This window comes from Symphodus melops (assembly GCF_947650265.1).
Source record: "Symphodus melops genome assembly, chromosome: 8".
Taxonomy (NCBI): domain Eukaryota; kingdom Metazoa; phylum Chordata; class Actinopteri; order Labriformes; family Labridae; genus Symphodus; species Symphodus melops.
This window is the reverse complement of record NC_136698.1, coordinates 16765511-16818395: the sequence shown is the minus strand read 5'-3', so window position 1 is coordinate 16818395 and position 52885 is coordinate 16765511. Positions and strand designations below refer to the sequence as shown.

The 52885-nt window shown below is 39.8% G+C and overlaps 6 protein-coding genes across 6 annotated transcripts in view; 3 read left to right on the top strand and 3 right to left on the bottom strand.

Annotated features, from left to right (window-relative positions):
* Positions 1–11358: 11358 nt before the first annotated feature.
* On the bottom strand, positions 11359–18514 carry lpxn (leupaxin). The gene is made up of 9 exons (XM_079350228.1): positions 18189–18514; positions 17151–17236; positions 16952–17019; positions 16387–16483; positions 15795–16046; positions 15484–15657; positions 15051–15132; positions 14795–14943; positions 11359–12816 (listed from the first exon to the last, which is right to left on the bottom strand). The coding sequence occupies exons 1-9, from the start codon at positions 18199–18201 to the stop codon at positions 12550–12552; spliced, it is 1188 nt and encodes a 395-aa protein (XP_079206354.1). The 5' UTR covers positions 18202–18514; the 3' UTR covers positions 11359–12549.
* Positions 18515–19553: 1039 nt separating this feature from the next.
* scyl3 (SCY1-like, kinase-like 3) lies at positions 19554–26430 on the top strand. Its single transcript, XM_079350227.1, has 14 exons — positions 19554–19884; positions 19980–20167; positions 20438–20623; positions 20817–20930; positions 21058–21114; positions 21196–21298; positions 21411–21522; positions 21613–21690; positions 21953–22092; positions 22262–22455; positions 22573–22744; positions 24138–24305; positions 24411–25201; positions 25848–26430. The coding sequence occupies exons 2-14, from the start codon at positions 20003–20005 to the stop codon at positions 25908–25910; spliced, it is 2343 nt and encodes a 780-aa protein (XP_079206353.1). The 5' UTR covers positions 19554–19884; positions 19980–20002; the 3' UTR covers positions 25911–26430.
* A 211-nt stretch (positions 26431–26641) lies between these two features.
* firrm (fignl1 interacting regulator of recombination and mitosis) lies at positions 26642–39386 on the bottom strand. The gene is made up of 25 exons (XM_079350029.1): positions 39197–39386; positions 38883–39007; positions 38567–38607; positions 38399–38487; positions 38166–38270; positions 37942–38082; positions 36963–37125; positions 36742–36826; positions 36507–36645; positions 36145–36234; positions 35946–36010; positions 35689–35837; positions 32754–32883; positions 31832–32018; positions 30913–30995; positions 30752–30803; positions 30192–30281; positions 29734–29919; positions 28703–28822; positions 28539–28634; positions 28334–28447; positions 27851–27955; positions 27655–27735; positions 27428–27571; positions 26642–26945 (listed from the first exon to the last, which is right to left on the bottom strand). The coding sequence occupies exons 2-25, from the start codon at positions 38975–38977 to the stop codon at positions 26742–26744; spliced, it is 2754 nt and encodes a 917-aa protein (XP_079206155.1). The 5' UTR covers positions 38978–39007; positions 39197–39386; the 3' UTR covers positions 26642–26741.
* A 3207-nt stretch (positions 39387–42593) lies between these two features.
* On the bottom strand, positions 42594–43533 carry LOC306828321 (14 kDa phosphohistidine phosphatase). Its single transcript, XM_079350703.1, has 3 exons — positions 43289–43533; positions 42917–43041; positions 42594–42814 (listed from the first exon to the last, which is right to left on the bottom strand). Exons 1-3 carry the CDS (start codon positions 43503–43505, stop codon positions 42722–42724), a joined length of 435 nt encoding a protein of 144 aa, XP_079206829.1. The 5' UTR covers positions 43506–43533; the 3' UTR covers positions 42594–42721.
* Positions 43534–45972: 2439 nt separating this feature from the next.
* The window catches only part of selp (selectin P), a 13964-nt gene continuing 7051 nt past the window's right edge, over positions 45973–52885 (top strand). Inside the window, exons 1-11 of the mRNA XM_079351107.1 lie at positions 45973–46036; positions 46151–46229; positions 46321–46722; positions 46819–46923; positions 47036–47227; positions 47341–47529; positions 47650–47838; positions 47951–48136; positions 48288–48467; positions 48571–48700; positions 48801–48850. Coding sequence (XP_079207233.1) covers positions 46034–46036; positions 46151–46229; positions 46321–46722; positions 46819–46923; positions 47036–47227; positions 47341–47529; positions 47650–47838; positions 47951–48136; positions 48288–48467; positions 48571–48700; positions 48801–48850 — 1705 coding nt within the window. The 5' untranslated portion in view covers positions 45973–46033. The remainder of the gene's footprint in view (positions 46037–46150; positions 46230–46320; positions 46723–46818; positions 46924–47035; positions 47228–47340; positions 47530–47649; positions 47839–47950; positions 48137–48287; positions 48468–48570; positions 48701–48800; positions 48851–52885) is intronic.
* The window catches only part of LOC306827822 (L-selectin-like), a 3138-nt gene continuing 1245 nt past the window's right edge, over positions 50993–52885 (top strand). Inside the window, exons 1-4 of the mRNA XM_079349884.1 lie at positions 50993–51113; positions 51663–51699; positions 51797–52189; positions 52281–52385. Coding sequence (XP_079206010.1) covers positions 51672–51699; positions 51797–52189; positions 52281–52385 — 526 coding nt within the window. The 5' untranslated portion in view covers positions 50993–51113; positions 51663–51671. The remainder of the gene's footprint in view (positions 51114–51662; positions 51700–51796; positions 52190–52280; positions 52386–52885) is intronic.

Sequence of the window (52885 nt, the reverse complement as noted above, 5' to 3'; positions counted from 1 at the left end):
CCACATGAATTCCTGCCTGAAAGGATCAGATGAGCTCTTCAAAAATCTGGTTTTGGACTTGACCCTTTTTTGAAGATGGTCTTCTGGTCTAATGAGTTTCTTTGAAGATTATCTTATTGTCCAAGGTGCTTTACATGTATAGTAAATGCATGGCATCAAAGCAAATCGTATGCGTAAAGATCATCAGAGGTGGGTCCTCTCCTATGCTCGTGCAGCGTGATTTAAAGGACTAACTAGAAAGCAAAGCAGTGTGTGAGTCAGTGCAGCCTCTTTCTACTTGGATGTTGATAGTTCAGGGTTTGGTGTTTGAGGGAAGCGCAAAGCTTGTTTATCCTGCATTAATCCAAGGTTTGTCTGGTGTATGTCTAGCTCATCCCTGTCTGTGGTTGTGTTTTATCCAAGCTGATGTGGCCTGTGTCTATGACCGAGTCTTAGTCATGGGCTGTCTCAAACTTTTGTTTACCCACTCTTATCCAACTGTGAAGCCATGGTGTCCAAAATACCAAACCATGTAAATTTAGCCGCTTTTTATTTTTTTTGGACATGTGAGACGTAGCTTCACTATACATTTCAGTAATAACACTTAAAATGCCCCCTGACCTCTACATTGGCTTCCTTTGGATTATTAAAGAGTCCAGCAGAGGCATGTGATTTCAACTCACACAATATAGGCACAGGGAGGCAAACATCTTGACTTTTCTGTGAAAGAGAACCATATAAGGGTTCACAAGCCCTTCAATCTGTGTGATTAATAATACTGGACTTCAGCAGTGAGGTCAGAGCCAGTATAAGGCCGTGGGAGAGAGGGGGTGAATAAGGTGGAAGCCTTTTTGCCACGCCTCAATGTACATTTAATATTGTTTTGGTAACACAATATGACACTTCATGCTTCCTCTCCATCATCTGCTCTTTCCTTTTCACCGTACGTCTCCCTTTGGTTTTGGACTCTTGTTTCTTTTCAAGATCAAGGCGTGGCTCTCTGACATTTGGCTGGTCTGCTTTTTCAAACAAAAAGACTTTAGGTTCATAGGTCTGTGTAGATATGCATTTGTCTTAATGAGACGTAAAGGGAGGAGGTAAAAAAAAGCAGGGAGAAAAGTAGAATTAAAAGAAAAGAAAATGTGATGATTGAAAGCAAAGAGAAGAAAGGAAGAGAAATGATTAAGTGTGGTTGATGACAGTATTGACAAAACACAGACATACAGTAACTTATTTCAAGTGTCCAGAATTAATGGCTTCAAAAAGAGGTCAAAGGCAGACGAGGAGGTTGCAGCTTTCAAGACTTGTCTATGTAAAAAAAACAACCAGACTGTGTAGTGAGATAAACAGACACACAAAACACATAGACAACACACCACAAGTGCAAACATTATGTACACACAATCCAGATCTTTCTGGTCTCTCCTGCTGCTACTCTTCACTCACACGTAGAGCTGTTATCTCTCTCTCTCTGACAGGGAGCAGAGGAGCTGTCATCAGGCCCTGAGCTTGTCAAGAAGCAGGCCTCGCTACCATACAGTACTACACACACGCACGTACACACACACATACAAACACACACACACACACACACACACACACACAAATCCATACGCAGTTGAAAAATGTCCTACAGCAAGACACCCATGGTAAATTCTACGTTTAAATAGAAGGTCAAGAGACAGATTAACAGCGTAGTTTGAGGTCTGTATTGTATTCACTCTCACATAAAAAGAACCAAAACACATCAAACAGCGTGACCCCTCAGACTGAATACACTAACACACATACCCACACACACGCAGAGACAAATACACAAACAGTCAGCTCAGTAAAGGTCCAGAGACATAATTTTCTGCTTCCTCAGCTGATCCTGAACATGTGTCAAGGTTTAAACTGTAATCTACTGTAAGAGACTGAGAAAAGAAAATACACAATCTCTGCCTTTTCTTTCATCGTTAGAATTATTTATTGTCTTGCCTGAAGCACTGCCTGGTATGAACCACTCCATGAGGCAGATACTCATAGAACATTGTCGTAGATTGGTTCCTAAAACACATCATCTCATAGAGTGTCCCTTAAAGAGATTGGGCTCTCTTCTCCCATAACTAAGAGAAAGTTAAGCTCTATTTCTTGGCCTGACTGCAGCCCATCAATAATGTGACGATGACAGCCTCCAGTCTCCACCTGGCTTTGTAGAAGATGAATTACAGCCTGAATGTGACGAAGCTGTGATGCTCAGGGCCAACTGGGGAAACACTGGGAGCCTTAATGCCCCACCAGGGAAGTCTGAGAAAGCAAGATGCCAAACGATATATCAAATATCAAACTATAAACCAAAAACCGCCCAGATTGTTTTACTCATTTTATACATAAAGTAGTTCATCTAAATCTAGGTCTGTGTTAAAAAAAACAACAACAAAAGGAGTAGATTTGTTTGTCCAGACAGAGTGGTGGGCTTGTATTTAGAAAACTTTTTTTGTGTATTTTTGAAGTTGTCAGTAGTAAGTGTATTAGCCTCAGGAGAAACAGGCCAGAGGGCATGCACAGAAGCTAAGCACAATACTTACTACGGTTCATTTTCCTCTACTTGGACAGCACTGATCAGCTGCTTTGTTTTCTCATTAATATAATGCTACGACCTGACTTGATCGTAGCACACTGCGTGTGCATTGTTTAAGACAAAAAAATAAGATACTGTAGAAAAGTAAAGTGCTGAGAATCTTTTCAAAGTAATGTACATTTACACAGAAACATGTTGGCTCCATTTTTGTAAAGACAGGGTAGGTACATTTCTAAAACTAGCATGATTTTGAAAGTACCATTCCCTTCGGCTCTGTCTTCACCCACCCCCTCCCATCTGTGCTTCTTCAAAAGCTGCACCCCTCACCTAAATGCACCAATGCCATTGGTCCAGAAGAGGATTTCATGCATGAATTTCCCTCGGGATCAATAAAGTATCTATCTATCTATCGATCGAACAACCGGGAGGCTCCAGAACTTAACCCAGAATTGCTCCCGCTGCGTTGTATGAATGGGATTAGTTACTTCTGATCGCAACCACTGGCTAGGTGTGTAAAAGCTCTTTGAGTAGAAGACTAGAACAGCGTTATATAAGCTCAAGTCTATTTACTATGACTTGAAAATAAATTTAAAAAAACCTATCAATGGCTTTTTAACTTTTCAAAATAAACAACTCATCTAGCAGTGACTTTGTTAATGACTGTTGCTGCAGGGAGGCCCTAAAAACTGACTGCAGAGGGTTAAAACATACATTAAACACTCAGGAGTTCAGGGCTCTGCTGCAGACTTACAGAGAGACAGTTGCTTGATTTATGAGCCGGAGCCGAGACTAGCACAGTCCACCAGGTTGAGGCACGCCACCATGATTGAAAGTCACATCCAAGCCAATGTAGAAGCTACTAACTCAGCACAATGCATGCGTCCGCAGATAACTGTGCCTTGTTTTGATATCAGGGGGACTCAGATGAAGTTGACGGAGAAGCATTTATGAAGTAATTTAAGCCCTCAGGCTACAGAGTTTAGTACTTCAGTGGCGTTAAAAATGTGATCTCCTCACTGACATTGGTTACGTCTGGACCTCTAAATTAAAGCAAATAAACTGTGTTAAGTAGGGATGCTCGATATTGGCTTTTCTACCGATATCCGATATTGTCCAACTCTTAATTTCCGATACCGATATCACCGATATCACAAATACCGATATCACCGATACCGATATATGCAGACTTTTTACATCAAAACTGTTAGATAACAGCAACATAAAATATCTCCTGTGGAATTAACACATTATGCCTAATTTTATTGTGATGCCCCACTGGATGCATATGTGAATGAAACATGGCTTTCCAAATGTACACACTGAGAAAAATAAGAGAACAACTTAAATTATGGAAAAAAGTGCCATATTTATTTAGTGTAAATAAAAACAAACAGCCTCAAACAACACCACAGACAATATAAAAAAAGGGAAGAGGCATATTACATTACATTTTTAAGTCAATATCGGCCGATAATATCGGCCCTCCGATATTATCGGACATCCCTAGTGTTAAGGTTTGTATTATGAACAGAAAGCTCACTTGCATGATGACCTTTCTCAGCCATGATAGTGGTTGGTCTGTCTGATCCATTGTTGTTTCAATCCATTGAAGCGTACCTGGTGAATTGCCATTTAATTTTAGTCATACTTTAACTTCCCTCCTTAGAAACTAAACTAACTAAAGATCCTTTTGTTGGTTCATTTGCTTGAATCCCAGCAGAATGATGGGTTCAAATATTAAATCTTTTCCTATAGTTTGGGTTATGAATAAAGGAATGTACGGCTTATGTCATTCTAAGCATGCCTCCTCTGAAGTTTATTGTTTGGGTCCCTTGCGCCCTTGAGCAAGGCACCATACTCCCAACTGCTCCGGTGAGCCTCCTGTGTAGCAGTGTGTTGCAGCCCTGCTCTGACATCTGTCTACTAATGCATATCCACACAAGTCCTGTTTGTGCATTATTAAGAGAAGCACATCTCTAATATAACAGAGTGTATACCAGAATTTCAAAAGTCCAAAAACGTTTCTTGCTCATTTTAAGTAAAACTGGTGGTGATTGTATTATTAACTGCATCATGATGAACAGGGTGATATGTAAGCATGTAGTTCAAATCGACATTGTTCCTTTTGCTCTGATCAGAATGTTTTGTTCTCGTCAACCGCTGTGCCCTGTCGAAAAGAATCCAATTGATTTGTAAAATTGTCTTAGTTTTTTTAAAAGTTTTTTTTATTTTATTTTATTTTTTACCTGCCTTAAGACAAAGGATGAAATGTAGCTTTTGCACAAATTCCGGCATACTTACATGGATGATATTTGTCAATATATTTTGATTAGTGTGCACTGTCCTAATTAAATAAATAAATACAAGTAACACACAAGTGCCTGAAACCCAATCAAGCATTAACTTACATTACTCAAAGACCTTGCTCAGTGTGATTCCACCCAAATTTCAATAAATCAGTCTTTATTTGTATGGCACCAATTTATAACAAATGTTAGCAGGTAAAGACCTTAATCTTTGTTATATAGATTTAATGTACATGATGTTATGTAATATATACCATACATATTTTGAAAGATTGTATGAGAGATTTGGCATGAGCAGTTTAGAATTGGCGGTATTGTGAGTCCAACTGTCAAACCATCCAATTTTCATGCTGCACAGTGATTTCAGATGACTGTCAACAGAGTTGATGTAATAATTAAGGGACATAACAAACGTTTGGTGACCACTGACTAAGTGACCCTGTGGTTTGTATTAATGAAAACCGTGTAGCTGAACACATATTGTATTTTCAATAAATTACATTGACCTTCTGATGGCAGTTTTTTTTTTTTTTCCAAAGTTGTTGTTTTTTTATAATTTTTCCACATCATATTTGTCGTAACTGAACGATTTCCAGAAATTACTGTTGGGAGTCATTTGTATTTTTAGCCAAATATTTTTTGCACAAATTAAAATAGGTTTGATTAATGATATAAATGGCCCCAACTGGGACAAATCATATTTAATCAGTGTCATGAATAAGTTTATGCTCATTACAGTATTTTCATATGGAATGTGTTTTATTATTTTATTTATTATTTATCATGTGCTGGTGCAATAACCAAAATTTAAATGTAAATGTGACTAGTTTTTTACTTTCATTAGTTTATTAGTGCTCATAATATGACTTTGTATTTTGAAACCCAATTTCTCAGAGAATGTTTGCTGTTTGTCATATCTTGTGCTGTTTCTGAGTGAAATAGAGGGAACCTCTGTCTCTCTCCTTACCCCCGACACCCTCAATGACATCATTAAACAGACAGGGCTAAGTTGTTCTTCATTTCATGCTGTTTGCATATCACTGGACATGTCCACATTCAACTTTTAATTTGTGCAGCCTGTGTGGATTCAGAGAGTAAATGAGCCACAGAGTCATTTGAGCTCAAATCCTGCCATAATCCCTGATGGAGACTCAGCTTTTTAAGTGGAAACTTTTTCCAAACCAGGCATCATTCAGGATCGGAAAATGAAAACGTTGTCTATAAATATGCCTGAATTATTCTAAAGCTCCACTTTCATTGACTTTCTTTGATTCTGTGTTACAAAAGGAGAGAGATGGAGAGACCTCTTCCATCCAGAATAAAGAAAAAAACAGTTCATGTATTTTAACACAAATTAAATGTAAAATGTATAAATTATAGTCAGGTCTAACTTTAACTTTGTTTGATGAAGTTACCTGATAAAATTAAAGGTGCATTTGATAATGTCATGATTATATTAATACTATTTTGAAAAGCATAGCTCAATTTAAAAAAAAATATAAAACATGTACCAGTAGGGGATGCACATTTATCATAAAAGCAAAGTGTAATCGTCCGTTGGTAGTTTACCAAATGTCAAAGGAGGAGAGATGTTCCAATTAAATATGACATTTAAAGAACTTCAAGTTTTTAAGACTTCAGCATTTCCTCAGAGAGAACTTTAAGTGAAGAACCCTGCCGCCTTCACAGATCAATCGAACCAGGAATGACTGAAGTTGCAGGATTATAAAAATGAAAAAAGGATCGTGGTGATGAAAGCGATGTAGTGGTTTTGTACTAATACACTCTAAATCTTTTTTATGCAAGGAAGTCATTCCAACTCCATCATCATTTAGGAACATAGTTCAAGCTGGGCTCAGACAAGTACTGCTGTTTGCTGGTTGATGGTTTTTGTGGGAACATGGTGTCACAGAAAGTACTGGGGGTTATGTGATTCGAAAAAAATGTCTCCTGCAACTAAAAGGTTTCTTGCACTCTGCTAATATGACCTTCTGCAAGGCAATCTGAGTCGTCTCAGTGTCATTTAAATACATGTTTTGTCAATCACAGCAGGGCTCAGGTGCTGAAATTTGACACCTGATGAAATTAAATTAAACCCCAGGAGAAAATTGTGGGAATGGGTGTGAGTGTGGTATGCTTTATGAGTACATTACATTGCTATTATAGGCCTATGTGTAGGTTACAATCTGTGGATGTGTGTTTCTACACAGCTTCTCTGTGTTTTTCCCTGCAGCCGCTGTGATGAACCAGGCAGTCCAGATCTACACCTCATGGGACTTCACTTTACAAAACTCCCTAATAGGGCCATACAACAGTTGACCATCGCTTTTTTAAGACAAAGCTTATAATTGTCAAAGCTGAGGCTGCTAAAGAGACAGTAAACAGATGTTTTACAGCAATATTACCAATTTGTTTTTAGAAATTAGCATCTTACCCATTCTCTAATCCAAGCCCCCTGTTTTGCCTCCGAAGCCAGCCTGCTCCAGTAATTCTTGACCGTGTAGCCAAACAGAGGCACTGAGTTATGCAAGGGCAGCATGTTTGTGATGCATGTAGCAACTCTGTCTCCTCCTATGCTATCTTTTTACATGAACATTTAGGTATCTCAGAGATGTTACATCCCTCTGTTTAAGTGTTTAGATTAATACACACTAATAAGACTCAAAAGAAGGGTTTTTCTCCAAAGGTCACTGTAAAGGGCCAACAAAGGGCCTTCATTGAAATGCCGCAAAGCGACGAGTTCAGTTTTCTTTTATAACTTGATTTCAACCCCTGTGAAAACTTCGTCTGAACCTTTGCTTTCTAAAAAAAAGTCCTCTGACCTCATTCAATTGGCCCAATCATTGCAGGGTTTCCCACAAATTAAACATGTTCCAACCAAACTTGTACCTGCTGAAAAAGCTCCATCGATCTCACAAACAGTTTCCTTGAATCTATTACACATTGTCTGACTCTGGCACACTGTACAGTTCACACACACAGACACTAAGAAGTGGCATAATGAAACCATCAGTCTTCTTGACACTAAAGACTCACACACGGAAGGAGTTCACTGTCTTATAAATCTTTCTCATGGCCCTGGCCAGTTTGCTCTTTGCTGTAATTACTGTAGGATCCAGATAAAATGCACCCTGCTCTCGTTCTCATTCTTGCCCTCCTTGTTTGTCTGTGTTGAGCAAAGAGGTCCAGCTGAGAGACTTGGCAGGAGATGTAAGACAGAGGAGACAAAGACATTCAGCAGAGGGAGAAGAGTTTCGAAGTTGACTTGAGAACCTCCCATAGTGTCTCCCTTGGGAGCTGACATCCTTTAACCTACATAGCTGGAGACCTCAAGTTCCCCGATGTTAAGGATCAGCCAGCACACAGAGGAGGCATTGATTTGTGTTCATATATGCTTTGTGTCTCAGTGTAGTTGTCATTACCAGGCATGTATGTGTGTGTGAGAGAGCGAGAGAGAGAAAAAAAAGAAAAAGAGATGAGTGTGCCGAGAGAAACATTTGATTTATACATTTATTTGATTTTTGAAATGATGACAGTGCATTTATCAAAAACAAAGTAAGCCTAGATTTGTTTAATAAATGAGTTTCTGTGCATGAGGGTTTGAGCAACATATACACATTGTCTTGTGTTTGTGTGATGTGCATTTGAATATGTGGACAAAATAAAAACAGAACGTAAAACAAAAACACATTATTATCAGGTGTGTGTTGTTGTGTGTGGTGTGTGCGCTTGTGTGTGTGAGTGAGTGAGTGTGCGTGACTGTGTGTGACCGTGTTTGGCTGCCGGTGTGTGTTAGATAGTGTGCAGTACTTAGTGTTCGGCCAAGGACAACAAGAAGTGCCTTTTGGACAGAGGAGTTAGTCATGAATCAGGTGTGTTACCTGCAACCGGCTTCAGTTCAACGCCAAAACAAACACACCCAGAAGTGGAGCTGCTCAGCTCAACTTCACTCTGTGTGGAAGTAATTACTGAGGTGTTGAAGTTGTCACTTTTCCTTTGCTTTTTACAACACTTGATTCACTGAAGACTCAGCACTTTCACAGGCTCAAACTGGCTTACCAGTTCAAGTTTGTGGAGCACTGAAGTTTGCATGTTAAATAACAAAAAGCATACTTTGCCAAATCTTTTAAGTTCAGACACTTAAGTTCTTCAAATAATGTTTACGTTTTTGATCACTGAAGTGGCAGGGATGCTGGTTTCCACTTCTGCCAGTATCTGAAATACCCAGCAACTTAGAATGAGTAAATGTTCATATATTTTACTGCCTACTTTACAGCAATAAGAATTCTCCAATAAAGTCATCATAATGAACTCACAATGTGGGTGGATATATGCTTCATCCTTGCAGAATGGATTAAGAAAATGATTGTGGCAGAAATTACAAGCAGTTTTTCCAGGTACAAGATGTACCGTGATGACATCGAATAGCATCATGGGCATCGTGGTCTAAAAACCTGTTTAAAAGAGCCTCTTAATTGTAAATCAGACTAGGAGACATTGGGAGTTACTGATGGCAACAATGATTTCTACTTCCTGTGAAAAGAAATACAAAAATTGTATATGAAAAAACTTTGAGCAAATAAGCTGCAAAGCAAACAGTGCTTATAGTAGTCACTGCAGTGACCTGTTATGTTCATTAGTTCACACTGGCTCGGTAGTGAAATCATAAAAATGTGAGCCCTCCATGTTTCACTGCAGGAGCTGTGATTTAAAACTGTCAGGACTAACTTGGATTGTCTCCAGACAACATTTGCTCGGTCATCTGTCTACATCCAAATGTCTTAATTAATGAGCGAGTCTGTAGCCAAGACTTATCTGACAGTTCAGACATTACCCACCATGGGGTCAACAGTCCAGGACAGGCAGATCGACCGACCCCATCAGGGGTGGCGGAGCAGACAGACATTTTATAGGAGAGGAGGCAAGTGTTGGGTTTCAGCGTCACCCTCTGCCCTCCTCACCCCATCTCCCCCATCACTTGTATTCTTTATGTCCCAATATATACCTCCATCCTCGAGTGAGCTCTACCTGCCATCATGGCTCACTGCGCTTTCAGACCCTTCATACTCTATTTCACTGCAGTAAATGTCACCTGAGTTACTCTCGCACTCTCTGCTTTCCACAGACGGCCCTTTATGCACCATCCTTTTAAAAAGACTCCCGCTCACATTTCATGTTTTCTTATTTTCACTACGTGCCAGAGAACCCTTTTCCTCCCCATGCACTCAGTCAAACGATAACACTCATATTTCTTCTGTGAATGCCGGATTTTTTTCTCTCTGCATCACATTTTTTAATTAGAATTTGCAAAAAAAGAATTCCCTTAACAGCAAGGGTGAATGTTTACGAGGACTGTGTATCTAACGTTTTACACATAAAAAAATAACAAGTTACAGGTCAGAATGTCAAAATGCTGTGTAAAAGTTAAGAAAAACATGCTGCTTGTAAGGAAAGTTGTTAAAATAAATGGTACAATTTTCAACTCAATTCATGTCATGTAAAGATAGGAAATTAAAAATGTGTGTGTCATGAAAAAGTCCAAGATCAGAGCAAAGTCAATGTTTTGTGATTCATGCTAAGAAGTGAACAGTCACTTGTATCTTTTGAGAAGGAAAGTGTGTCAGGTGTTTAAACATTAAACACTTCTGTTTGTGTTGAATAAGAATCTAGGAATAACGCCATCAGAACATTAAAAATCTTGCTCTCTTGGTTTTGGACCAAACAAGATACATTCACACTTGTTCCAAGAGGCTGTGAGAGGCCTGCTCTGACAGTGATGACAGCATGATTAATGCCCACCTCCTATCCCACTCACACTCTCACTTCTCACAGCACGTCTAAGAGGCCTGAAGAAAAGCTGAAGAAAGCTGCCTACAGGGCCAACAACGAGAAGCCAGTGTTCATGTGAAGATTAGACATGCTACAGTTTAACTCTGGGGTAGAGTCTGAACTCTGTCGAGGTAAATTGTGAGCAAAGTTTGGCAAGTTTGGTTACCTATATTATGTTGTTATATATTATTTACAGGTTCTAGGATACATCATGTTTGACAAAACTTCGGTTGAACCATTTTTATATTTCTTTTTTTTAAACATGCATTTTTTATTTTTTATTTATTTATTTATTTATTTATTTTTTTACTTTTCTGATGCCCCGACTATCCCTCAACCAACCCAAATTTAACTTTCCCTCAGAATGAAATTTCCCTTACTGGCCTGAACAATTTCTTCTCAACTACAAAGTGGTATAAACCTGGGTTACAGAGATTTTCATTTTGTCCCTAGTTGTGCCTCCAAAAACAATTCAGAGGATGTTTTAAAACTGGCTCCTCACAAAGATTGAACCCTGCCATTGTCATTCTTATGCAACCCTGGGATTTGAGTCAGTCTACACATTTAAAATGATACCTGTATATTTGCCCTACTAATATAACGCAGACATATACACACACACTATGTCTGTATTAGTTTTTATATGAACATTTCCAATGGCTTTTATTCTAAACATTATACTTTTAGGTGGAGTGTGTTTGATTTATTTCAATTTAATTTAGTGTGTTATCAATAATTTAACACATACAGCTTGGAAGGAAAGGGTGAAAAATAATCAACATTTATTAACTATTTTTAGATGTCACTATTTTTCAATATTTACAAAAGTAAAAGAAAGAAAGAATATTTTTAAAAACTGCAAAACACTGCACAGAAAAATCTGAACTTTCAATATTTCATGAGCCTCACTTTCACATACTGTACCATCCATACAATGAATTCTAAGAAGAAGTTAGCAAAATATCAGGCTATAGCAACATAAGGCCAGACATGAACTTCAGCCTTGAACATAAATTAACTCTTAAACATTTTAAGTCTGAGTTTTCCCTCAGCAGTCAAAAGTGAGCCACTAAAGAAATGCAGTGATGCAAAGGAGCTCCTTCTGAAAACACCTTTATTCATCTCAACACCTTCATTAATCTTCCATAGCCATCTATAAAGGAGGCTGTGTGCAGAAGAAGGAGGTTGTTTTAATCTTACATGCATGCCGGGGCCCAAATAGAAAGTAAGAGGAAACTCAGGCTGGCACAATGATTCTATGCCAGCCACTGCCAATACAAGCTATCAGACCGACAGACAACAGCTCCGTACTGCGGAGAGGATCTGCACGCTGCCAAGATTGACGGCAAACTGAGGATCATTTAATGGAAACCATGGATTAAAACTACACCTCTGTTTTTCTTTCTCTGTTTATAGATTTTGTGTCATGAAATATGACATCCTATAACATTTAGCCCAAGTGTCAGAAACACACTTTTTTAGAGTCATCCAAATATCACACATGTGAAATGTTGTTTCAGTTCTTTAAAATGGGATATGGGTGTTTTCCTTGTGTTTAACGACCATGTCATTAATCATATTACAACGTAAGCCTTTTTTCCCTTGGTATTTTTACACAATCTATTTATTTCTTAAGTTACATTTTACTTTACTTGTTATTTTAAATCCATTTTATTCTCCAAAATCTCTTTAAATGTCATAATATACCTCAGCTACTATCAGCTTGCTTATCACTGAAAAAGTCAAACATTTAAGCAAAAAGAATCATGCAGTGTGATGTATCCGGTTTTGAAAACTTAGTTGCCTAATTTAAGTGATAATCTTAAGAGTGACTGATCAAGCATTTAAAGGTATCTGTTGACTTTCTGTCGGTTAAAGAAACAGTTTGTCAAAGCAGATCGAGCAGTATGGTTTCCCTTTCTGCTCCTTGAAGACACCCTGGCTGAGTTTCCGCAGACAGAAAGCGCACACAAAGTGCTCGGGGTGAAACTTGTGATCAAGGGCAGAGATACAGCGGCCTGTGATTGGCTCACCGCAGCCTCCGCACAGAGTGCCCTGCCGGGAGTGAAAGTGCAGCGAGCAGAGGGGTCGACCATCCAGCTCCATGAAACAGCCGTCAGTGAAGGGCTTCAGGCAGTCCTGAGGATAACAAAGAGAAAGTGATGAGGGGAAAAGATAGAAGAGAGGAGGGACGATACGGGAGGGATAAAGGTTACATTTGGTAAAACAGAGGAAGTATTATAGACCAAATGTACTCTCATCTGAACCTTTTATTTTTTAAAGAATTTTACAGCTTTAGTTCTGCATCAAAATCATTTTTAAATAAACGTTGTTTATTTTATTAGATTGTAAAACGGAAATAAATAATTGTTTCACGTGGGGGAGGGCTTCTTGCCGTTATTGAGAGGACTGGACAGTGGATACATTTGGAAACAGAGAGCCTCTTTAATTTGGACATAATGTAACCACTTAGCTAAACAGCGGTGTTCTATCGAATAGTGCTACCCATCAACATGTGCTACCATGCAGCTTTGAGAATAACAAAGGGCAATATAAGATGGTGCAATTTGTCGATCAAGATGTGCTTCTGTTTCTTGAACATTATTCTGTACTGGAAGCATTATCTGAGGAGGTCGAGGATAACTGTCAATTATGCTTCTCCTGAAATCCTAACCAAAATATACTGAAACAAAACTTGCTCCCCATATTTTGACCATGCAAATGGCATGAGTTAATATAATGTTAGCATGTTCTGTCAGCAATTTTTTTTTTTAAGGGGATACAGATAGCTTTTGTTATTGCTTCATGCTGTGGAAGCCTTTTTAGACAAGGCAGCACTGGCACCCCATAGTGTGTCACCTTCTTTAGAACAGAACATTAAGAGGTCTGTACAGGAGGGAAGCTGCAAATGTTCTTGTGGTGGACTTCAGAAGTTTCTCTTGGCAGACATGTCTGGTAGTAAAAGCGCAGGTGTAGCCTAAATATTAATACGAAGGCCAGGTTCCATTTCTATGTGCCAGTAAGCCATGACAACAACCAGGTCCAGCACAGAACAGTCCATAAACGACAGGAGTAACGCCTGGGTTTAAAAAGATCAAAATGTCCGCTGCATGTGAGAAAGGTCTGGTACTGTTGGTGTTTTTTAATGACTGAGTCCTAAAATATGATCAAGCAAAAAAAAAAGAGGGATTGTGATTCAGAAAATGTCTGGCAGACAACAATTGAATTAATTTAGAATCAAAATCTCCAGTGATAATCACTCTGCTTTAGTTAAAAATGGCCCAGCAGTTTGAAAAAGAGGTCAACGATGACCCTGCTGTAACCCTGCAGCAGGTTTGTGGGGACATTTCATATATTTATTCTTAACACTACTAAGCTGCAATCAATGAAAGGTAGGACATTTTATGAACTACCTTGTAAAATTATTTACACTGAGTTGATTAAAAAGGCTTGGACACAGTTCGTAGCCTCTTCATCTCCTCAGTAGTGTGTGACCTGCTGCCCTCTGGAGTTATTTTTAGGTTAACAAAGAGCAGGTAAAATTGTGACCTGGCTAATTATGATGGCTCCATCTAAAACAGTGTTCAGCCTCTGTGATTAAGGTGAGTTACTTAATGCGTTGGTCATGGGTTAGGAGGTAGTAATGTAGGCCATATTTGGGTTTTGAGGTTCATTCATTAATGCAATTATTTGTGTGTGGGGTTTTAAGAGTGATGTACTTCATGATCAGTCAAGAACAATTTTATATGAGGAGCAAAAAACAAAAAAAGAGTTTCTACCCTCTGTCAGAACAGCTCTACTGGGAGTATTTTCTGTCTAGCTATATCACTCGTAGCTGGGTAAAGAGAAGTAGACTGCACACTGAACCGTTTTCATCCAGATGCTGCATACATGGGTAGTTTGGAAGAGAATGTAAAAGATACCCACACTGAGGAATATGGTTTCCTTGATTTATTTGCATCATTTCAACCGCAGCGTATTCATCAGCCATAAGGTTCTCATCATCCTTGTGGTCCAAATGTTGCAAATAAAGCAAATGTGTGGGTATCTATCTCATTTATTCCCAGGCTTGTGCGTGAGCCAGAGCTGTGTGTGTGGTCTGAGGTAAGGGGCTCACCGCGCACACAAAGCACTCTGGATGCCAGGTGCCATTGGCTGCAGTCAGGTAGTTCTCCTTCACTGACTCTCCGCAGCCAGAGCACTTGGGAGCGAAGAGTTGGTAAAAGTCCCTGCAACAATACGGCTTCCCGTCCTTTTCTAGAAAACCTGTGACAGGTACAAGACAAATTCCTTGTTAGAAAACATTTTAGAAATAGTGTGCTTGTTTGCTGAAATTTAAAATAAAAAGATACATGCAAGCACAAGCCTCTCACCTTCAGGTCCAAAGAGGCCTCCACAGTGAGTGCAGAAGAAGTGCTCAGGGTGCCACGTCTGGTCCAGAGCTGTCAGGATGTTCTGTTAAACAGACCAGACATATAAATGTGACATTTCAATCAGAAACATCTGCGTCATCTCACATGATGTGAGAAAGAAGGAAATGAACAATTAACTACATTAAGTGATGACTCATAGAAGTCACATTGCTTTCTGATAAATCACTTTGGTCTGCAGAATAAGACTGCTGAATCCTAAAATGGTTTTGTGCTTTACCTAAACTGATAGATGTGATAAATAAAAAAGATCTAAGTAGCTGTAGTCTGTCATCATGAAATCTTATTGGAAAAATGTGTATTTGCTTATGTTATATATAGCAGAGACATGTGTGTGCAATGTGTGCTCAAAATAGTTAACAGAAGATTTTCTCACCTGCATAATTGGCCCCTTGCAGTACGCGCAGGGAGGAGAGAAGAGCTGATGGTAGTCTTTGTGGCAGTACGGTTTACCCTCCCTCTCAAAGAAGCCTGTGGTGCTCAGCTCCGTCTTACACGCCACACACACAAAGTGTTCAGGGTGCCACACCTCACCAAGTGCAGTGATCATCTACAGATTAAAAAAAGACAAGTTGTTAAAACAGACCATTTTTTGATTTGTTTGAACATCTTTTTGTACTGTCTTTGGTTCTGTAAGGGTGACAAAGATTTTACAGATTGCCCTTTTGTTAAAGTGACTTATTATACCTTTCCCACAATGCATTTGTTGCAGGAAGCACAATGGCCCTTGGCTGTGGTGCGCACGCCAATCTTCTCCAGGTCAGAGCTCAGACCTCCAAGCAGGTCATCTATAGAGTCTGTATTCTTCTTCGAAGTCAAACCCTTTGCTTCTGAACCTGCTGTGCTGCTCTCCTTGTGGTCCTGTTTCCCAACTTCTGTTTTATTTTTTATCGATTGCTTCTGTGCAAGAGGTGGTGGGGTCGTAGAAGACTCTGGATCCTGTCCAATATACAAATAAATATGCTGTTTTAGTAGGAAGACATATAATTGAAATTCATGTCTTTTAAAGGATAGTGTTAATCAATGCTCCTACAGCGCAATTATACTTCATACTTAAGGCTGTGCTTTTTATACACTAGTGCAATTCTGCCCTCTGCTGTCAAGCTGCATAATGACATACATTTACAAAAAGCTTCTCTACACATCACACACTCTGTTCTACCTTACCAAATGAATACACACTGCACTGTGTATTTTTTATGTAAGTGATAATGTGATGTGTTTTGATAGATTCATATTGACAATTTCCAATCAATTACAGTCCACAAACTGACACTACCTCTTCTCCCAGGCTCATCAGATCCTGCAGGATGGAATCAAGCTCCTGTGTAGGTGAGTCAGGGGCTGGGGAAACTGCCACAGGAGCTGGCAGATCACTAATATCCACAAATCCAGGAAAGAAAGAAATGAAATATCTCAGAAAAATAAAAATCAACCTCCATGTTTACCACACATACCATAAGTGATTATTGTTGAAACCTATAGTGAAGAAAAATGTGTATTGGAACAGTTTCTATGATGCGTGCGACCATTAATTGTAAACAATAAAAAATATGGGAATTATAAACTCAATTCATAAATTTAAAGTGTGCAAATCTACACAACACTATACAGTAATTGTCATCGGGAATAAACTGTTAATTTACAATTAATGTGTTTAAAATGTGCGCGCCATTAGTTACTTAGATTGTTAAGTGAATGAAGATGTAAAAAGAGAAAACCGGAAGATATTGTAAATACAACAAAATATGCAATTAATTCATTTAATTTTGTAATACTTCTAAAAAGGTTTACTCAATGAAATGTCAATCAGGGTCAACAGGAGTTACTAAAAGGTGCTTCACCTGTAGATATTTTTGCAGACTGGGCCTTTTCCTTTCTTATTCAGTGCAGCATAAACTGGACCTGTCACCTGTGCACACAAAGCCAAAATAAACAACAGTTTCTATCAGCTCTTTGTTTGAGGATGACATGAAGGTTAAACTAAACTAGTTGATCATTAGGACAACATTTTGTATGTGATTTTCGTGCTTCTATCTTTACCTCGCCATCAGTTGGATTATTGCTGCTGTTTTCAGCGACACCCTCCGAACGCTGTGAATTCAAGGCCAGCTCCTCCAACAACAAATCTGTGACAGGACACAGGCTTTAAATCTTCTAACCACACATAATCACATATATTAAAAATAATGACATGCATACTATGTTACCACAAAAAATTATTGATTTTGTTTTCTATGTATTGAAAGATAAACACAAAAATATGCTATTCCTAATTGTTAAATAGAAATGTGCCTGCTCAGTAAAATTGGATGCTCCTTCTGCACGTATTAAGGTGCTGGAGAATCAGTTTGAGGTTGAGTCATGCAAGTCAGTTTCCTCAGGAAGTGGTTGCTAACGTGCTGCAGAAGTGAAACTTTTCAAAATGTTGTAACAATCTGGTGACAAATATCACATTAAATTCAATTATTCTCCTTCACACAAAGTGTACTTCTCTAACATTATTTCATTGAAGTCTCAGTGGAGAAGCATGTTAAAAAAGAAGAAACATAATTTCAGAGTTATAGCCCTGCTGTTTGTCCTTACGTGTCCAAAAAAGCTGCCCAACCTCCAATTAATGTTTAACTAAAGGAAATGTTATTTTACAACATGCTATGTATATTCTGATGACCAGGGAAGACCAGCTTTTTCTTTTTAAACATTTGTTCCATTAGAATATTCGTGACACGTATGTATATAGACTTTAGAGTAATTTTAACAACAAAAACAGCGTGACTTATCATAGGTTACAATGAAAACAAAACAAAGAAACAAAAGCAGCATGACAAAGAATTGTCCCGATTTTTTTTTCATAATGAATGCATTTTTTAAAAATTAAATAGCTTTGTAGTGTATACACTGTACTTGGTGTCACTCAAAGAATACGTGAAGTACTCATGTCGTAGCCACTATTTTCAATTCTGCATGACATTGTACATTGATTGTAAGTAAATTCAGCTTGAGCTGAATTTATTAGAATTACAATAACCATTTCAAATCTTTGTGGATGATCAGCTATGTAAAGTGTGAAAGTTGTCTTACCCAGCTCTTCCATGTTGTCTTCAGCTCTCACTGCGAGAATCTTTTTTTTGCAGCTAGTTTGTTACTAAGGTAACCAGCCCAATTTCTCTTCTGTTTATGACCGTCACTTCCTCTGACAACTTTTTTTCTCTCTCTTTCATAGCTTACCGAGGACCTGAATATAGATTGAATCGTTGGTGTTCCCTTATAAAGAGGAACCCAAGAACTTTCTGAGTAATTCAGGTGAGAAGGCAACTGAGATAACATCTCATTTAATGTGCAGTTCTTAAGTTTGTTTGAGAATATAACCATAGAACAATTCAATTTGACCATATCATACAAATATGTATATGATAGTATATCCCGCTACACCAACAGCTGCACCTCAGCTGCACCTCATATATGACATGACATATATATATAAAATATAATTTAAAGTGTCAAATGTAAAATTAAAAAAAATGAAAACCACGAAAGGTGCAATGGAGTGCATGTTAGAAAATAAATGTAAAAAGTTCATAAATGCCTAAAGAAACAGTTTCAGCCCTCACATTACTGTGAGGTTTTCTGACTGTAGGGCTGATGAGATTCTGTGTTATGTAGGAGGAGGGGGGAGGGCAGGGACATTGTTCATGAGGCTGACAGCTGAGGGGAAGAAATGTTCTTGTGGCGAGAGGTTTTTTGGTCCTGATGGAACACAGTCCATGTGCAGAGTGAGAGGGGTCGGCCACAATCTTATTTTATGGGCTTTCTGCACTATTTTACATATTATGATAAATGGAGCCATTTATATCAATTGCATAATGTTTAGACTAGTTAACTGACAGAGAACAATTTATTCAGTAGCCTAGGCTAATGATAGAAATGTCCGTGAGGCAAATTCCAGGAAAATCCATTATGCAACTCAATAAGTTTAAAACTTAAAACTCATCTGTAATATGTAATATTATGTTGTTTATATATTTGACTGCAGGATCATATGCAACAGATAATATAAACCAGGAGAGCTCTTCCTTTAATGATGCATTTAAGTTAATTCATTAACTGCTTTGAGCTTTATTCAATGGTCTTCAACTTGTTGTCATTCTGACGAAAACAAAACAGATACAACACCAAGATCTTCAGTCACCACTAAGACGTCTGTTTTTATCTCCTCTCTGAACCACCTGCGTTATCTCGCCCCACTTTGGTCTCACCCAAAAGGATGAAGGTAGGGGTGAGTTTGTGTTATTCTCAAACATAAAATTAACGCCAAGATTAATGTAGAAATGTGTTTTAAGGTGATATACGGTTTGGTCAAAAAAAAAAAAGTAATTCCCCTTTTAAAGGTGGGTTGGTACATTTCCTCCAGTGACTTCTTCTTTTACATTTTCAAAGTCGTGCTCCCCTATTTCAGTGGTTTCGTCCGTTACCGGAAGAGTATGTTTACAGCAGCAACGCTTTTGCTACACGATGGCATCGTTGATTTGACAAGCAGTGACGACGAGGGGTTCATCTTAATCTTTTTAAAGCAACTCGTGTTGAAGACTTTTAAACAGAGTCTGAATTGTGCGCCGCAACGCGATTAGCATGGTCGTATTCAGGCAGAAGTGTCGCCAAAAAGTGCAGCAATGACAAGCTGGCTAACGTAGCGCAGTAGGTTAGCCAGCTAGGCAACTAACAACACTAGCTAGCTAACTTCTTGCACAGCAGCGGCCAACCCAGCACGGTGAAACAGGTATCAGTGTCCTTATTTGACTATTTAACACAGGTTTATATCTGCGAGACAATGCCTCGCTTGTCCTGCATGCTTAACGTTCCCCTGTCCTCCAGGTCCTGCTGACACACTCCTGGTTATGGGTGCAGAGAGCAGCGCGGTGCGACGCTGCACCCTGGAGGAGCCGCTCCTGACCCTGCCCTCAGGACTAACCATGCACCTGGCCATGCTCCAGGATGGAAAGCCGGCTTCCGTGTTTGTTCACAAGCGGGGCAATGAAGATAAAGTAAACAAAGCTGCGAAGGTAGTGAGCCTGATCTTCGTCTTGGCGATAGTAGTATTAAAGAGGTGGTAGTACTTCCTGCTCAGTTTGCCCACTTAATAAAGCCATCTCTCTACCCATTATCATGAAACTCAATTTGTCACGTAAAGAGGAAATGCAGAACCATTGACTATGACAAGACTTAATGCTGTCCTTTCAAAACAGTTTGTTTGATTTTAAGTTTTTAATGTGTTTCCACTGATGGATTATCTAGCTATCTATCTATGACATAACCACTTTAATTTTCCGCAGCACCTCAAAACTTTGAGGCACCCATGCCTGCTGCGTTTCCTTTCCTGCTCGGTGCAGGACGGCGGCATCCACCTGGTGACAGAGCGTGTGCAGCCCCTGGAACTGTTGCTGGACAGCCTCTCTCCAGAGGAAATCTGTGCAGGCATCTATGACCTCCTGCAGGCACTCGTCTTTCTGCATGAGAGGGTGAGCTTTAAAGAAGCCCTGAGTAGTATCTGTAGATATATGTGATCCCTGCATGACTTTTTTTTTTTTTTTTTTTTTTTTAATAAAAGTATTTGCTGTTCATGAATCACAGCAGTCCTAGAACATTTGTTGTTTGTTCTTTTGTGGGTAAACATGCAGGACAAGTTTCTAATCTATATTTCTTAATCACCAGGGCAAATCAAGCCACAACAACGTCTGCATCTCCTCTGTATTTGTCAGTGAAGAAGGTCATTGGAAACTGGGAGGGATGGAGACAGTGTGCAAGTTCTCTGAGGCAACACCTGAGGTAAATGATTGACTTGGATATGTTCCAAGATGCCGTCTGTCTATGCTATTGTGTTATTCTTTGTTTAATTGAAATGAAAAGCATTGTTTTGAAGTTGTTGTTTTTTTTCATTTCTACAACTACTTAGTTTCTTGCAAGCATACAAAATGTGAGAGAGGCCAGCTGCATTCCTCCAGAAGAGCAGGTAAGCAGATTAAAGGCCACAAATGAAAACGGAAAAAGACCAACTCCCTCCTTTTCTTCTCATGAAACATGTTGTTGACAGGTCGAGGGCTTGAAAATGCTTCTGGATAAACATGCTCACTCTCGGGACTGTTACTCTTTTGGAGTGATGGTGGAGAGCCTGCTCTCCCTCCTAAGTGGTTATGGTTAGTAAAGTGATTGCCTTTTAATAATTTAAAGTCTGTTTGCTTTTGTCCTTTACTATATTGTCCTATTGTATCAGCACATACAGGTTCTGTCTCTTTCCTCCATTTCCAGTGTCACAGGAGCTGTCCAACAGCTTGAGGAAAACCTTGCGGGCAGGCCCACTGAACTCTGACCCTCTGTCTCGACCCCCACTCAGCTCCTTGCTGACTCATGACTTCTTTAGGTTAGTGTGGGTTTTGTTTGTTTTTTTGTTGGCTGCGATTAGAATTTACAATTGATTAGTTAAAAACAAACGTGTATATTTTCTGAACAGGAATGACTTTCTGGAAGTGATCAATTTTCTGAAGAGCCTCACCTTGAAGACAGAAGATGAAAAAAATGAATTCTTTAAGTAAGACACAATGTGGTCATTGTTTTATTTATTTCATTTTCAAATCAGTGTGCTGGCAGTAATTGGCAAAGAGTGTTCAACTCCATTTGATCTCCCTTATTAGAAAAACAAGACCCAGCTCTCCTACGCACGCTTCTGTATTTCACCATATTGATGCGACTGATAACATTGATTATTGTTTATGTTGTTTCATAGATGTCACTTTACATGTTTTGTCGAGGACTCCCTCAGCATGCTTCTCTTGTGTGTGTTCGTGTTGCAGGTTTCTTCTTGACCGGGTTCAAAGTCTCCCAGGAGAGCTGATAGCCGCACGTCTTGTCCCAAAACTCCTCAACTCCCTCGTCTTTGCAGAACCCATGGCTGTCAAAAGCTTCCTGCCTCATCTCTTGAAGCCAAAGAAGGGTAGGATGGCATTTTACAAAAACCTTTTTTTCCCTGCTGCTAATAATAACTCATCTTGAAATCCTTTACGGAGAACTGAAGAACACTCCAGCTGTCAGACCCAACTGTTGTGTGAAACTGTAAGGCGTTGATGCTCACGCACCTTTTCTTTCTTTGTCTCTGTGGACAGAGTCCAGTGTCAGTGATGGTAGCTGTGAAGAATGCCTGCTGTCTGTGTCCCTTTACCGTAAGCATGTGGTCCCTCAGCTCCTCAAGCTCTTTAAGGTCAACGAGGAACATGTACGCCTCGTGTTGCTGGCTCACATCCATATCTACGCCGAGTTCTTTTCACTTGATGAACTCAAAAACCAGATCCTACCTCAGGTGCAGTGTGGACTTATTCCCAGATTTATAAACTCCAACATCACCTCTATATTTTACTCTACAATTCTTATTTAGTTAAATAATATTCTGGGGTTTTTTTGTTTTTTGTGGCTGCAGGTTTTGTTAGGAATGAGAGACACCAGCGATTCTCTGGTTGCCATGACGCTGCAGAGTCTGGCGGTGCTGGTACCCCTGCTAGGGGCTCAAGTGGTGGTGGGTGGAGAAAGAAGCAAAGTCTTTAAACGCACCAAACCCAACTTCACCAAGTCCACAGAGGTCACCCCTGAAAGTAAGCAGCACTCTCTTCATAAATGAGCAGAGAAAGGGTCTACCTCTCCGACAGTACAGGTTCCAGCTTTGACACATTCAACTTGCCATCTGAAGTAAAACCAGATCTGTGACCAGGTCTAACATTCTATTTTTAATTATGCCTTTATATGTTGACCCCAGTGTAATAATATGTGCATACACCTGTCTGTACATGCAAACTCATTGAAATAGGGCTACTTGCAATAACACCAGCACTTTAAATTACAGGCACCAGGGCAATAATTTCCCCTGTACCTTATAATCATGTTGCAACACTCGGACCCTTTACCTCCTCAAGAAGCACTTTACCTCAGAAGGTCACTTTATCCTGATTTATTTTGAACATTGCACATGGTCACTTTTCCTGCTTGTATGCTGTTTATGTGTCTCTGTCAATTAATGTGCAGTTGTTGTTTTCACTTGTCATTGTGGTAAATGTGTGTATACGTGTGAACTAGTTATAGTCACAGTCCCTTGGCAGGTTGGTGGATGGCCAACCTGCCAAGGGACTGGAGATGGAAATTAGCCTGAATCTACAATCTAACAGGTTTCAGACTGACTGTTTCACAGTGTTGGGCTTGTTCCTGGAAAAAAGGAATATATTACTCACGACTCTTTTTAAAAGTAATGTCATTACTTTTGTTATTACTCCCTGCCAACAGTAATTTCTTACACTACTTCTTATATTACTATTCATAAAAACCAAAAGTTTCATTAGTTCTTTGTCGCTTGTATCTGTCCACGATTCATATCCAGTCTCGGTTGTTTTGAGGGCATTGTAGGGCTGCAGCTGTCCTCCATGCAGAGGGCTCGTTGATGGGGTTTGTTTCAACCAGCTTCATGTTGTGATGTCGTTGTTAGTTTCTTAAGGAGGTTTGAGGTCGTGTTTTTTTGCATTGGAAAGACTCCGAGGAGCGGGACACAATTTACTTCTGACAACGATGTTCTTGAAATCTTTCTACCTTCAAGCTTGTGTGCACGACAAAATAATCAGCGGATTGTTGCACTTAAGTAAAAACAACAGCAGTACAAGTTATTATTTTTGCGTGGGTTACTGTAATATTGTGGCTGGGATTTTATTACTTGTTACAAGTAAACTTAATTTTATTATTGTAACCGCCAGAGACTAAACATTTCCAGCTGTAGTTCTTTAATAAAGCTAAAGCTGCTCGATCAGGGCGAGGGGAATGCCGTGTAGAAAAGACAATACTGTTATTTTAAGTGAAACCGTTCAAACTAGAAAATCTGGTTTGGGATGTTTGAATGTTACTTTCGGAATTCATCATGGCTGCTGACAATTCAAGCTGCTCTTGAGGAGCGAAGTATTAGACATTGTAATAGTTTTTTTTTATTATTATTATTATTTTTTTCAGCTTCCCCTGTCCATATAGTTGGAGGCGACCACCCTCAGATGGCTCAGCCTTCAAAAGTGTTGAATTTGTTTCCCAAACCGGGGACTGACGGTCTGGCTCTTGGTCCTATTAGTAATTTTGTAGATAGTAAGGAAGCTCCAAAAAGTTACCCATCAGCACCAAAACCAGGTATGATTGATCTATATTTACAACTTTAAACTCAATTCACAGTTCTCTTTGTGCCTAAAGCTCAGTATCTATATATATATATATGTTTTGGGTTTTTTTCCACAGCTGTTAGTAGACAGCTGTTGCTGCCTTTGAATGGTTTCCATCAGGACAAAGGGATGAAGCCTCTGTCGTACAGTCCGGAGCAGGCTGACAGTCGAGAACACCCCACTGAAGACTGGCCTGACTGGAGCGACCAAGAGGAGAGCGAGCACAGAGACGGACAGTCCGTCCAGATCCACATTCAGGCCTCGGAGAGAGAAGATGCAGTCAGCGGCAGACTGCCCCTCTCACTCCCCAACGTGGAAGAGGAGCCGTGGGACGACTTTGAGGACCCTGAACCCACGTCAGATCTGTCCCCCACGGCTCCTTTATCAGACCCCGTTCTCCTCGCACCGCGTCGAGAGAGCGCCGCTACGCCTGTGAAACAAGCTCCTGAAGCACTGACTCTGGCTTCTTCTAAAGCCCTCAAACTGACCTCACTGAGACAATCCTCACAGAGCAAGACCAGCTCTGTATGGGACGATGGCTGGGCTCAAGAAGAGAGAGACTCGCACAAACCTTTCAACCCCAAGTCCAACCCCACAGTGCCTCTAAAGCACAGTGGGGTCGGAGGATTGGGGGAGGAGTTTACTATTAGGGTGAAGAAGAAAGTAGAGCAGGATCCAGAGCTGGATTTGTTTGCAGACATGGTGCCTGACATCAAACTGTCTTCTCCGGCTCTGCTGCCACAAGATGAGAGCTCTGTGACCGAACTCTCTACAGCCTATTCAGAAGGCACCAAATCTCTGCAGGTTGATCCATGCATCGATACTCTAACACTTACTGCCAAGTTTGCAGCTTCCGACCTGACTGAGGTGAGTGTATGTGTGGTGCTGTGTAGCATGCTGCTTCTGTTTCTCTTCAAAGGTGAACCAGATTGTTCTGTGGCATATTTAAAACGGATCAAATCTGCTCGGAAGAAAGTCAAACCACTTGTTAAATCAGGATTAAAAATGTTCAATATTTAGGGTTCAGTCTTGTGTTGTAGGGAGGGACCCCGAGGGCCCCCGAGCATGAAAAAAGCACAATGGCAGCAAATCCATTTTTACTCACCTCCAGCTTGTGCTACATGTACAGCTGTTCACACCATCATGTTCACACCCTTTGATTCTTAATATGAACGTTTGCTCAACAACCTCTTACGTTAGTGATTTCTGAGCTGACGGTATAAAAAAAGTTGGTGAGGCATAATGAGTCCATATTTAATGACAGAACTGTAAAAAGGTCAAAAGATTAGATCGCGATATTGTGAGAATATTTTTTGTTTTTTTTTTGTTTGTTTTTTTACATCATGCATGTCTGTAATGTATTTGGCTGTGGTTCAAAATGTTTTCTAAACATACTTTAGAGAAACCAATCCAGTTGAGGGAGCTGTTTACTGAGTCTAACGTGTTTGAGGGGGGATTTCTGTCCCCACACACACTCTCTCTATCTGCAATAATGTTTTCTCTTCTCTTAAAGACTGAAGCCGAAGGCTGGGGAGACGGAGATGACCTGAACTGGGAGGATGAGAGTGGCTGGTGATGACGTTTCATCAAATCCTTAAGACCACTTTTACACTGGAATCCTCGACTCTCCGTATCAGACTTGGAGTTTTCATTTGACGGCATGATGCAGTAAAAATGAAGATTATGGCCTCAGATTAGTTTTATATATCCGATGCTGTTGATTTCTCATAGGTATCTTCATTAAGAAACCTTTTAGTTGAACTGGAAGGATCATTTCAGTTGGTGCTGGACTTGGACAAACAATGCCATTTTTAATTTTTGCCAACTGAAACTTTTCACCTCAAGACAAATGAAGATATTCACGAGGGGGGATCCATTCAGTTTAAATCTTCTTTAGAGATTTGTTTTCATGTGCCAACATCAGGAATGGCATGAAGAGCAAGATACACTTTTACGGCAAGACGCCTCTTGTCCAACCTGTATCTGGGATGAGTTTACGGGAAGCTTGCACTATGAATGAATGGGAGATTAAAACAGACATGTGTGAGTAGCTTTTTGGTGGCTGGTGAAAGTAAAGATTTTATGATCCAACATGACCTGTTCTGTTTTGTCAAACATTTCTTCGATTCATCGAGATGAGAGAAATGCTCATTTCTTCGGACAAATACTCACTCGGACTTTAATTAGCCCAGCAGATAGAAAGTTTTTTTTAACACAGATGTCTAATGACACAAGAAAACTAATGACGAATGCTCAATATTCAAGCAAGTTTAATAAACAATAACAAACACCAGAGACAAGTTTAAAAAAAAAAAACAGTTTTTTGTTTGAAACAGCAGCAACATGTATACAGACTTGTCCTGCCTGATGGAGACGCTCTGTGGGTACTCAAAGGAAACCAGATCAGTTAGGTGTCGGTTCTAGCTGTACTGATGTTGGTTATGAGGCTCTGCAGCTCCTGTAGTCTGGACTCCAGCCACAGTGGAAGTGGAGCAGTGGAGTTAGCCTCGATAATCGTGTGAAGGGCTTTCAGGGCACTCTCGGCTGTGTGGATGTAGCGGCTGTACTCCTCCTCTGCACTCTTCTCCTGACGAGCTCTCTTTGGGCACGGCTGACGGGTCGGCATAATCAAAAGAAACACGATTTAAGTGCTTGTCGATCGATGAGCGAGCGAGAGGAAGACTAACTTCTACAAAATACAGTTCTACTAGGATATTTAAGAGGGGGTTTGTTTTTACTTTTTTACAGTACTTGTGTTATAACCAGGTGAAGTTTAGACCAAACCAAAAATATAATCAACATTAGAAATCTAACATGTAAACCAGACCAAGTGATACTAAGGTTTTTAAGGCAGTTTTTATGGAAGAAAACTACAATGAGGTCAAATTAAGTTCCAACGACTTCAATCACATTCAGTTCTCTTTAATGTTTTGGGTCATCTCTCAAATGAAATAATCATGACTTAATGATAGTGACATGTACACTTCCTATCTGACCCTTAACCTTTCTTAGTATGCATGCTCTTCAGCAGCATTGCTCCCCATCATAATGTTCTATTCACTCTTTAAAGTTTGAATTTCACTTAACACTCACTTCTGGATCTGCAATGAGTTGAGCAGCCACTTTGTCAGAAGCACTTTCTGTGTTCTCCAGCCTCTTGTTGTGTTGCTCGATAACAGCGGACTGCAGCCTGAGCCTCTGCAGCCGCACCGCCACGTCTTCCTGTGCATTCACTGTCTGCAACCAAAACAACAGTTTACATGCATGAGGTCGACCAAAGGTCGTTCTTTAGTTTCATACTGTATGCTAATAACACTTACCTTGCTGAGATAGTTCACCACTTTTGTCTTTGTTTCTTCTTCACACAAACTCTGGGAAATCACCTCTTCGTGGTTTGTGATCTTCATTACAGAAAGAAAACATTTCAGTGTGGGTTTTTTTTTTTTTTTTTTTCCTAACAGTTTGAACTTTTGTGGATACTGTAACATCAGGTTAAGCAACAAGTTCCTGCCATACCTCTGCAAAGTGACAAAAGGCTTCCAGAGCGTGCTGATGGAGCAGCCAGGATCTCTCAGACAACACCACTCCAAACAGGTGACTCAGTCTTGGCAGAATTTGACTCTGAGGAACATAAAAGTTGGTCGGAAAAAGAAAACACAAACATAATTAACCCTGTTTTATTTACATTTCATAGAATCTCAACTTTACATGCAAATGCTTACTTTTTCCTCAAATTATTTCTCTAGTCTTTAAAATGTAAATATAATAAAAAAAACACCTCAAAAATAGTAAGAACTCAAAGAAGGGACGAGTTTTACAATCATGAACATGTAAAGCACTCTTTCTTTTGTTGTTAGAGTGGACTTGTGGGTGTTGCAGGGTCAAAGATATCTCAGAGTTTCAAATAAAAAAAATAGAAGTTAAATAAATTTCTTAAGAAACCATCAGTAAGAAGTGTGACAATCCAAAACATGACATCCTCCGTCACAAACACTTTACCTGGCTGCCAGGAGGAATAAAGATCTTCCCCAGAGAACAGAGAAACTCCAGAGCAGCCAGCAGCAGCTGATCTGCACACTGCTGAGTCACCATGGTCTCCACACACAGCAGAGCCTGGGAGACACACACACACACACACCATCAATTCTCAAACTCTTTTTTATTTTATTTTTTTTTATGTGAGATGTAAAAACCATGCTCATACCTGCAAAACGACTTGATGTTCAATGTCTTTCACTAAAATGGCTGATATTGAGAGGAGCAGCTGCAGAGTGACCTGGAGCACAGCGTGGGTTTTCACCTGCAGGACACAAACAGGTTAATGATGCCTGGATGCTCCGGCTGCATAGCTGGGTTTCTGGTTCTCACCTGTTCTGGACTCATTCTTATCCAGAGCTGTGTGATAATCCTCACTGTGGATGTGACACACTGCTCCTCGGGAGGCAACTGCCCTCCAATCACCACAAGGAGGGGTAACAGCGCCGCGTTCTGGACACAACAAGGACTTTGTAAAACCTCTATCTGTGCACATTTTCCATTTGAAACAAACCGCCAGACGGATGACTTATGACTCCCTGCTCCCTTACAGTGTGTGTGTTTTATTTATTTTTTTATGTCTGTATCCAATATGGCCCAAATCTGACTGATAGTTGACGGGTAAAAGTACTTCAACGACCTGAAACAGAAGATTTTTGTTAACAAAGATCACGGAGGCAGCATGAAAAGACATTTCATGGATGTTAATGACGTCAAAAACATCCTTATATAGTCATACTCCAAAACAAAGCAGGATCATACATTACAAAACCCGTCCCTACACTGTCGACTAAATGTTCACTCCATCTCAATTTTATTGAGGTAATGTATTCTGTCAAATCCTTCCCATCATCATCAAAGTTGAGGAGGTGATAAAAAACACAAAACGAACACTGATAATTCAGAGAGGCAAAGATCCAAGTTTATGCTGTTAATACTATTAATCTCACAGAGACCAACAATGGAAGGTCACACGGAGGAGAAAGTCGCCTCATACTCGTCACCATCAGTGACAAAATTGTCTTTGGCACTCAGTCCAGTCAGCACTTTAATGACTCACACAGCGGAGGAGAAAGGTCACTCTAAACAATCTTATCTGAGCCGTCTGTTTTCATCCATGAGAACAAATTTATCAACTATCGTTATCACACGTCGTCATCTCAAACTTTATCCCACAAGGTTAGAAACCACGACAACGACGTCCTTCGCTGCCGCAAAAAGCATCTTAAAGGGATACTTCACCCGCTGACCCTTGTATCTGTAGTGTAGTATGGTCACGTGTAGCAGTTGGCGTCCCTTTCATCATGACAGTTAGAGATTAACTGAAGGATGCTTCGAGTTCTGCTAAGAATAGTCGTCCTCACCACTTTGTCCACTTGTCCCAGTTTGTGCCCCCCGTTCTGCCAGTCTGTCAGAGCGTTTCGTGCGAGGCCGATGACGTCCGTCTGGACACGGGTGCGAGCGTCAGGTGACAGAGCCCTGACGAGGACGTGCCTCCACACTGCCAGGTTTTCTACCTCAGATGGTGGGAAGTGCATCACCAGCTCCATCTGGGAACAAACAAACTCGTTCAGTTCACTAAAAAAACAACCTTGTGTCATATATGTATATTTTATTTATGCACCTGCAAGCATCATTGAAGGCCAGAAATATAAGGTTATGAACTCAGTTTGATTGTCTGAGAGTTGATCTCTATGTCACATATACTTTAACTGACCGTAGTAACTGTACAGACCTTGTGTGTGTATTTTGTCACATTAACTTAAAGGTCCTGTTTTTTTTTGTTTTTTTTTATTTGATTTCAGTCCCCAGGCTTTCTAACCTGGTGGTTTGGCGTCATGAGGAAAACCATGCGTTTGAGCAGCAGGCCCGTGTGGAACGACTGGTAACACTCGGTGCTGCACGCTTTCACCTGAAGGAGAGGCAGAGAGCAGGTGAGAAACAGAGAGTGAACATGAGGCACAGGGAGAGGAGGAGCACCAGGACGTCGAGGTGAAGAAGTGACGGAGGGTGGCATGTCAGGAACAGAGAGGGATCAGGACCCGATTACATAATGACCAAACAGGATGTGAAAAGGTGTCCCAAATGTCCAGCAACACTAATTGTCACCTCTGCTGGGGTGCCACAGTGAACAGGCCGGACCCTTTACTTCTCCATCAGCCCACAGAGCCAGATTAAGGGGATTAAGAACTATTTTTGAGAGTTGAGGACAGCGAGGAGAAACAGACCTTGTGGTTTCTATTCAAGTGCCGTTGAGGAGGTTTTGTCAGCTACGTGTGTAAAATATACCAAATGATCAATGCTTTGACCTTTCTCTCCAATCAAAACAAATACAAAGACGTATTCTCTCAAACGTGTTTCGTTTACTTGGTTTTCACCCACCAGCTGAGCAATGAGGACGACGTGATGGAGACAAATTTCTGCTGTTCCATACCTGAAAGACAAGTCAGCAGCCAAGGTTGAGAGAAAAAAAAAAGAAAAGAGAGGAAAACAGGGTTCCAATTGCACATTTCTAATCAGGGGATTTTTGTGAACACACTCACCGTGCAGTGAAGCACCACACATCGGTTGCCAGTAAAGCTGTCTGAGTATCAGCCTGCAGCAAAGCATCAACCAAACAACGCTCCTGAAAAAAAAAAAGAAAAAAAAAAAAAGAAGAAGGATAAAGGAGAGGGGAAGTCAGAGCACTCGAGGGAGTCATGCTGGAGGCAGAAACAATAAAAGCTTTCAAAATGAAACAGAAAACAGAGAAAATCAAATGAAAGAATAACTTTGATTGAATGAAGGGAAATCCTGCATCAAAACATTACATGGATTAGAAATCCAAAGAACACAAATAAGCCGAGAACAAACTAAGCCATGCTTGACTTTTTTTCAGTTTGAGCACTTTTGACAAAAACATATATATATATATATATATATATATATACATATATACATATATACATATATATTTATATGTATGTATGTATATATTTATATGTATATATAAAAAGCCATGGCAAGCACTCAGTACCAGAGGGGTTTGAGGTCAGGTCAGATAAAAGACTGATTGAAACACATCCTGCACTTTGAAGGCTTTTATCAGGTCGGCCCCGACTACTCAAGAACGAGACTTTCAACTGGAACATATCCGACTTCTATCAAAATCAGGAAATAAATGGAAATCAGAGTACAGCTGGCTGTGATGTGAACAGCTGCAGAATTTTGATAACACGGTTTGTGACCGAAACAATCGTGATGACCATTAAGAGGTGACACCCAGTAACCAATCACAGCGTTCTGTTTGTCTCACAGACGCAGTGAGGCGAGACAGAGAAAAGTCACGTTTCTGTGGATTACATGTGGACCGAACCCTCCGGGTCTGATCCTCACATATCATCTAAAAGCTTACATGCTTTGAGTCCTGATGCACTGCTGGTGCTAATGACACAGTGTACACTGTATCTGTGTAAACCTCACCAGTACAGGGAAGTACGCTGGAGGAAGTGCAGCCACGTTGGCACAGATTTGCACACAGATGTGTTGGTACAGAGTGACCTTGACCTGCGCCTGTCCCTTCATCATCACCCCGGGCAACAGCACTGGGACCTGACGTTCAATATAGCATCCCCTGGAACTAGTGAACAAGGCCTGGTGGAGAGGAAGCCTGGAGAGAGAGAGAGACAGAGAGAGATTTAGAAAATACTTTAAAAACATATCTAATAAAAGAAGAGCCTTTTTTTTAGAACTGCTGACATACATCTTCATATTCTGTAGCCTTCAAAGCATTACTTTCCAATTATTGAATCCTCAAGTCTACGAGTGATTCAGAACTCGTATCTATGATGTAAACATGTTACTTGCTAAGTTGCAGATGAACAAGACAGAAGAAAGAAAAACAGACACCATCGTCCCTTAGTGGGTGCTGGATCCAAAAGGACAAAGACACAGGAAGAGCTTCACAGCAGAACCAACATAAATCAGACATGAACCTTTTAAAATAATAAAAAAAAATGAATATATATATATATATATTTCAGCTCACATGGTTGACTAAGTATATGTCTGACTCGCACACATTCTGAGTCGGAGGAAGAGCACGATGGCTTGATGCTAAAATAAATCCTTTAACAGGAGCTCCCTGCTGCACTGATGAACAAGACACCAATCTAAAAATAAATGATTTGCTCTCTGGAACACGGGTTAGATGACCGTCATGGCTCGACTTAGTTATTTCAAACCTGCTCTGCAAAGTGAAACGATGTATTCACATTCACATCTAGTCCTCTATATTATCGTAAAATGAGGCAGATTTCATCAACATCTTAAACAATCAGTCATTATTATTATTATTTCTTATTATACAGTAAAACGGAGATTAAAACTTCAAAGATGGTATCACCTGGGTGTCTCTTCTGAGAAGTGGCTGCCCGTGTACCAGAGCTGCAGCACCTCCTCTGGTTGGGAGTTGAGTTTACCCAGGACATTCACCAACAGAAGACACTGAGGAAGCTCATGTTCAGGACTTAACTCTGCAGACAAACAAGACCACGATCAACCAAAGATGCTAGGTTACAGGTCTGCAAACAGAAACACTCTACTTACCTTTCTTAGAGTGAAATCACACCTTCCTCGACATACGTGTAAGCTTTTTGTGTTGTTGAAAATGTTTGACTACATTTTGCTGTGCAGGGCATAAAGAGGTTCGATGAAGATGCTTGATCTATGTATATAGATCGGCTCTCGTTGCCTTTAAAAGCCAAATGCGCATGCAGGCTGGCACGTTGTTCCGCACACAGCAGACTTCAGCCTTTCTTCTCAGATGGACTCAACTCACACAGGGCGCCGTGTGCAACATGTTTGAGGTGGATTGAAGTGATATTTCACTGAAGCATTCTTACAAAATCAAAAAATAATCAAAAAGATGAATGGACATTTGCGTAACGAGCCACAGACGATGAATTATCAAAATCTCCAGACACGCAGACAGGATCTATGTTTACTACTGTTTTCTCTGCTGGATTCCTTGGCTGTATTCTCTGGTGTGTAATGGACACCATACAGTCGGCTATATTGTTGGTGGCACTCATAGTTAGGATCAAGAGTTGATGTATATGAGACTCTGTGTTGCATGAGTGTGTGTGTGTATTCATAGAGGAGAGATTGTCGCTGTCTCTCAGTCCCACTAAAAACTCAATTTGAATATATCAGGAAGTGCACTGATATTAAACTGTGGAGGTGTGTGTGTGTGTGTGTGTGTGTGTGTGTGTGTGGATCAAGGCCAATGGGAGGGTGTTGTGTACTTGAAAATGTGCATCACATCATCTAAAAGGAAGAAACACTGTAGACTTTAGACCACAGCGCAGTCTTTGTCTGCGTCCTTGAGTAAGAAACGGGCCACTTTTGGATTCTGACCACACCTGAGTTCAAGGCCACCACAGTCCTGTGTGAGAACGAGGGCACACGCTCATTGGCTATTTCCACAGCTTTGATGCTGGGCATAAAAATGACAACGGAATTTGGTGCAAAACATAGTGCACATTATTAGTGCAAATTGGCCATACGTTATAGAGAGGGGAAAGAAACGTTATACAGCCTATCATTCGTTTATCCGGGTGTATTTGATTGGAAGAGCAAAGGCGGTCTCTCTCGTCAAGCAGGGGCAATGGATGAGGTGGGAAGGCCTGGAAAGGAGAACGCTCAGCTGGAGGGAGCTCTGGGAAATGGAGCGAGCAACATAAACTTCGTCATCAGAGCCACCTATGATGTTCTCCCATCTCCAAAAAAACCTCCATCAATGGTATGGCGAGGACCCAACCTGTGCCCTCTGCCCAAATCCAGCAACTCTCAAGCACATCCTGACCGGTTGTAAGACCAGAAAAAGCCCAAGCACCCCTCTACTAAAACAGAAGTTGGACAACTAGCCATGGCCCGGGACTGGAAGATGCTAGTCGATATTGGCCAGTAACTAATCTTTCCACCTGAGATTGCATCCACCCCCCCTTAGGCCAGACTTGGTACTTTAGTCCCCATCTCTGAGGTCTGTCTACATCACAGAGCTCACAGTCCTATGGGAGAATTTAACAGAAGAGGCCTTTGAGCGCAAGAAACTGCGCTACACAGAATTGGCAGCAGACGCTCAACAACGAGGATGGAAAGCAAAAGTCTATCCAGTTGAAGTAGGACGCAGAGGTTTTGTGGCTTCTTCCACCATCAAGCTGCTGAAATACACTTGGCATCCATGGACAAGCTCTGCGACAGACAGTTAGATCTGTCTCTGAGGCGACCGAAAGAAGCAGCAAATGGATCTGGATCAAGCGGAAGGACCCTTGGTGGGGTCAAAGAGCAACAACATGGTCCGCTCACTAATCCCCCCACTCCATCCCCCACTTTATCTGAACTGCTGAGCGGGCTTTTCCAAGCCAGCAGTATCAGCCCCAAATAACAAGGAAGGGACACGTCACCGACTATCCACGAAAAGTCGCTGAAGGAGGCTGCTCACCACTCTCACTCACTTCCTGGATACTATCACTTAGATCCTGGATACTCTTCCTCCTCTCACCCAGTTCCAAACCCTCCAGGAAGAGGCTGAACACGGTATGGGGTCAGCTCTAGGCTTGACTCAGGGACGAGGCCGTCCCCTGCCTTGCATAGTCCCATGAGCGGCACCACTTAAACAACTGGGCAATTCTCATGATCGGGCATGGGACACAAGCTTAGGTTTGATCAGCCTGGAGCTGGCCACCTTTGATGACGGTGTGTAGTGTTAAAAAGGCTGAAACACCCTGTGACTCAAAGGTACACTACTGATGATGTGTCCCATGGTTCATGATTCTTAGGAGTCCTTGACTCTTTTCTATGGGTCCCTGACCCGTTCCTTATGAGCCCCTAACTCGTTCTTACTTTCCTTATGAGTCCCTGACTCTTTCTTAAGGGTCCAAGTCCATGACCTATCCTGTCTATTTATAAGTATGGCTGTTTCTTACCCTTTCGATGACCTGTATCTATTAGAATGGTTGTTTCTTATCCTTTTGATAATTTGAGTCCCTGACTGTTTATAGTCCAGCTAAGTATTGATTTGTGTGCCTGTAAAGCACTTTGGTCAGCTGAAGCTGTTTGTAAATGTGCTATATAAACTTGATTTGACTTGACTCTTGCTCTGATTCCCAAGATGTACATCTTTCCCACGTTTGAGATGCAGCTCTCACACCACTCTCAACATCAAGGCAAACCTCATGTGTATTACCACCCATTGGCACAAATGGACAGTTTTCCATCATGTCCCGTGTTTCATGATTTCTTTTATGAACCCGCTGAGGTCGGTGCTTTAAACTCACGCTGGTCCTTGAGGAGAACAACTTCTGCAAAGGGCCTGAGTGGCAGCAGCTGCAGCAGGAGGGCATCCATGGGAACCAGAGCGGCTGCATTCAGCTCCTCAGACAGAGCAGAGGGCAACGTTGGTGCACACAAGCTGGGCGGGAACTTACTGAAAAACAACAGACACATCAGAATCGACTTCTCTTCTAAAAAAAAAAAAAAAACATTTATAAAATCTGAAACAGCTTCTCAATAATCACAGCCAAATCAAATTTACCTGAAAATCTGGAGGTAGAGTTGGTGAAAACTGCAGCAAAACTTTGTCAGGAAACATTTGAATTCCTAAAGAAAAAAAGCATGTCAAAGTTCATTTCAGCTGCTTTTAGGTTTCTGAAGTAGATTACTTTGTCTTTAGGAATATGTAGATGTGGAAAAAGAATGTGTAGAGTTAGATATCCGAATTTTAAGTATGGTACCTTTAGGTAATGAACCAGGGTGTTGGCAAAAAATCGACACATCTTGGCAGTTTTCTGGAACAGCTTGAACTCTGAACTTTGGGTTGCCTCCTTTAAAAAAAAAAAAATCGACAGAGCACTAAGACACAATCGTAACACAAGAGCAAGTATTCTATATACACAATATCTAAAAACTAACTGGTTCATAGATATACACTGAGCAGCTGATCTAGTTGGTATCAAGACTGAAAAGACAAAGATACATTGCAGTGTAACTTTTACATTTACTTGTATTTTTTGACGTACCGCATTTCCAAGTCAAACGTAGTACCCAAAATATCCTTTAAAATAAAGATCATACTCACAAATTAGCGCTCTCCTACCTGCAGACCAGCATTTGTGATTTGTTCAGCCAGCTCCACACAGTTGTAGAAAGATGCTAACAGGTTGTCACACAGGCTTTTGCTAATGTCCTCGTGATGTAAATGTTCCTCAACCAACGTCTGGTGTTTCAAGCTCTGTCTGAGGAGAGTAAAAAACATTTATCGAGAGGGACGATTATCTCTTGACAATACGACATCGTGAAGACATGTGTAAACATGAATGTGCTTTCCTTACTTGATGAGGAATTTCCACGTGTTTGCATGCAGGGCTATGTCCAGGCTGGATATGATCGAGCAGATATCCAGCAGGCTGTGAATCACTGGGCAGAGTGAAAAATAAGAACAGTGCATTTAAGATGTCAGTGAAGATGTACAAGTGAGAACAGTGGTAGTGCCTGATAACGAGGGGTGTGATGGTGAAAACCAGACAGAAGTTGGTTTCCAGTTTAGACAGACCTGTTACAATATCAGAGACTTCCTCCTCTGAGGCTCTGCTGTCGAGGGAGATCCTGTCCAGCAGCTCCAACAGACCCTTCTGGAGGGAGTAAGCCTCTTTAAAGAGTCCCTGCAGCAAGTCAGCCACCAGGGACAGACGGCCACAGTAAAGCACCTCACTCTCCTGACGACCACGTAAAAGAACATGCATTGCTTAAGCCAAACATTGTCAGTGTTGTACATTTGTATTCCATAAATGTTATCCTCACAAGACAAACCCTTCCATCAAATCAACTACTGGCATGCAGAAATGATAACGGTTATATCAGAAAACTGTAAGAACCTAAATGCACGACCAAGGCTTCTTTTAGAAGGTAAAATCTGCTCTTTGTAAGGTTTGTGTTCCTTTGTGGCTGCATGTCCTGCTTTATGATACTTTTCACAACAGTTTTAACATAATGAGCTCCCCTCGAGCCGATGACATCTCAGATTATACTTCTGAGAAGGAAAGACACAATTAAAAGGCGACGGAAATGAAACAGAGAGGAAATAAGGAGTAGGCACATATTAGCTGCTCTGAGTAGACTTGTTCTGCAAAAAATACATTTCAATTCCAAATTGCACCCATTTTAAAAAAAGTTCAGATACATGCTGGTGGAGCATGAATACAGCCTCCAAGTGACTGTGTGCACTTGGAGGCTGTACTCCATCAAGCAGGCAGCCCGTGTTCAAATTTGACCTGTATCTCTTTTCCTACTTTTCATTCCCCGCTCGCTCTCTCGCTCTCTCTCTACTGTCCTATCTCAAAATAAAGGCATGAAAAGCCCCCTGCCCTAGAAAAAGAAGAAAGAAATTCAGATAATTTGTATTTTCAAAACAAAACAAAATGAGGAAATTATGTGTGCAAAATGTAAAGTTAGATCTGAATGCACTAAAGATTGTGAGTGACCTTTATAGAGTTATACTGGACTCACGACAAACACTTGTGAACTAAACCGACCTTGCAGTGCTGAAAGGTTTCTCTCAGGACTTTCAGGATGCAGGTGGGTAATGAACGGATTGCATCTAGGTCAGGAGCTTCCTCGAATGTGCCAATGTGACGCACGCAAGAGGACAGTGCATCAATTATCTGCATCATCGCCTGAAATAAACAGACACAAGTTTCTTTTATAGAGTATGTTGCACTTAGCACAAACGTGTCAGCCTTTGTAATAACAAGAGAACCTGCAGGATGTTCCTTAGTAAGGCACACAGGTCTGTGTTTTGACTCGACAGCCCTCCAACCTGGTCCAAGATTTCTTTCATCATGCTGTCAAACACGGTGACTGCCTGCAAACAATGTGACAGAAAATGGACAAAGAACAGAAGCCAAACACTGTGATGTAACAAATGCTCTTTAAAAAGTATCCATATAAAAGTTTCTGAAGACACTAGTATACACTCATCAAGTTGTTTACCTTTGGTAAGATTTTGGAGAAGCACTCATCTTCCAACTCAGACAAGCCAATGTGAGGGAGGAACATGTCTGTAATGATCTTCAGAACACCTGCAGGGATGTTCAGTCTTTAAGGTCATACTCAGATCAAACGGTTTATAATAACACATTTTGAAATTAAGTTACTCACGTATATGTTCTTCCCAACTCTCAGACTTATGATTCAAAGAGTGCAAAGAGTCAAGGAAAACCACAGCATTTGAGTAAATTAATTTACACTTTATTAAGCTGACAAACATGTTTAATCAGAATTAATTTACGCCAAAATCTTTTTACATTAGCCCAACTTAAAACCGTAAGAGGGTTGGAATATTTATTCCTGACCCATTACTCATGAACCAATGTCTCCCACCTCCCTCTAAAAATACATGTTGTTGTTTTTTTTTTGTAATGATGTCCCAGCGATTGTGCACAAGAACTGAATGAGTTCCGGTTCAGAGGATATGGTAAGTTGTGGCAGGACAGTCTTGAGCTTCTGTCGGCAGGTTTCCTGGCTCCACTGTGCCACCTCGTCCAGGAGGGAAGTGTTAGTTTGGGACATGATGACAGCAGGAGGAGGGCAGGGTGATTACTGTCAGAACGAAAGACACTTTAACAACAATGTCACACAGTGAGTCACTCAAAGGGACTGACTTTAGCACACTAGCTGTGTGGGAGCATCCTTCTAAAACAGATGAAAAGCTAATGTTAAGCTAAATATAACATTAACGTTAGTCTGGTAACGTTACTTTATGTTTGGACAATAAGTGTCCGGTCTTACCATTAATGATGCTATGAGTCTTCTGTTGAGAAGCATAATATCACATAGACGTCCCTACGAGGGTTCGTTCCTCTCGATATCAACATTACATTCCTGTTCACCACTAAAAAAGACACGTCTCTTTAAAGGAAGCAGCCGATAATCCGGTATGGTAAACATAAACCGCGCGCTTCAGTCTAAACCGGAAGTGACGTTTTGTGGAAGCTCTGGATGGCTCTGCTGGAAGCTAATCATCCGCCCTCATTGTGATTGGTGGAGATGCTGCATCACAATGCTTTCGACCAATGACAGACTAATAGACTTTAAAACGCTGAACATAACAACGGTAGTCACTGAGAAAAAAAGTATGTTTCCGCGTACCTACCATAAATGTATATAAACACGTGTTCTATATAAATCTTTGGTACGTACCTTTCATCTGCAAATAATGTCTCTAAAATGTTATTTTTCCTTTTTTGCAACCCTTAGAAAATGTGGGAAACTGTTCAATTAATTGAGATTTTCTTGTGTAAAAAGGCATACAATGTTTTTGGTATCAGTGTGAGGATTAAATTATAAATGAAATTATATTCAGAATTAAGAGGAGTGTGAAGCTGAGGCAAATACTTTAGAAATCTTTGTGCCTGGAGTTTATAAACTCTTATATCCAATCAATAATTTAAGAAAACATCTAAGCATGCACATAGGTTGAAAATAGTTAAGCCTTTTGGAGAAATGTAAATTGTATGTAACTCAGTTAAGAGAAGGATGATATTTACAGTTCAGAGTCTGGAATTTCTGCAGCCTCAGACCTCATAAAATAAGTGTCTCGTTGTTCCTCTTGTCTCGGCCATTAAAGTAAACCATCATGCTTTATACACCTTTGTTTCACAGTGTGTGGTGTTAGCAGTCGTCCCTGCAGGAAGGGGGATACTTCTTGTTTGATGCTTATCTCTGTACATGCAGTATATGCTTGCCAAAGAATTAAGGAAGGTTTCCAAATGATGATGTGCCTTTTGACTTGTTTTTTTTAAATGGTTTATAGAGATACTTTTTCCCTAGCCCTGTCCATGAGGAGATCACAGTGTAGTAGTCAGTCAGCACTTTGAGTTGAACAGACTTAATTTATAGGATGAAGCAGGTTTTTCATGTGCTTTTTTACAGATCCTGATGAGCATCTTTTAACAAGATGGTTTTATGGTTATGGTCTCTTTTCTAAAGGCAGATGATGCTGCATGGCACATGTAGTTGTTTAATTAGGACTTCAAAGTTAACATGTCAAAATGAACCTGGGTAAGTATGTTGATGTTTTTTTGTTGTTGTTGTTGTTTTTTTGTATTATTTAAATTGACCTAATATAATGATTAGAGAATAAAACTACAAAAGTAATTTTAGATGCTGACATTTATTGATTACTTAAAGTCAATGGTCCTGGCTACATTTTTTTTTAATATCTACAAAATGATTTTGAATCCTTTCTTCAAAAGCACAAATAAACAACACTATCTAAAAGGATTTAACCTTAAAATGTGTTACTAAGTTGTTTTATGTTCATCGGGATTGCAAAGAACATTACAAGGTCTCAAACTGAACAAAGAATTTGGCATTGTTCAGCAATAAGTTTTGTTTCATGTGAAATCTCATTAAAGCCTTTTACTGTAACAATTGTATTTTCCAAGAAGAAGGATGCGTGTAACACAGTTTCAGACTGCTCCCTCCTGGACTGACCTCCCTGTTTGTAGATAATAGAAAGGTTATCAGTCTGCAGGAAACTGGCTGCGGAATTGGGATGGAAACCATAGGGGAAGATGATGCTTTGTTTTTCTTTTTCTGAGGTCACACAGTAATTGACACAATATGTGTCTGTCTGCTAATGGGGGTCAAGTAGAATACAGTTCTCTTTAATGTGTAAGCAGGAGCTAAATTTGTTCATGCATACAGCAGAGTTACCCGCCACTCTTGCCCTTAATGTTTTCTTAGCAGGTACATGGTGAGTCACAAGGTGTAAAACAGAATGCTTGGCAGGAATGTGCTCTACTGCCGGAAAACAACACAAACCTTTAAAGACTGAGACAACAGAATGTGGGAAAACCCAAAGGAAGAGGATGGAGACTTCTGTTGAATCTAGACTGAATTTAATGAAGATAAAGGTAAAGCTTTGTGGTTAATTATTCTAATATTGGCCTGTAGAGTTGGACTTTTTTTATCCCAAATTGGACCAACACACAACATTGGAATATATCAATAACTATTATATATCACCATTAATACATAGATTGTCCAAATAGCTCAAGGCCTATAGGGACTTTGACGACCCCTGGCTGAGTATTAATGTATCCTGTGAAATATCTACATGCATTTCCAAAACATACTTCTGCACAGACAGTCATAATATTCTCTCATGACTGACCTCTTTAAGTTAGCTTTTGTAATTTCCAGGAAACATCTCAAAAAGAATTGATGGTCATGTATTGGTCCAGACATTAATATTAAACTTATTAACTGGAAAAAATTTGATTATTTATTAATAATTTATAAATTAAGTTTATATCTCAAAGAGCTGCTCTAATCCTAAATTGAGACATCTTTAATAAATAATCTTGCATTATATTGCAGCTAGAATGAAAATCAACATACTATTTTTCTTGATATTATCGAGAGGAAAATACAGGTATTTTATATTAACCTGCAACATTTGAATGTCACTATATATATATTTCCAAGTAGCCCCTATGTTTTTTATGGCATTGCATTGTGGGGGTACATTCACAGCCAACTCATGAAACCCAAGTTTAACTGTTTATTCATATCATCTCGTGAGTGTTCACAATATGAACGCAATCTCCTGAAAACTGTTTAGTCAGGAAATAGTGCAGACCATTGAGGAAAAACATTTAATCAATTTTCCTGTTTATCATGAAGGAAGATGTTTATGGAGACATTTACATACAACCAAAGGGGAATGTTGTCGCATTTTCTGAAGACATGTACATATGACTCAACTCAGAATATTTATCTCCATAAGCATGTCTCGGTTTTCAAGACGGTTTTCTCACAGTCTTTTCTGTTTTACTATAAAGCAGTGGGATTTGCTCGAAAAAGAAAAATGAAAGAATTTGGACGAAAAGGGAAAGCTTATCTTATCTTCTTTTTGGTTTAAACAAGAAACTTTCCCCTCAGAGTCACAGGATATGTTTCCAACAGGCTCACTGCTTCCTGTGTGGACTTTCCGCTTGGCACCTGGCCTTTAATTCTCAAAACCAAAAAAAAGAGAAGAAAAAAAGATGTGTATGAATCTGTCTATTTTAAGAGGGAATGATGTTTCTCCGCCCGCATTGCTGCGCTACTGTTTTCACTAGTTCTGTGTGATTTAAAATGAATGAAGGAAAGACTGTAGTCAAGAAAGAGGCAAACAGTGAAGCGCAATGGTGTATTTGACTCAAATAATGGTTATAGGCTACAGGAGGATGAAAGCATTAACATATGGTTGTTTAATAGTACTAATAAATAAAGGAAGACATATGAAACCAGATGCAGATTTACGCTCTACTTTTTGTCATCAGACCAGGTGATCTCATAGTCGCTGAAGGTGCTCTTCAACTTCTCCACAGACACAGAGTGGTCTGCTTTACCAAACGCCTGAAAATGAATAAATGAATTATTTAGCCTGCTTGGACACATTTAAACATTAAACAGTGTATTTAAATAAAACAAATTGTTTCTAAAATCACATTAACTTACAGTGGATTCCCCAAACACCCTTAGTTTTTTATCTTGGTGGTTGTGCTCTATCTTCCCTCCTCCAAGACATTTGCACTCCATCCCCAAGGCCTCCATAGCTGGGTTGACCTTCTCAAATATGTGATCTGTAAAGAATAACTCACCCTATTAATCTTCAAACGTACAATCAAGTTTACAGACAAATAAGCATGCAGTTTTGGAGGAATGAACAAACTTAGAAATGTGTCTAGTCTCTTCAATACGTCTACCTGCTAAACTTTCAAATGGGTTTACAAGCATTTCCTCTTTGCTTGTCTGTGCAATATTCATGCACGTGCGTCATGTAACAACAATTGCACGTGAACTTTCAGTAGAATAGCCTGTTAAACTTACTGTGATACTCTGCACTTTTTGTGCCTCGGACTATGTCTTTATGCACAACGCCATCTTTTACTTTCACTCTGACCAGAATGTACTTAAAGGTTCCTTCTGGATCGATCTCCACATCGGGGATTTTAGCTAGGGCGTCTGCCATTGCGGCAATAGCTTTACCAAATGGGCCAGCAGACCCTCTCCAACCGATCAGGGGTCTACCGAGGATAGGCAACATGGAGGGAGCTCAATCTGTCTTTATATGGATCAGCACGTCTATGTCCGTCTTAAAGGGACAGTGCAATGGAAGCGCGAGGCCTTCACTGTAAAATACAAAGGGGAGATCGCAAACTGTCGTCCCCTAGTGGTATCAAACGATTACTCTTTTAAACCTAAAGCCTACAATTTAAAAAGGTACCAAAGCAGCTTGCCAACTTTTACCAGCCCATTGTCCTGGAAGGAAATCAGTCCCCTTTTTAGCCCAGGAGACTGCTGCTCATGCCAATCAGGAAGGTTTGGGTCATGTGGTTGTGGGATGCAGCTTTTTGTTTCAGTAGGCCTACAGCAGGGCAGGGTCAATGGTGATTGTTGATCTAATTGACCTGAACTCCATCCAGTGTTTGGTTTGAAGCCAAAAGAAAGGTATGTGAGACAGTGTGAAACCTCTCCCTGGGAGATTCCAGCTTTCATCATGCCAAATGGACAGAAGGCATGCATTTATTTTCTTGAATCTATTAATGTTGACAATACCTTACTGTACTTAAATATTGTCTGCAGTTAGAAACAAAGTTCCTTGGAAATGTAGAGTATGGTGATATTACAAAATAACCAAAAATAACCATGTTTTATGTTTATTACTTATTGTTAAATCTGCGTATGCTGCCACCTGTTTTCATGATGTTGCCATCAGATTTATTGCTAATTGTTAAATCCAGAATGTCCAATTGAAGCCACTTTGCTCATTGATTTTCATTTTGATACATAACTAATGTAACATTTTTATCCATTTTTAAGTCTCGTATTTTTTCCTCTCTGCATAGTTTTTTTGTATATGTAAATGTGTTGATTTGTTTTTAATCATTGCTTTCTTTTTTAAAAGGGCCTGAGTACCTAATTTCTGTCCTGTTCATGATGCTCTGGAATGACCTCAACCTCCTTGTAGTCATTGAGTCCTTAAAATGACAGAGATTTATTAAAACTACGTGTTTCAATGTGTGATGAACTTCAAAAGTCTGCGTATTACGGCGAAAAATAAAATCATTTTAAAAAGGCAATTAACCCCCCCCCCAAAGATTGTCTTCCTTGGGAGTTCTATTCGAGTTAATTAGGAAGTTCATATTATTTTTCTCAGCAAATAGGTGGAGGTTAAGAGGTGTCATGCAACAATGGCTGTACTATCCGGCGCCACGGGTCAAAGAGGAAGGATATAAACTGTCACTTCTTGAAACACAGGCAGCCGGCAGGCGCCTCTGCTTCTGCATCGCGTTTCCCATCCCTGTACAGTCATAAAATATATAAAAATTCTTATTATTTGCAACTGCATTGTTTTGTTAACCACCTTGTTCTTTTGATGAGCACATCCTTTGACATGACAAGACAGTTTATTCATCTGGACTATGAAAAGCATGTTGTATCTCAGACTGTGTCTACAGCTATTATGCATCAGTCCAATGAATCATCATGTCCAGATAAAGCTTCGACTCACAGTGATCCAAATGGACTTACTGACACAGCAGTCTCATTGTTGCTGCCAACAATGACACACTTTACTTTGATTAGAAGAAAAATATCTCAAAGATTCAAACCCAAATGTATGAAAAGAAAAGAGGAAATCTAATTGTCCCTCAAACTTTCTGCCTTATCAGCTCTCAGAATTTCAAAAACCTGCAGGACTTTCATTTCCTCTTTGTCATCCCTCACTTTAATCAAAGCATTATTATGCCTTCTGCAAACATTTCCCTTTCTTATCAAGTGTTTATTTTGTCTTTGCTGTTTCCCAAAAAGTCACATTTATAAACAGTCCATTAATGAGCACATAGACAATGACATGCTTTACTTTTGTAAACGTGCAAATAGAACTAAGACAAATATTCTTTACATGTTAATGATTAATGTTAACAGCATTTTAATGTTCAAGTTGGTTGAGCTGGAGCTACTTTGTCCTATTAAAAAGTTATATTTAAAATGGTGCATCATGTTTTAAGCTTTTCAGCTGTTTGCACATCGAACTATCTCTTAAAGTAGGTCTGTATACAAGAACAAACTGTCTCTTGAGAATAAATAATTCCGGACACTATAGTATGGACTGAAACGTTCATTTAAAGGTTTTTTGTTTTTTTCGTTTTTTTGTTCTTGAATAAATTGCTCATGATTGGCAAGAATACTGTGGAGGGTAAAATATTTTAAAAAATAAATAAATTACAGCATCTAATGTACCGTAGTCAAATGTGTACAAAATGATAATGAAATTATGATTTTACATGAACATTTAAAAAAGAAAGGGAAAAAATAGAAAGGGAAAGTTTCCAAGGATGTGATTAAGAGGTGGTGTGTGTGTGTGTGTGTGTGTGTGTGTGTGTGTTTGTGGTGGGGGGGTTTCCAGTGAAATTCCTTGCTCTGATGAGTGCTTCCAGGAAAACAGTAGAATGCTGACAAGGTGTATAAAAGCAGGAACATCGGCACATAAGCCTCAGAATTCACTCACCCTGTTATGTGCTGAGACTGAAGCGTCTTTTGCAGGCTATCACACATACAGTATCACTCAATATGGTGAGTTCAAAGTACTAATTTGAATACAGTTCTATTAAGTGCTTATGTCTTTCATTTTTTCTTGGATCAGAGATGCATTTCTGATAATATATTTTTCCCTTACTATTTCTACAGGAGTTCTGTTTTGGATTACTTCACACTCGAGGATCTAAGATTTCTTCCTCATGGATCAGCTTGACCTTTTTATGCTCAAGTATGTAAATCGTCTGCAACCATAACCTTTGCCTTTACAAAAAAATCACTTGTATTTCTTAAATCTCTCTCTCTTTTTCCTCCATCCTCAGTGTTGTGCATATGGTCTAGTGTAGACTGCTGGTCCTACGTCTACTCAAACCACACCATGAACTGGAAGAAAGCACAGATCTGGTGTCAGACAAACTACACAGACATGGTGGCCATCCAGAATCAGGGGGAGATTGAATATCTCAAAGCCTGGCTTCCCAAGAAACCCACCCACTATTGGATTGGCATTCGCAAGTTCCAGAATGTGTGGACCTGGGTGGGGACCAACAAGGCTCTGACAGAAGAAGCAACCAACTGGGCACAGGGCGAACCAAATAATGGAAAGAATGGGAAGGCTACAGGGTTAAATGAGGACTGTGTGGAGATGTACATCCAAAATAATCAGCCAGGAAAGTGGAACGATGAGAGATGCTCAAGGTTAAAGTATGCTGTTTGCTACATAGGTGAGCCAATGTTACATAAACAGTTAGATGCTTAGTTTATTATTTATGTTCATTTTTAGCAAATAGATAATAAGTGATGTTTTTTTTTTTTACCAGCTGCCTGTAAGAACGACTCGTGTCTTCATGGAGACTGTGTCGAAACCATCAACAGCCACAAGTGTGTTTGCCCTGAAGGCTTTTCTGGAGAGAAGTGCGAGCATGGTAAAAAAAAAAAAATACATTCATGTTAATCTTCTTTTTACTTCCATTTTACTGTAAGTCCCTTAAATCCAGGACTTTATATCTTATTGTGTCCTATTATCTTTGTTTGCAGTGGTTCCGTGTAACAAAGACGAAATCATAGATCCATATAAAGGAAGGGTAAATTGCACTCACCAATATGAAGAATTCTCGTTCAATTCCTCGTGCCGGTATTCCTGTGAGGAAGGATATCAGCTGAGTGCACAAAACCCCCGGACATGCACAGCCTCAGGAAAGTGGTCGGAGCAGCCTCCTACTTGTGAATGTGAGTTTCAAAAGATGTGATATATAACCTCATATTAATCACATTAAAAGTAAATGCATTTTATCATCACGATGCAGCTGGCCGTAATGTGTTTTCTGCTCTTTCCTCCACAGTGGTTCAGTGTCAGAAGCTGTCACCTCCATCAAGAGGATCAATGCAGTGCTCTTCTCTGGGACCCTCGAGCTACAACTCCACCTGTGTGTTCTCCTGTGTTGAAGGCTATGTTCTTGCTGGATCATCCTCCAACACTCTGCAATGTGAAGGGTCAGGAAACTGGAACGACTCACAGCCTTATTGTGCTGGTACGCCCATTTCTTTATCATTTTTGGCTAGTGTCCTTTAACGAGGGAAAGTCTTCAAAATGTTCTCTTTTTAAAAGCTTCTTTAAAAGAAAATGCATCTTCTAAACCTCTGAATTGCAGCTGTTCGGTGTCCTGATCTCAAGGAGCTAGAGAATGGGATTGTCAGCTGTGGAGACAATGCAGATCTGCACTTCAACTACGGAAACACCTGCAGCTTCAGATGCGCTCCGGGCTACCACCTGGTGGGGTCAAGCAGGGCAACGTGCACGTCTGAAGCAGAGTGGAGTGATAGGATGCCTCACTGTGAAGGTGAGAGAGCACTTTAAGACCAATCTAACCCCTTTTCTGTACGATAAGGCAAATGTTTTTTATTTTGTGCCTTCAGTACTAGCACACTAAATCTATTGTGTTCTTGTTTTAGCCATCACTTGCAAGAATCCAGAGGGAGATGCTGAGCTGGTCACCAAATGTAGTCAACCTGTTACTGATCTGAGACCAGACTCCACCTGCAGCTTCAAATGTGAAGCTGGCTTTGAACTGCAGGGAACAAACACCATTCAATGTTCTGAGGACGGCGAGTGGAGTACAGCCATACCTACCTGCAGAGGTACGGCAGAAATGTGACTTCAATCTGTGTTTTTTTTCTTTTCTTGCATGCTCAAAGTATTAACACAGTTGTTATTTTTGTGTAACTAAACAAGCTCCGTCTTTTTAATATGATGGTCAGTAGCTACATTTGTTGCTTTCTTTTCCCACAGCTGTGAGATGTCCTCCGCTCGAAGATCCTGAAAACGGTCAAATCAACTGTTCAAACAGTGAACAAGAGTACAACTCTCAGTGCTCCTTCATATGCAACCAGGGTTACTCATTAGACGGACATGACCTGCTGATCTGTGATCGCAATGGCAACTGGACAGGAGAGAAACCCAAGTGCCAAGGTAAAGCACAGAAGCGTTAAGAAACTCCATGAAGACATTTTAAAATAACATTACATTTTAAAGTCTGAGTCTACATTTTTACACGACTTTGTTGTTTTAATAGCTCCAACAGCTCAGATTACGACCATAGCCTCTGGTGTGGCAGCAGGGGGTTCTGTCTTATCCGGTCTGTCTCTGGCCATGTGGATCCTGAGAAAACTGAGGCGGAAAGCCAATAAGTTTGAGCTGAACAGGTTAGTAAAGCATTTCATTTATCTTAAATATTTTTGTTATACCTTTTCATAAGTGCTTTGTTATAATTGAAGTGCTCATCTTTTTTTGTTTTTCTTGCAGCAACTCTGAGATTGAGCCTCCTCCGCAGAGCTACAAAAACAGCATTGACAGTCTCATCTAGAACACATCTAGCACACACCTCAGATTTATATTTTCATCATCACTGTATATAAAGTGCCAGTCATAATAGCTCCAACAAAGGGGCTAATTTGTAACAGTATAAAAACATGTAGTCAGTGAGAGACAAGGTGTTATGAAAACTGTTTTATATGATGTTTCTGTTATGTTTTATTGAATTTCATGATGTACTTTGTCATGCTGTTCACACATACATTTCCTCCCAAGGGGAGTTTTACATTGAACACATTGTTCTTCAGCTTCATGAGCATGATGGAAAAGTGGCTCTATCCATGTTATTGTAAACGTTACATTACAACATGGCTGAGTACCTCCTCAATGCAGGACTGTGAATTCTTTCACTTTATTGATGTCACTATTTATGTTCTATTTATTTACCAGATTGCATTCATACTGTATATTTAGTCATAATTCTGTGTGTATAAAGATGTGCTGATTTTATTCATAATAAAACATCAAACTATCATTTACTCTGGGTCATTTTTATATGTGTGTGTTTAACCTTTATTTAACCAGGTTATTCCTATTGAGAATGAGAACCCCTTTTATCACATGATCATCCAATCGTCCATCACCATTATCTCTTCCAGCGTCCCCACACTTAACTCCTCTTCCTCGTTTATACCTATTTATATGTTTCTCTCCTTCATTTTTCTTAGTTGAAAGTGGTGAGAATGTGACCTGTGGTGAAATACTGTAAAGCGCTTTGAGTAGTTAGAAGACAAGATAAGACATAAAAGCCTCTGACAAGGCTTATTGTAGATGTAGATGGCTAAAAGAGCATTGACACCGCAAAACAGTGAATCACACTTCACACAATGTTACTCGTATAATAGTCTGCAGGTAGAACGTAAACTATAAGGCATAATATACTGTCAGCACTAATAAGCCAGTGAAAAGGGTCAGACATCTATACTCAACCCACATAAGCCTATTATCACACTTATTTTAGAGACAAAAGTGCTGACTTTACTGTTCATGAGTTGTTTTCTCAGCAGTTGAAGAATAAACACAACATTGACCCTTTGTCTGTTTCTGTGGCCTTCATTACAATGGTCCAGGCAGAGTTGAAGAGTTATATAACAGAGAGAGGCACGAAAGGAAGGAAGTGTCATACTATACTGCTGAGACGATTGGTTTCACAGAACATCACCTTTGCTTGTTTTTCAAAATAGAGTCTTCTGTCCTGCGTCAGCTTTTCAGCAGATTCAGAAATAAATGTGACAAATTCTCACCAGATTGAAGGTGACAGTGAGGCCACTCTGAATCTCCTTATTTGCAATTTAAATACTGTTTTTATTGTTAATATATCTAGAGAGAGACTTTGTTGCATACATCAATGCAGAGAAAGATTTGTTTTTAGCCAAAGGAATACCTCCCTTTAAAAAAAGAACAATTCCTCGAAAAGTAAAAAGATAAATTTTCCCCCAGTAGAATATTTCTGTGTTGATAGAATAATAGGCCTCTTTCTGCTTATACTCAATGTGTTCACTGCAGTAAAGTGTTGTTGAACAAATCTGATAAGGTTTCATCATCCGGTCCAAAGGAATGGTTTGATATCCACAATATGAATGATTTTTGCTTACGTTAATATTATACCAGTTATTTTATCATGCTTTATTCTAGGTTTGTGTGTGTTAATAAAATTGTCTGACTTTTCAGTATATAAAGGTGTTTTTGGTGAAGAGGACTTGAAGGAGTGATTGCACATTCCAACATGTCTTTGATGTGGCCCTTCAGTCAATCACTCGCCAATTCATTTAGTGAGCCTTAATAGCTAATCACTTAAACGGTCTTCTCCTTAAAAAGAATTGGTTACTAGACTAGATGATAGGTCTCGTGATGTGTGGCTCCCATTCTCTCATTGGTGCAGTATCAAACTCCTGCATCCTTTCTCCAATCTGTAGGGGAAGACACTTTCTACCTGGCCTGTTTCTTATCACAACCTGACATTTGGAGAGAGTTGCCTCAATCGGAGGAAGGAAACCGCATATTCTTGAATCCATTATTTGATTAGATATTCTCTGTCTAGTTTATAAAAGGGTTCAGGGAAAGATAGTTGGGGCTCAAACTTCGCGAACTGACCAGGTATTTGTCTGGGACACGTAGTGTTGAACCCAGAGACTCTGTAACTTGTGTTCTTGATTCATCGGGTTAATAAAGTCTGTTAACCTGAAAGAGACGTCTTCAGTCATTCCTCTCATCCCATCAAAAGAATGCACAGAGAGATTCAAGGTAATTATTTAAAGGAGTCATTTCTATTTACAACATTTAGGAAAAGGATAAAACAGTCAACTTTTATAACAGTGTGTGGGGTTCCTGGGTTTATTGGTGCTTTAGTATAACCTTAGCCTACGTACTTGTAGCCTAGTTTAATGTGTCATTATAGCTTGTATTTCCATTTAAAGTTTTTCTTTTCACGAAGGACTGTTAAATTTGCCTCAACTGTTCCAGAAAAGTTAATATTTCCCAGAAGGTCTGTATAAGTATAACAAGTCATGAAGTCAGCTAATAATTCATCATTCATCACTTGCATTCACCCTGTACTGTAAACATCCAGGTATTATTACGATGTAGAAATGAATAGCCTGAGAGAAATATAAAAGCATGAGTCTGGTCTGTGCCTGAAGCAAACTAACAGGCTCCTACAGATTGCTCACTTTAGCAGCTCCTTTCTGAAACCAATACAGGGCAGGTATGCAAATACTTTGTCACGTTTTTTCTTTTATAATGATATTTGCAATTTCTTATGTTACCATCATTTTTTCTTTGGAAAGACAATAGGTGCTAAAAATGAAGTTGATATTAACATTTCTTCTTGGTAAGTTTCAGTTTTGACATTAAACAAAAATGTCAAATGATGGTCTCCCTTTAATTTTAGTTGTTCTAAACTTTCTGTCTATCATATTTTGTATTAGGTAGCGTCTTAACCGAGGCTACCTTTGGCTGGACATATGATTACTCAAAGGATAAAATGAACTGGACCGTGGCACGACAGTGGTGCCAGACCCGTTACACAGACATGGTGGTCATCCAAAACCAGGATGAGAACAACTATCTGGCTTCAAAGCTGCCAACCAGATCTAGTGGTCCATACTATTGGATTGGAATCACTAAACAACACAAGAATGAAACCTGGACCTGGATTGGGAATAACAGCACATGGATAGGTAATGAGTCGTGGGCAGCAAATGAGCCCAATAACAAGGACAGCACAGAGTTTTGTGTGGAGATCTACACGAACAACAAGAACAGAGGAAAGTGGAACGATGACAAATGTTCTGACAATAAATTTGTTGTTTGTTACAAAGGTATGTAAAAACTTGTTTTTTGCAGCTTGTTTAGTGGAATGGGGGTTCAAGTATAAAGATTTTATAGAAATAGATTTTTTTTCCTTCCCAGCCCAATGTAATGAAACGTCATGCGACAGAGGAAGATGCCAGGAGACAATCGAAAATATAACCTGCCTCTGTGAACCTGGTTATGAGGGGGACCGGTGCCAAACTGGTAAGGAGAAGGATTTTTGAAAACATGTCACGTTTTGCATTGTTTGGCTACTGTCATTTTACATATTTCATTAATTAAGTTCGAAGTAATACATAAAAACAATTCATATATATATATATATATATATATATATATATATATATATATATATAAATAAATAATTTGTGTATCAGTGCCTTTATGTGTATTCGCTGCTTGTTTGGTTCCATGAGTGTTTCAAGTGTTTCAAGGCTGTTATGTGTGATAGTGCGGTGCCCTTCCTGAAGGAAAGTTACAGAAAAAGTGATATTACAAAAGTGGTTATTGACTCATTGGCTGAAGGACAATTAAAGAAAAAAAAGTACACCATCAGCACTGTGACTAAGGACACGTCAAATGGCACGACACTTAACAAGTCAGTGTAAGTGTTGTTCATGAATACATTTTGCACTTTTTCCCGTAAAAAAACAAAACAAATAGCGCTATGTGCAAGTAGACAGATACTTAGATTAAAAAAAAGT

What these genes read in the sequence shown, in the direction of transcription:
- firrm (XM_079350029.1), bottom strand. Translation starts at nt 38,977, where the DNA reads ATGTCCCAAACTAACACTTCCCTCCTGGACGAGGTGGCACAGTGGAGC. An exon ending in AAACCTTTCAGCACTGCAAG is followed by an intron (nt 37,126 to 37,941) that starts GTCGGTTTAGTT and finishes CGTGGTCGTCAG; the next exon opens with GAGAGTGAGGTGCTTTACTG. An exon ending in TGTTCTCCTCAAGGACCAGC is followed by an intron (nt 32,884 to 35,688) that starts GTGAGTTTAAAG and finishes GTTTGTCTGCAG; the next exon opens with AGTTAAGTCCTGAACATGAG.
- scyl3 (XM_079350227.1), top strand. Translation starts at nt 20,003, where the DNA reads ATGGGTGCAGAGAGCAGCGCGGTGCGACGCTGCACCCTGGAGGAGCCG. An exon ending in GCATTCCTCCAGAAGAGCAG is followed by an intron (nt 21,115 to 21,195) that starts GTAAGCAGATTA and finishes TGTTGTTGACAG; the next exon opens with GTCGAGGGCTTGAAAATGCT. An exon ending in CTGACTCATGACTTCTTTAG is followed by an intron (nt 21,523 to 21,612) that starts GTTAGTGTGGGT and finishes TTTTCTGAACAG; the next exon opens with GAATGACTTTCTGGAAGTGA.
- LOC306828321 (XM_079350703.1), bottom strand. Translation starts at nt 43,505, where the DNA reads ATGTTGCCTATCCTCGGTAGACCCCTGATCGGTTGGAGAGGGTCTGCT. An exon ending in AAAAAGTGCAGAGTATCACA is followed by an intron (nt 43,042 to 43,288) that starts GTAAGTTTAACA and finishes TATTCTTTACAG; the next exon opens with ATCACATATTTGAGAAGGTC. An exon ending in GGGTGTTTGGGGAATCCACT is followed by an intron (nt 42,815 to 42,916) that starts GTAAGTTAATGT and finishes ATTCATTTTCAG; the next exon opens with GCGTTTGGTAAAGCAGACCA.
- lpxn (XM_079350228.1), bottom strand. An exon ending in AGGCCTCTTTGGACCTGAAG is followed by an intron (nt 14,944 to 15,050) that starts GTGAGAGGCTTG and finishes TACCTGTCACAG; the next exon opens with GTTTTCTAGAAAAGGACGGG. An exon ending in CAGAGTGCTTTGTGTGCGCG is followed by an intron (nt 12,817 to 14,794) that starts GTGAGCCCCTTA and finishes TGTTATCCTCAG; the next exon opens with GACTGCCTGAAGCCCTTCAC.